This window comes from Clarias gariepinus, chromosome 1 (genome assembly GCF_024256425.1).
Source record: "Clarias gariepinus isolate MV-2021 ecotype Netherlands chromosome 1, CGAR_prim_01v2, whole genome shotgun sequence".
NCBI classification, from domain to species: domain Eukaryota; kingdom Metazoa; phylum Chordata; class Actinopteri; order Siluriformes; family Clariidae; genus Clarias; species Clarias gariepinus.
Window position 1 is genome coordinate 8807388 of NC_071100.1, and position 72089 is coordinate 8879476.

Here is a 72089-nt window from a genome sequence, read left to right on the forward strand (position 1 = left end):
GTTTCGGAACATGTCCCAGTCTGCGTCATCGAGTGCACGACCTCCCTGTGAACCGGAACTTCCTGTTTCAGCCTTTGTTTGTATTTTGGCATAAGGAAGATGGCGGCGTGGTCGGATTTGCCAAACGGAGGGCGAGATTGTGCCTTGTAGCCGTCCTTGACCGTAGTGTAGCAATGATCCAGTGTCCTTTCGCCCCTGGTGGGGCAGGTGATGTGCTGATAAAAGTTCGGCACTGCGCGTTTGAGGTTGGCACTGTAGACCTGACTCTCATTTTTAGTCATGATGATGATGGGCTCTTCCACTGTAAAGACTGTTGCTTCATCTCAAGGCCGTAACTGTGCACCCGAGCTTTGTCACCGGTGGTACTTGACATAAAGGTTGGGTCACCAACGGCATACTAAGAGAGTTTTTAGCAGGCTTAAATGCAATGTTCCTTCTGTCCCTCGGTCAGCAGCCTGGGGACGAACCTAGTAAAAGTTCAACTTGAGAATTTTACCCATGAGCATTGCCTGGACTGTTCCTTATGACATGTCGACAATGGAGCAATGTTGTATAGTAGATTGTTCTTCAATGATCATCATACACACTAACAATGGCAGCAACAAGATCTCTTCACAGGTTCACCAAGAAAGCCAAACCTAAGGACTCTCCCTAGATGTTATTTCCTAAAAACTATCCACAATCTCTCTCTCATTCTGTTTTTTGACAACTCTTTCTGTCTGCTACCCTCTAAGAATTTTTCCTTCTACTTTCACCTTGTACATTGTTTACCTCACAAGTCTTTTCAGGTAGGCAATGATCCTTGACCCTGGAGGATTTGACCCTAACCCTATGTGGAATCCTACCTATTTCCCTCAGACTGAAGAAGCCACTTGAATGAGTAGTGAAATGTCAGATTTAAATAACATGTCTCAACTTCTAGATAACCTTACCCGGATGATTACTGATTAAGAATCTTCACAGTCAACACACAAAACAATATATTTTTGAAGACATGACATTTATGTTTTTATGCTAGTTTCTCAGTTTAAAAAGTCATAAGGATATATAAAAGCATCTAGGTCAACTTCATCATCATCATCATCATCCAGTATTATCAGTCTTGCTGACATGGCATAAACTAACATGAGAATTAATTTTCAATTGAATAATTCATGATTTTTTTATCAGTCATAAATAGTAAAATAACACTAAACTTCCTTTTTTAAGTTGCGAGACTGTTTAGTTTAAAGCCTGTTATCAGTCTCACACATCACCTTCACAGTTCCTCCTCTTAAGCACACACTGCTGAATTGACAAAGATAAAAAAAAATAATCTGTCTATATTTTTGTTTCTGTATAACTTGCTGTTGTTTTTGATTATTGGTAATTTGTCAATAAATAATTCATTTATTTATTTGTTTTGTTTAACTGTTTATTAGTTTGTTTGTTAAATCATTGCAGTAAAATTAGCTTTTGTTTATTTAAATGCCACTTATGCTTTCCTGCACAAACAGTAACAAAACATAGATTAAAAGAATTCTTTAAAAAAATCATAAATAATATATATTTTTTTCAATAAGTAAAAAATAACATTTACTTACAGAGCATCACAGAGAGCGGACTGAGCTCCATCATGTTCCTGTAATGACTGAGTGACTGACTGAGAAGTGATGTATTTGACTGTCTCTACACATCCTGTTGCCTTTCACAGTGTGTGTGTGTGTGTGTGTGTGTGTGTGTGTGAGAGAGAGAGAGAGAGAGAGAGAGAGAGATGAGAAGTCACATTTCTAATTTAGTGGGCACATATCTGTTAACTTCTGTTGAACTTTGGTTACAGTATCTGGAGACTCTGAGGCACGTAAAATTAGCTAAGCCTTTGGGGTCACCAGCAGCAGTGGTTACGTGTATCCTAGGAGCCAGAGCACTGAACGTAACAAGTAATCTCAGGGCTGTAGGCTAAGATAGATTCTCAAAGATAGTGATATATGCTTGAGCTAATGATATACACCTTCATAAGTCAGATTTTTATAGGCATATCTTCACAAAGAAGTTTAAACTAGTGAAGAAGTTTACCTTTAAGGGGAAACCTGGCTTGTGGAATAGTGTAGCGAATAACATGGCTCCCATAGAGAGAACAGTCAATGGATCACATTCCTGAACCCCCTCTCCCAGCATGCATGGCACCATCCTGATAACCTTATCTGGTTTGCTATCTTAAGGGGGGCATCTGTAAAACTAAGAAACTCCACAAGGCCAGATGCTTTGAAGTAGACCCCGAAACCGAGGGTGTAAATCGGCGATCCGGTAAACAAAGAAGACAGTTTTACAGCTTCACCCCGAGCTGGGGGGGAAGAGGAGTCATCACACCTGGACACTCTCTTGACCTCCGGAAGACATGCCTTTCCATGAACAAAGGCATACGGCATGGACACTATTTTAAACATCTTTAAAGTGTGCCAGTAGGGCAAAACGTATTTACATATATTTACTCAGTTCCTTTTATTTCTTTGTATATGTTTGATTATTCTGAATAACTTTAAAGGTGTAATCAGCATTTACAAACCTTTTTATTAGATAAAGGAAGGAATAAGTGGGTAAGATATGTAATGTTTGGTGTCAATCTCAAGCTGGCTTTATTTCAAGAATGTTGGTGAACATGGGTAATTGGTAGCATGAACAGAGCTCATGCAAAATTGCTTTTTATAAAGTATTAAAAAACTCCAACCGGATGGGTCACACGTGACAGCCGAAACACCTGGCTAATTTATGCGCGGAAGAAGGAACCACGTGAGGCGTGGCTAAGCCCTGCAATCACATCTGGATGAATCACCTGTGGGACGGACTGACCCCCAAGGGACAAAAACCCTCAGGAAGTCCACAGTAGGGAGAAGAAGAGAAGTTATCATCACAACTGCAACCTACAACATCTTCCAAGCAGCTCGGGCTCCCACCCTTGCGGGCGCTGCGCCGCCGCTGCTGGCGTCATCCGCTCTTCAAGAACTCTCAACGAGACTTCGTGCCAGAACTCCAAAGTCCCGCTACGAAGGAAACCTCAGGAGAAGTTCCAGAGCGCAGTCATCGGTAACCAGGCAACCAACGCTTCACCAAAGGGCTTTCCTAACTGACGTCATCTCTACAACAGCGCACCAACCAATCAGCAACGCCGTGATTCCCTTCACTGGAGGCGAACCCACGGATGAGAACGAAACATAACGCAAGTAAACAAACAAAGCTGCATACCTTGCTGAAGTTGGTGCTTGTTTCATAACTAAACTGTAAGATTAAACCCAAGACTCTGCTCTTGTGACTTTCGTTGATCTAATAACCAGTACTAGAATAACTTCATTCATTTTCACTTGCCAAACTGTTTGTGTGTGTGTGTGTGTGTGCGTGCGTGCGTTCAAGTAGTGTAGTTTCATGTATCGTAGATTAGTCAAATAAATTTGCTAAACCCTGCTATTTCTGCAAAGACAATAAAAAAAGTGTTAGTGAGTGTCCCCACAGAAGAAAGATTGATGATTGAACCTGACTTTAATTTGCATGTTGGAGAGGGGAAGAGACTTGATTAGGAGTTAAAGAATTTAATTGAATCTTGAAACTTGACTGATGGATGGAGATGATGGAACTTAAAGAGTGTGTGAACTTTAGAGAAGAGGTTAATTAAGTACTGGCATGTGGTGAAGAAATGCTGAAATATAAAAAAATATATATGAAATATTACTTAAATATTCATTATTTAATTACTTAAAAAAACATAAATAGAGAGAGATTCATTAATATGTAATAATTAGAGATAGTAGGGGGAACATTAAGGAGTGGCTTTCCTAGTACATCTGTGAAGAGGAGTTCCTAGGGAAGGATAAAAGTACAGCTTGAAAAATAGACACAGGTTGTGCCTAAGATCTTCATTTTTGTTAAAAGAAGCATTTTCCACTCGCACAGAGATAACCTGTTTCATACCTCTCTTAAAGCATCAATCGTCTCCATCCGAGATTTTTTAATTATTGTCCTTAAATGTGTGTCCTCTCTCATTTAGGTGAAGGTACACTGCTGATTCTGGTCCTGAGACGTTGATGCTTCTATGTGCTGATACAGTGGGGCAAATAAGTATTTAGTCAGCCACCAATTGTGCAAGTTCTCCCACTTAAAAAGATGAGAGAGGCCTGTAATTTTCATCATAGGTACATCTCAACTATGAGAGACAAAATAAGAACAAAAAAATCCAGACAATCACATTGTAGGATTTTTAAAGAATTTATTTGCAAATTATGGTGAAAAAAAAGTATTTGGTTAATAACAAAATTTAATCTCAATACTTTATTATATGCCCTTTGTTGGCAATAACAGAGGTCAAACATTTTCCGTAAGTCTTCACAAGGTTTTCACACACTGTTGCTGGTATTTTGGCCCATTCCTCCATGCAGATCTCCTCTAGTGCAGTGATGTTTTGGGGCTGTCGCTGGGCAACACAGACTTTCAACTTCCTCCAAAGATTTTCTATGGGGTTGAGATCTGGTACATCTGTACACCCTGCTTAACCAGGGGAATGTGGCGCCTGTAGCCCATTTCCAAAATATATGAAAGTCTAATGTTTATCAGTACATTACAGAAAATAATGAACTTTATCACAATATGCTAATTTTGAGAAGGACCTGTACAACCATTGTGCTATAGTTATGTAGCTTTGTATTAATGTAAGGCTCCTGTACATGTAGCTAATAAACAAACAACAAATAAAGAATCCTTATCATCATCCACTATTATCAGTTCTGCTCTCAATATGCCATGACATTGCATAAACAAAGAACTATTTTGCAATGGAATAAATTGTGTAATTTTATAATTTAGCAACAGTGAATTTAACATTGAACTTCTTTAGAGTTAACGTCAGCCAAGTTACGACTTAAGTTTACAAGCTGTAAGTCTTATATTTACATGCATTGTTCAGAAGACATGTGACATGAAGGAAATTCGTGTTGAAAATTACTAATCATATGTGAAGTTATACTTTTCCATATGTAGTTAAAACACTGTTTAGTTAACAGCCTGTTATCAGTCACACACATCACTTTTACACTTCCTTCTGATAAACCCACATTGCTAAATAAACAAAAACATCCCTATTTTCAGGGCCTCTTCTGCATAATTTTTGCTGTTGTTTTGACTCTAATAGGTAAATAACGTTTTATATATTTGATTATTTATTTGTTTATATAAACTTTTGTATGTAACAAATTAGGTCTTACGAGGAGCAGAACCATGTGAAAATACTCTACACTGTTCAGAACAATCAGGGGTGTGTTTCCCAAAAGCATTATTAGCCAACTATGGTCGCAAGTTCCGTCGTTACCAACATAGTTCAACAATTCGGTGTCTCTCGAAACCATAGTTCAAATGAACATTCGCAAACAGCGTCGCAAACTTACGTGGTTGGAACTACAGCTTTCGACCTGTGGTTAGAAGCATAGTTCCCTGCCGCGGCTGGGTGTGTTCTATTCACAGTTACCGACCCTACGCTCTATTAGTTTCTAAAAATTTTCCCAAACACTTTGAGCGATTTGGAAAAATTAATGTTTTGGTGCTCAGATATTAGGTTATTAATTTTTTGGTTATTTTGATTACAAATTCACTTTAAAATGATATAACACCGATACCATCGCAATTATTCTCCCTTCGAAGTGCCCTAAGAAAGCATTATTTATGCTGGTTGGTTTCGTTTGCCCGAACAAAAAGGTGAGTTTTCAAGTGAGTATCTTTGTTAAAAAAAAAAAAAAAATATATATATATATATATATATATATATATATATATATATATATATATGTATGTATGTAAATATATATATATATATATATATATATATATATATATATATATATATATATATACATATTGCAGCGTTTTTCACCACTAAGCAGGCACTTGAAGAGACGGGTGAGCTTCCTTGCTGCCCAATGCAAAATGGCTGGAAGTAGTTTATTTTTGGTAATAGCACGAAATCACAACAGTAGCACATTCAACCTCCTTAAAACACACCTCTAACACACACACACCCCTGGCCGAAGCCACTAACTCAAACACCTTTTCCCAACAGGTTGAACACAAAACAATCCCTCCTGCAAAGCATGATGGTAGCCAATCAAAACCCCACACACGCCACACTGCCCCCACCCGAGCTGTGACCGTCCCCGGTCATCATGGCGAACTTACACAGGCGTGCCGGTGGTCGGCCGAACATTAACACCGCTGGCGTCAGCTGTGAGGACTCCTGCACTGCTGTGCGATAGGCCCACAGCACGAGGGGCAAATGTTCGTCCCAATCCTTCTGCCGGGCGCTGGTAAGCACGGCGAGCTGGGTGGTGAGTGTCCGGTTGAAACGCTCCGCGAGGCCGTTACTCTGCGGGTGAAGGGGCGTGGTGTGGGTCTTTTTTACCCCGAGGCGCTTGCACACCACTGCAAACACCTCCGCCTCGAAGTTACGCCCCTGATCGCTGTGCAACTGCTCCGGGGCACCAAAACGGCTGAACACCTCATCCACCAGCACTCGAGCCGTGGTGGAAGCGCTCTGGTCAGGAACAGCAAATGCCTCCGGCCACTTGGTGAAGTAGTCCATGGCCACCAGCACATACCGGTTCCCGCGATCGAAGATGGGAAATGGCCCGAGAATGTCCACGCCCATACGCTCCATAGGTGCCCCCACCCGAAAGTCTTGCAGGGGTGCTCGCGAGCGCTGGGTAGGGCCCATCTTTGCCGTGCAGACGTTGCATCTGTGCACAAAGAGTTCGTTAACAGTGTGACAGCCCGGCCAGTAGAAACGAGCGCGAAGCCACCACAAAGTTACGCCAAAGTGTCCCGCGCCCGTGTGCCCATGGACCATCCCTAACACACGTGCCCGCAAAGTCCGCAGCACCAGCAGCTAAAAATACTTGCCAGCGCCGCACGGCCGTTCCCAGTGGCGATAGAGTAGCCCCCCTCCCCCCCCCCCCCCCCCCCCCCGCAACGATAGTCTGTCAAACTGTGAATGGAGAGCTTTTACCCTTTATGCCCAGGTGGGCGACCGCGGTATACTCCGGTCTCCGGCCCGCCTTAACCCAACCTAGTACCTGCTGCAGCGCCGGATCCTTCTCCTGCTCGGCGATTAGCTGTTCACAGTCCAGCTGTGGCACAGGTGCAACGACTATAGGCGATGGTTTAGGCAACGCAGTAACTCGGCTGCACGCCGGCTCGGACGGTTGGTTACCGACGGGGGCTCCGAAGGACTGCGCAGAAAGACTGTTCTGACTCACGGGGTTCGGAGAGTGCTCGACGTCGCAATCACCCGCGCGCTCTTCCACCCTCTCGCAGTACCGACAACGCTCGTTGCTGCACGGCCGGCGGGATAAAGCATCGGCGTTAGCATGCAGTTTCCCCGCTCGGTGCTGAACAATAAAAAAGTAATCTTGCAACCGCTTGAGCCAGCGTGCTAACTGCCCTTCAGGCTCTTTAAAGCTAGGCAGCCACACTAACGAAGCGTGATTGGTCCGCAACAAGAAAGACTGCCCATATAAATACGTCCTAAAATGTTTAAGAGCATGTGACGCAGTAGTTCCTCTCCGGTCCAGACAACGCGCGGCTGAAGTAGGCGATAGCACGCTCTTTGCCCTCGGAAACCTGAGACAGGATGGCCCCCAGCCCTACATCGCTTGCGCCCGTGTCGAGGATAAACATACGAGACGCGGCAGGATATTCGAGAACGGGTGACGTGACCAGAGCTTCCCGTAACTGGGTGAACGCTCGCGCGTGCACCCAGTCTCAGCAAAACGGCTGGTTCTTTCTCGTGAGCCCGTGCAGTGGGCTAGAGATCGTGGTAAAATCGCCAGCGCCGCATGGCCGTTCCCAGTGGCGATAGAGTAGCCCCCCCCGCAACAATAGTCTGTCAAACTGTGAATGGAGAGCTTTTACCCTTTATGCCCAGGTGGGCGACCGCGGTATACTCTGGTCTCCGGCCCGCTTTAACCCAACCTAGTACCTGCTGCAGCGCCGGATCCTTTTCCTGCTCGGCGATTAGCTGTTCACAGTCCAGCTGTGGCACAGGTGCAACGACTATAGGCGAAGGTTTAGGCAACGCAGTAACTCGGCTGCACGCCGGCTCGGACGGTTGGTTACCGACGGGGGCTCCGGAGGACTGCGCAGGAAGACTGTTCTGACTCACGGGGTTCGGAGAGTGCTCGACGTCGCAATCACCCACGCGCGCTTCCACCCTCTAGCAGTACCGACAACGCTCATTGCTGCACGGCCGGCGGGATAAAGCATCGGCGTTAGCATGCAGTTTCCCCGCTCGGTGCTGAACAATAAAATTGTAATCTTGCAACCGCTTGAGCCAGAGCGCTAACTGCCCTTCAGGCTCTTTAAAGCTAGGCAGCCACACTAACGAAGCGTGATCGGTCCGCAACAAGAAAGACTGCCCATATAAATACGGCCTAAAATGTTTAAGAGTATGTGACGCAGTAGTTCCTCTCCGGTCCAGACAACGCGCGGCTGAAGTAGGCGATAGCACGCTCTTTGCCCTCGGAAACCTGAGACAGGACGGCCCCCAGCCCTACATCGCTTGCGTCCGTGTCTAGGATAAACATACGAGACGCGTCAGGATATTCGAGAACGGGCGATGTGACCAGAGCTTCCCGTAACTGGCTGAACGCTCGCGCGTGCACCCAGTCTCAACGAAACGGCTGGTTCTTTCTTGTGAGCCCGTGCAGTGGGCTGGAGATCGTGGCAAAATCCTTTACGAACCGGCGATAGTACGAGGCTAACCGGAGAAAGGTGCGTAGCTGCGACACATTTAACGGTTCAGGCCAATTCTGTGGCAATCCCTTGGGCGCTAATCACATGTGCCAAAAACACATATATATATATACATAGATATAGCCTACTTGTTTGCAAAAGTATTTAAAGAGAGTCTGAAAAATAAAGAATGCATTCTGTCTTGATGTTTGTTCGAAGGATCATCATCATCATCCTCATCAGAAGTGTCATCTTCCTCATTCACAGCAGCACCAGAAAGACCCCCTCTTCCTCATTAAAAAGTGGGACATTTTCCTTGACTGCAATGTTGTGGAGAATTGCAGTAACTACAATTACATGGCAGCTTTTGGAGGGGTTCAGTTTCAGGCCACCACTGGACTTGTTTGTTTGGTCACACTTGCAAAGTCCCTTCACTTGTTTCTGACTTCCTCTGGGCTCCTCTCATACCCATTTCCAGAAGCATAAAATTTTTGTACGATTTCATTTCATGATTTTTTTTTTTTGTCAGAATTTGTAACTGTGTTTTTTTAATTTGGAGAAAAGCAAGATTTAAATTTGTATTTGAATTTGAATTTAATTGTTTTCCACCTCCTCCAAAAGAACTTCAAGCTCTTTTTTAGTAAATTGTGGTTTTCGTGTCATTTTTTCACATCAACTCTCATTAAAACATGGCTGTATGTAAAAGGACTTATATAGGAAATTATCTTGAGCAAAATAGGTAACAGGTGTTCACAACACAATCCCAGCATTTTTAAAACCTATAATTTCTTTTTAGTTTAATTGTACTTATGTATCAATACCAAATAAAAAATTAGTTAAAATGAAATATAACTAACAGTTATAGACTTTGTTATCCGAAAAGAGCACATTTAAACTGTGTATGACTATATATGTTTTAGTGTACAAATAATGAATGTTGCATTCAAGACATTATTACACCACTTCTACGTACCGTCACTGCCAAAACGCATTGAATGCGAGCCGAAGAGAGATAAAAAAAACACTTTACAGTAGGGGGCCATATGTGCCTATGGCACTACTCCGCCATTGTATCGAAAAAGAAGAAGAACGACAGATTAAACCAACATGGTTCTAACGACGGAAGTGCGACACAGGTACTATGGTGTTGGAAAACACTCGTGACTAGTTAGTTATTTTCTTCAACGTTGCATCATACAACGGTGGTTAAGTAAAGAGCTACATTGTTGTACGGGAAACGCACCCCAGATCCGCACGTTGCTACCCGGCAGGGTTCCGGCATCTCTATTTGGAAGTCCTGATACCTGCGCACTTTTTGTGATCATTAGGTAGCACCAGTAAAGGTACAGTATCAGGGGCTAAACAAAGACACAGTGCGCAGCAAGCCAGGACAAAGGCTAAAGACCCAGTCTCAGTCTTCATATTAAGCCGGCATGATTGAGAGTAAGCAAGAATTTTGTTGTACTAAATAATATTCATGCGGTATGGTCTCTTAAATCGCTATTCATTTTAGGATGTTGTTGTTTTAGTGTTAGTATGTGCTTTACGATGTGAGACAACATTCAAATGCAAATAATGTACTATTCCCTCTTCCCCAGGTGTGAACATGTCTCAGCTATTCACACCTACGGTATATATTCAGAATGTTACAGGTCTTACAGAACAAAGAGTAATTTATTTAAGGAAAATTGGGAAGGAAAGGGTTAAAGGAGGGAGGTTTAGACAGGAGTCCTCTTTGACGTCCGGCGGCCCCGCTTCTTTGCACACCTGACCATACCTAACTGTTGTTTCTCCTCTTCTGCTCTCCCCTCTAATTTTCTCTCTCCTCCTTTCTCTCTTCCCTCTCTCTGTCGAGCTGCACATGTCATTCCTAAGCTGCCAGTGATCCAGACTCCCTCTGAACCTGTCTGACCCAACCTGGTGCCCCACTTCTGGTTGGAGATCTCGTCGCATGGATGCCCCGTGTGTCTGTTTGGGATGGGTGTGGTGGCTGGGGACGGTTTCACTCTACCATAAAGACAGTTTTGGCCTCGAATGATGTTGACAGCTGTTTCTCTGAGGACTTGACTTGGCTGCAGTCCCTCAATAGTTCAGGACTGGAATTTCTTACAAGTCTACCTGAGCCTTCAATAACTACCTGGACATCAAATAACATCAACTTTTATAGCTGAACTGCCTGCCTCCTAACACACAGTATGAATGCAGATCAATTCCTGCTTTCTGTTTCACCCAAATGAGGATGGGTTTCCTGTTGAGCCTGGTTCCTCTCAAGGTTTCTTCCAATTTTCCTAATAATAATAATAATAATAATAATAATAATTATTATTATTATTATTGTTATAATTATTATTATTATTATTATTATTATTATTATACTAAGGTTCAATAAATCTAGCACATGGTTAAAAATACTAATTAAAATTATTATCGATAATATAAAAAAATATTTAAAGATTTTTATGGACTACTTTTAATGCAGACACATTTACACATTTATATTCACATAAATTTACATTTATCCAGGTCATCAATCAGAAGCACGGGTGAACCTTACACTTTAAAACATTAGAAAGTTTTTTTTTTTTTTCTTCAATATTAGGATAATTATTTTTACCCTTTGCACTAACAAGTGCAGATGATTATTGAGGTGGAGTTTTAGCATTCTCAAACACCAACCTGAAATATAAACAGCAACATTGAAACTACTGTATTGATTCTACAGACTACAGCTATGATTAAAAATAAAACAAAGGCTAATGCTAATTATCAAGCTAGTTCTAACAAGAACAGTAGATACATATATACAAACTACAGCAATAACAGCATCAATGTCAAAGAAACAGTGTATTAAACAGATTACAGGAACAGTAAACCAAAAAAAAGTGAAGAGAGATGATCTGTAGAGACAACAGCTACAGGACAGAAACAAACCTCAAAAGCAGGCTACAAATAGACTATCTAATTAGTCAAGACAAGGTGAGGGTGAATACAAAGAATGGCATGTGTTTGTACAATGACGAATGAGAAACTAAGACAGTGTCTCCAGCATGACATCAAAGCAAGAAATCAAAGTTATCATAAAATCCCTCTAATCATTTAAGAAAATGCTCTACAAAATGCACTGCATCCTCTTTTTATACAGCGACTCTGCTCACTCCTCTATGACTGCATTCTCGATTCTCTCCCCATCAGTTTGAGCTTTTAAAGAAAATAACAGTGATATTTTAATTCAGGTTCATAAAAAAATGTTTATACCAGAAAAACAGCCAAAATGCATTTTCTCTCATCCTAAACACAGTTTAAACGGTGGGGGGATAGTGTTAGGAAAACAGAATTTATTTTGTCATCTTTAAGCAGCTTATAAATAGTCTGCTTATAATAAAGAAAACCTGCAGCTGCTTCCACATTATCTCTCTTGCCTGAATTGTTTTTATTTCATATTATGTGCACTTTAAAACTTTTTTTTCCCATTTTTGATTTTTGTAATATGAAGGAAAATTATGTCCTCTCACAGATTAATGAATAGTTATAATTAATTATGTCATATGTACAAAGACTCTCACCTCGAGCTCTGTAACATTTGAGCAGCAAAATGATGGTGACCAGCAGATATGGAGAGGCCGTCACTACACTACTTATTAGCATGAGCACTCAGAATTGGGCTTCTACACCTGATGGAAAAGGCATTCAATGAAATATTTATAATAATATATTTTTGAAGATTAACTGTTCATATGCTTTAGCTTAAACTGCAGAACAAACAAATGTAAAAACATAGAGTTTCATAAACTAAAGCTTTATACACTGTGAACACAAGTAATATTTCTGAAGATAAATTTTAACATTAAACAATATAGTGTTTGGTCAATTGAAAATGTTAATAAAGCTCAAACCTGAATATTTAACAAAGAAAATATTAAGTGACCAATATAGCAACAATTTTTTTTTTCAATAAATGCATTCATTGAGTCTGTCAGTTTCTGGATCTGTTGAATCAATTTAATTAAATATTTATTTGTATAAATTTTTATTTATTTAACAAAATAAATGTTAAAGCAACTTTAGCTGCAGCAAAATTAAGTATGGTGATCAAAAAGGGTGTATTGAAGTATTGCACTAAATAAAACTATTCTTCCTGTAACAGTATTTGAAAATGATTTCTTTTAGAAGCTGACAATAGGTTTGGAAGTCCATCCTAAACCCGAAAAGGTCTAACTAGCTCATCCCTAATGATAGCAGCTCATAGGAGTGCCCCTCTTCTACCATGCTGGCATCTGACTTGTGCCCATTACTGATCCAGCCGTGGGCTTGTTCATCTGGTACATCAAGAGTCACTCTTTGAAAAATTTGTCTTCAGATGTTTCTTGGCTCAATCATCATGTTATAACTTGAGAGTATTCTTCAGTGGTGGTCATTTTTTCACCCTTTCTTACCTTGGCCATGTCTCTGAGCTGCTTTTGGACACTCCAGGTAGGTGGCAATTCTGAAATATAGTGGCACTGGAGGATAATGGGTTCCTGTTAGCTTGATATGTAATTCTCCCTAATTCTCTCAATTTGCCACATGTTCTTGCAATGAAAAACAAGACTGCTTTCATGACTTATATATCTTTTTTTTATTTTGTGTGAATGTGTGTGTGTGTGTGTGTGTGTGTGTGAGAGAGAGAGTCCTTGTCTGTCTGCCCCACCACTCTATTCTGTCAGTGAGTGTATAGAGTGGTCTAGAGTGGAGTGGAACATCTGAAACTTGCACTAAAGGCTTTTGCTCACTCTCACTCACTCACTCATCTTCTATACAGCTTTATTCTGTATTCTGGGTCGCGGGTCCCTGTAGCCTATCTCAGGAGACTTAGGGCATGAGGCAGGGTAGACCCTGGACAGGGCGCCAATCTATCGCATGGCAATTTTCCTTGGAAACGCCAATTAGCTTACTGTAACTTGCATATCTTCGGACTGTGGGAGGAAATCAGAGCACCCGGAGGGAACCCATCAAGCACAGGGAGAACATGCAAACTCCATGCACACAGAGATGGTAATCGAGAGGTGGTGCAAGATGGGAGGTGCAAGGCGACAGTGCTAACCTACATCACTGTGCCGACGGTTAAAGGCTTTTGTAACTTATTTAATTAAATGTTTAATTAAACTGTCAAACTGTGTGAATAAGCATAATCCTCTACCAGTTCTTAGAGCTATTTAACTGCTTTAAACATCAGCACAACTATTGTATAATTCTCCGCATTTTTATTTTGTGCTGTGTATTTTTTTTTTTTTTTTTATATATATTTTTTTGTTTATGCATCTTTATTCAGCAGAAAAGTGTTGTTAGAGTTTCCTCACCAGTGATCCATAGTGGCTGTGGATTGCTGTAGTGTGTGTAAAATGCTGGTTCTCCTCTCTCTCCTCTGCACATATAAACTCCTGTGTGTTCAATAACAGCAGAACTGAGTGTGAAGGAGCCTCCAGATCCTATACTGCTGTCTAAAAAGGGTACAGCTTTATAGCTGATATTTCCATTATTGTCTCTGTGGGGAACAGTTGTGTACCAGCTGAATGTCCAGTTTGTAGATGACTCTTTAACCTCACAGCTGAGAGTCACTGAGTCTCCTTCAGTCACCCAGCTCTGTGGAGATACACTCAGTACTGGGTGTAGTGTCTCTGTTACACAGGAAATAGAAAATTATATTTCAAGCTGTACATTTACTTTATACACAATATAGAAGTAAATGCTAATTATGGAAGTAAAACTAATCACAATAAGTCAAGGAATGTGATCATTCTGATCTATTTATCACTGATTTATTTATGATACAAACAAACTAACTAACTAATTTGTATTGGTTGTATTCTGATAATTTGTAAAATTGTTGAATTGAACTTTATGCAATGGTCTCCTGGCACTTTTTTAGTCTGCTTTTATGATCAAAATTATTTTGAAGATTTTAAAACAATCAGCACACGCATCTTCTGTCTTACTCTTTGCTATGTACTATTACTTATACTGACACATCAGATACTATATTGTAAATTTATAACTATTAAATGCAGTTGTTGTCACAGACTCACCTGATACAGTCAGTGTAACAGCATCACTGATCTCTGAGCGTTGAGAGTAACGTCTCTGTCCTCTGCAGGTGTAGACACCACTGTCAGAGTCTCTAACAGACCTGATACTGATCTCCTGCATTGTGCTGTCTGTGTAGACTCTGTCTTCTCCTGCTGAGTAAAGTCTGTTTTTATTCTTATACCAGGTGTATGTCCACTCAGTGTCTCCTCCTCCTTTTATGGCACATCTGAGAGTAAGTCTCTCTCCTCTGGACACATGTTTATCAGGTGTTATGTATATTCTAGCTTTATGTCTCCCTAAAAACAAATAAATGAATAGATACATAAAGAAAGAATCAAAATATATATGGGCCCAGTTTCTCGAAAGCTTCTTATCGCTAAGTAGTTCTTAAGTTGTACCTTAACCTCTCTCTTAACGTCATGGCGCATTTCCCGAAACGTTCTTACGCTAAGTATCTCTTAGCTAAGTCACACGTTCGTAAGTGATGAATTATTGATGATAATTATGTATGAAATTATGATGAAATGATGAAAATGATGAAATTTGATTTAGTTAAATGAGAAAATAAACATGGGAGTTTTAAACCCTGCATCTTTTCATTTTTCTGAGTGATTATAATGCTTTATACTCCTATCTTACCTATGCGGTCTCGCGCTGTGGCTGTAAGTAGGGTTCATCATGATTCAGAGCGAGTTTTTGCGCTGTGTGTACGTTTCCAACTTTCCGTGTAAAAAATTAAACATGTTTAAATTTTTGGCGGTCCTCGCGGAAGCTTCCAGACCTTGCAGAACTTCGTGGAACGTTAAAGTAACGTCGCGGGCAATCGCGGCAGCTCACGGTGCCTAACATCGCATCTCACTGTGAGTCAAGCCGCATACAGTAGGTGAGATAGGGGTATTAGGCACCGTGAGCGCCTCTAGTGGGGCCGCCCGACGTTCCGCGAAGATCTGCAAGGTCCGCGAGCTTTCACATGTTAAACAAGTTTATTTTTTTGCGTGATAAAATGGAACGGTATCATGGCACCAAAACTCGCGCTGAATCATGATGAACCGTACTTACAGCCACCGCGCGAACCCGTGTAAATCGCTATACAAATAAAATTGAATTGAATTGAGTGTAGATGAGATACTGTAGGGGTATTAAACCTCCACTCTGTCATCTCATCATATTCATTCCATAGTGCGCTATAAAACCCCAACCACTGACATACTTCACATTGTTTCTGAAGCTGGTGAAAAGTGTTGTCAGCTCCTTGTCAATCAACTATGATTGTACTGTATATTCGGTTTGTTTCACCGCCACAGGTTACATGAAAATATAGGCGACAGTTTGGTGATTTAATTTATATATTTGCCTATTATCGCATGCTATTGATAAGTTAACCCATGTTGAAATAAACGCTATTAAAAGAATTTAGTGCAATGTTTAATTTGCATAGAAAGTGCCGTCTTTCATAACGCTGTCATGCAAAAGATGTCAAAAATCGATTCCTGAGCAAACGATGTGATTCAGCTAATTCAGCTAATTCAGGACCTTTACTGTAGCATCATCGGATGTAAGAGGCAGCGACTTAAGAAGACTCCTAAGGGACAGTTTGAGAAATTAAGGCTACATGAGGGAGCTTAAATATCTGCCCCAAGGCTATGAAGCAGCCTTTTCATTAGTGTTTAGGATTAGACACCTATATTAAAAACCTATTTGCTTGGCTAAGTTTAATTTTTTCTCCTTATGTAATGAAATAGATCTGAAGCGTTTCATGAGCCTAGAGTGTTTTAGTCAGCTGTAATCTAATGCTCACGCCAGGTTTGTTGTTGGTGCACTTGTTGGACACTTTGTCTCAGAACGCCTTCATGTACATTGGTATAAAAAGTATTTGCCCTATTCCTCTTTTTTTATGTTTTTCCATATGTGTCAAACCTAACTGATATTTTGAAAATATCAATCATTTAAGTGTGACAAATATGCAGGATGGAGGCAAATACTATATGGGACTGCATAGTCTTTTTATTGCATTATATTTCTAACACAATTTTGAGCAAAAAAAAAAAAATATATCATGCTTAAACCCCCTCTTGCTTTTGTCAAAGACACAAATAAATTATATTGCACAGCAAAAAAAGGATTCTGTGTTAGTATATTATAGACATTCATTTTACACCTCATAATAATATAAAAACTATAAACATTACAATATATAACCACTAAAATGGTTTTAAACCATTTATTTAGGAAGCCTACGGAGTGAGCGAGGAGCCATAACAGCTTGAGGTGCATATCACAGCCACGTGCCGTGACAATATAATTTTTTTTTTTTTCATGCTAAACTGTATATGTTGTACCTTAATTTGCAGATTAAATAGATTTTATTTTAATTAGTACGCAATGACTGGACAGCATGTGAACAATTGTATAAATTATTGTATACAGTTTTACATTTACACACACTTTATGTTATGTAAAAGCAATCTGTTAATTCTTTAAGTTATAGTTTCATTTCCTTTATTATTTAAATGATTTCTCACCTCTGACTGAGACCCAGCTTTTCAGTGACTCTCCTCTCCCTGGGTATTTACAGTGGTAGAAACCCTCATCTGTCTTTAAGACATCGTGGACGATCATCTCTCCTGTAGTCTGTGTCTGGAGAACTGATCCATCTTTATAGAAAACAGCTCGGAGATTTGTGTTGCGATCTAAACAGCGTAGAGTCAGAGGATGTCCCTCAGTTACGGGATGGACAGGACTCTCCAGGATCACATCACCAGCTACAACACAAAATATAACGTTCAGCAAAAAGCATTACAACATGAATATTTCTCTTATTAATTACACAACATAATGCATAAGTACTGTAGTAACTAATTATTACTAGTGGTAACCAAGTACTTTTATTTATTAAAACTGCAACCAAAAAAGAATAGACCAACAATTTTTTATTTTTTTTTGCTTGTCAAAGTTAAATTTAAATAACTTAAGGTATCTGTCAGTATATATATATATATATATATATATATAGAGAGAGAGAGTAGCGGGGAAGGATGTTGGAGAGACGAGTGAGCTTACTTGCTGCCCAATGCAATGGCTGGGAGTACTTTATTTCACACACGCAGCCATACAAAAGCAAGTCACACACACCACACACAACCAGGGCCGAAGCCACTAACCCAAACACCTTTCCCCAACACACCGACATCCCCGCAAAGCATGCTGGTCGTCAGCCGCCGCCCCGCCTACGCCACAATATATATATATATATATATATATATATATATATATATATATATATATTGGAGGTTATATGCTTATTTCCATTTACATAAAAATAATAACAACAAAGACGTGCTGTTATTCTTCCTTTGCTGTCCACAGATCAGACTGACAATAATTCAATGAATCAGGCAGAGATAAAGACTTTATTTTTTTTCCTAAAAAATAACCTCTACACCCCACCAGATGGCACTGTTTAATTACTCATGTGACATACCAATACTTTACTTAAGACAAAGCAGGATACCTGATGAAGCTTTTAAGGCTTCATCTGGCTGGAATCAAATTACTAAAATTAAATGAAAAAAAGTGAAACTTATATATCCGAGATTTCTTACAAATAAATTATTACACAGGGCCACAATTATTATTATTATTATTATTTTTATTTATTTAAACAAGTCCAAGATGGAGTTTATTATTATTTGGATCAGGCGATGCAGCACATCTCTTGACTAAATAAAAAAATGTTGTCACATTACTCGGATTTAAGTTTCGTTTCATTGGTTGTCGGTGGAATAGAGAGAGATATTTAAAATGCTTTCATTTGTTTTTAAGGCGATTAAGGGTATAGGGTCTCAATATATGAGTGATTTGATTCATTTGATTCACCTATACCGTATAGTCCTTATATAGCACTTAGATCATCTGATCAACTTTTGCTCACGATTCCGAAAAGTTGTTTAAGAAGGAGAGGTAACCGTGCTTTTTCTGTGTCTGGTCCCACCCTTTGGAACAAGCTCCCTTTCCATGTTGGATCTGCTTCCAGTATTCGATCGATCATATCGATCTTGCAATCGAATTTAAAAATTGTTAAATATAAAAATGTCATAGTGGTGTGTATTGGTAATTTGATTGTCCCCTTTCAAAAGCTACACTTGATGCTGCACGAAAACGCTATGAGTATGCTCCTTACGTGACCGGTTGTTGAAGCATGTGTTCAAACACGCCAAAAAGTTTGCCATATACAACCTCGGTCAGGTGACATCATTTATTTAGGTGCACCTGGAGGTTATAAATAGGCATAAACCGAAAACATCCTCAGCTCTTTTTTCTTCAAGGACTGCATTCTTGTGTGCATGTGTGCAAGCACTTTTTTAAACAAAAGCGAAAATAGAAAGTGTCATACTGTCACAAATCGGGTGTTACGGGCTGTTGTTAACGCCGTGGGCTAAAGAAGGGCAGGCATAAACACAGAGAGTTTTCAAAACATAAAGAGTTTTTTATTCAAAACAAACAAACCATACTGAAACTAAACAAACAAAACACTGGCTCCTTCAGCGTAACGCACATGGGGGGGGCTCTTTAAACATAACACACACAGGGGCTCTATACACATAAGACACACAGGGGCATAACACAAACTACATAAGCTCTATGTTGTGACACAGGCTTAATGACAACATACAGGCTTCTAATACATTTACCACTTAACAAAAGCTCTATGTTGTGACACAGGCTTTAGGACGACACATAGGCTCTAATACCTTTAAAACTTAGCAAAGGCTCTATGTTGTGACACAGGCTTAATGACATGCAGGCTCTAATACCTTTAACACTTAACAAAAGACCTATGTTGTGACACTAACTTTAGGACGACACACAGGCTCTACTCCATTCGTTCAACATAATACTCTTTTAGATGTAATACAAGCTCTCATGCTCCTACGAGCGACACACACACACGCGCGCGCTCCTACGAGTGACACACACACACAGGCTTAGAGCTTAGATTAAAGGCAGGAAGAGACTCTAGAGAAAGCGGAGAGACTCCAGAGACAGCAGAGAGACATTAGAGACAGAAGAAAGACATTAGAGATGGAAGAAAATAGCGACATGGAAAGAACCTAGAGACATGAGAAAGAAACAAACAGGAGCAACTGGAAACAAGAGGACTATAATCACACTACACAATACAAAGGTAAAACTAAAGATACACTTAACTACATTTAACATAGAAAACACTCCTTCAGAGCCAGCTTACCACAAATCTGAGTTTAAACAAAACAAATGCCCACTAGACAGTGTTAATGCTCGACCCAGTTTCCCAGAACTAACAGCTCTAATGAGCTCTCTCTAGCGGCGGTCCCTTACACGTATTACTCACCAGAAAGATGGCAGAGTTAGACAAGAGTTCGTCCCTCTGTGTAGAGGAATATCTCGCTAAGGGCGATCTCCACGCTTTCTGTTTTCAGTGTTTGGGGGAAGAGCACCCTATCTCGGGCTTTAGGGAGCAGATGAGTATTGCTATTTTCTCCCTATTAAAGTCCCTCGTGCTCGCTCGCCGTCTTGATGCGCCAGATTAAAGGAACACTTGTGGGCTATCCCACTCCTGGGAGCTCATCATCCAGGGAAAAATCCACACTCCCCACCAAGCCATGTAGACTAACATCTTCGTTGGTGGGAAAATCTTTTTCAGGCAGCAGGTCAGGCTGGTGCTGTCCTGCACACAGTAGCTTTGCAGGCACACTAGGCTGACCTATTAAGAGATCTGAGCACTGGCAGGAGGTCGTGGGTAAATCTCCGCCACCACTGGTGTTCAGGGAGCAGCGGCTTACAGCAAAATGTTAGATGTTTTGTTCCTTCCTGCCACGTTTCATTTAACCCCCATCTAATTTTACATTTTGTGGGCTGAATATCAAAATGTTGACAGCCAAAATGATTGTTTCTCAAATCCAACCAAAGCTTTGGGTTGTGACAATCGACGTGAAAGACGCAAATATATAAAATGTATGGAAGCAGCCCTGGCTTTATGATTCCAGGGCATCCGTATCCTGTATTACATAGACGACTGGCTGACTCTGGCATAGTCTTAGCAGCTAGCGCTTGGACATTGAGATGTTATCCTAGCTCACTCTGATTCTTAGGATTGAGACTCAATGCCAAGAAAAGCGTTATCTTTCCCACTCAAGTACGAAATATTATGGGTGTCACATGGGATTTGACCGCAATGCGGGCACAGCTGTCTCCTGCGTGTGTCAAATCCATTCTCAATACCCTAAAGGAGATCAAGCTAGGCCAGAAAGTAACTTTTACTACTTTCAGAGAGTGTTAGGTCTCATGGCAGATTATGGTTTCCATGGGACCTTTTGCAAATGAGATCACTCCAGTTGTGGCTAAAAGCCAGGGGATTTCATCCAAGGGCCAATCCCCTGAGGCAAGTCTTAGCAGCTAGCGCTTCAACATCGAGATGTATTAAATGTACATTCACATCAACTACCACAGTACCAAAGTTTTATCAGTAATCTCCCAGAACTACCAACTTTGATTAGATCACAATCTGACCCCACAGAACTTGATCAGGCGACTGAATTTTTAAAGTCGACATTTTATTACACCTTAGATAATGTAGCTCCAGAGATAAGAAACTCGCTCCCTTGTATAACAATCATACACGCACTTTAAAACAGACCGCTCGGAAATCAGCATTGGGTATGTTCCAAATTTTTTAAATTAGCAGTTATTAAACCAAATATTAAGAAACCTGACCTTAACCCCTGTCAGCTGTCCAATTACAGGCCAATATCAAACCTCCCCTTTATCTCTTAGATTCTGGAAGAAATAGGAGCGGAGCAGCTATGCTCATATCTACATAGAAATATCTTACATGAACTGTATTAGTCAGGATTTAGGCCTCATCATAGCACAGAGACAGCACTCGTTAAAGTAGTAAATTACCTCCTAGTGGCCTCTGATCAGGGTTGTGTCACTATACTTGTGTTACTCGACCTCAGTGCAGCTTTTGATACTATTGATCATAGTATTCTCCTTCACATATTAGAAAATGTAGTAGGAATTAGGGGAACGGCCCTCTTATGGCTCAGATCCTATTTGACTGATCGTTATCAGTTTGTAGATTTAGATGGTGACCATTCCTCATGTTCTCCAGTTGAGTTTGGTGTTCCACAGGGATCTGTTTTAGGCCCACTGCTTTTTTCCCTTTACATGCTTCCTCTGGGCAACAAAATTCCTAAACATGGTATTAGTTTTCATTGTTATGCTGATGACACACAAGTATACATTTCAGCAAAACCAGATGGGAAAAACCAGTTTACTAAAGTTGAGCAATGTGTGCAGGACATAAGAAACTGGATGCTAATTAACTCCCTTCTGCTTAAACCAGATAACACAGAAGTTCTAGTCATAGGACTGCATACAGCTAGAAGTAAGATTCTAGATCACTCTGTAACTTTAGATAGCCTTTCTGTTTCATCAAGTGCAACAGTAAAAGGTCTTGGTGTGATTATAGATTCCAGCCTTTCATTTGAAGCTCATGTAGATAATACTACCAGGATAGCATTTTTTAACCTCAGAAATATTGCCAAGATAAGAAATATATTCTCGCTGAACGATGCAGAAAAACGATGCGGATCGTAATGCAGGCTGCTTATCAGTACCGCGTATTATGAAAACTACAGCTGGGGGCAGAGCTTTTTCTTACAAAGCCCTAAAGTTATGGAATAGTCTTCCAAATAGTGTTCGGAACTCAGACACAGTCTCAGTGTTTAAGTCCAGGGTAAAAACCTATTTATTTAATCAAGCATTTTTATAAATAGATTTGCCTTAGGTAAAGGAGCAGATCTGGGGGACTCCGGGATGTAGAGTATTATAGTGAGCTGGTATGTTTAGATGCTGTCTTCCCCACTCTCATCTACCATACCTAACTGTTCTCTCTCTCCCACTCTTTCTCTTTTGCTTTCCCTCTCTTTCTCTTTCCCTCTCTCTGTCGAGCTACACATGAGCTGCCAGTGATCCAGACTCCCTCTGCCCTCCGGACATGTCTGAGCCATCCTGGTGCCCCGTTTCTGGTTGGAGATCTCGTCGCATGGATGCCCCGTGTGTCTCTTTGGGATGCGTCTCGTGTCTGGGGATGGTTCTTGCTACCTAGAAGACGGTTCTGGCCTCGACTGGTGTTGGCAGCTGTTTCTCTGAGAACTTGACAGTTCGATAGTTCATACAAGTCAGACAAGAGTTTTTAATAACTACCTGGACTCCATATTAGCATCAATTAACATCAACTGTTATGCTGAATTGTCTGCCAAGTAACACACAGTATGAATACAAATCAATTCCTGCCTTTTGTTTCACCCAGATGAGGATGGGTTCCATGTTGAATCTGGTTCCTCTCAAGGTTTCTTCCTACTACCATCTCAGGGAGTTTTTAGTTGCCACTGTCGCCCTCGGCTTGCTCACCAGGGTCTATCTGACCATTTTGATTCATACACACTCATTGATTTCCACACAAACTTAAATAATTCTTTTGATTGTGTAAAGCTGCTTTGGGAGAATGCCAATTGTCAAAAGCGCTATACAAATAAAATTGAATTGAATTGAATGTAAATCGTCCTGAAGGACAGGATCTGGTCTTGTGCCCCAAAGCAGAATCTGGTGCGCAAGCTTTTTCAAGCGGCGCCAGCACAGTCTGCCCAGGCGATTATTTACGAGACTACCAAGTGTCGTCCACCCACACTAGAACATGGTAGTCTCTGCTGCTGGAGGGAGTATTTCAGGGCCAGAAATAATGGGTCAGACAGGTCCGGAGGGCAGAGGGCAGATCCCTTGTGCCATCTGCTGAGAGAAATGAAAATTGCAGGTTGAAAAAGGCAGGAAACATCATGCCACCGCACACGAATTTCACGTAAATAAGAGCAAAATAGCTTTACACTGGCTTTTACTGATGCGATTTTATAAAAATGTAAGCATGCAGGGTAATTAAGCTCACAGATCTAGGAAAAGTCATGAAAGGAGGGTCCTGGATTTTGATCAAGTGTGAAGTTTTTTTTTTTTCCCCATTGCGGTCAAAATGACCGGTGCTCGGCACTTCTGTTGTTAAAGTGCGTGTATGATCGTTATACCAGGGAGCGAATTTCTTATCTCTAATAATTTTTCTTTTAACTGGAGCTACATTATCTAAGGTGTATTGAAATGTTGACTTTAAATATTCAGTCGCTTGATCGAGTTCTGTGGGGTCAGACAGTGATCTAATCAAAGTTAGTAGTTCTGGGAGATTACTAATAAAACATAGTAGTTGATGTAAATGTACGTTTAATACGGTAACGCCGCGCTGTGCGTACGTTATTACTATGACACACTTAAATTGAGGCAAGATAGTGATCTGATATAACTTCAGACAATGGAGTTGTAAATAAATGTCTTATACTTATTCCGAAAAATATTATTAAATCTAAAGTGTGACCTGCTTTATGAGTGGGTCCTACTACACACTGATTTACTCCTACTGAGTCCAATATGGACATGAATGCTCTACTCACAGGGTCTTCTGGATTTTTAAAATGAATAATAAAATCTCCAGCAATTAACACCTTGTCTACAGAAATGACTAGGTTTGAGAGGAGATCTGCAAATTCACTAAAAAATTCAAAGTACAGCCCCGGAGGTCTGTAAATGAGAATTAGTGGAATCGACTGAGCTGACTTAATATTTGTAGCTACAGTTATGTAACTATGAAGAACTTCAAATGAATTCAATTTGTGTCTGTGTTTTTGTATATTGGTCAAATTATCACTGTGAATAACTGTGACGCCTCGTTCTCTACGAGTTAACCGAGGCTGGTATATGTAGCTGTATCCAGGAGGACTAGCTTCATTTTGAGCTACATACTTGTCCTGTTTAATCCAGGTTTCGGTTAAACAGAGTATATCAAACTCCTGGATTCGGTGATAGTTTCATTAACAATAACTGCTTTAGATGCGAGAGATCTAATGTGTAACAGTCCTAGCTTTAGATCAGAGGTCCCGGCTGCGCATTCAGTATGATCTGAGTTTGTGGTCTTTATGTTAATTAAATTACTAAAACAGACTTTGAGTCTTTCTAAAGTTTTGCTTAGCTCGAGGAACAAACACAGTCTCAATATGATGAACCCTGAGTGACGACTCTAAGCAGCTAGCAGACGGTTGGTTTAGCCTGTCTGTCTGCTCCCTGGCCTAGGCTCTGGATTGTCACCGATTAACTAGGCCTCTTCTGAGACTATGAGCTATACTACAAGAAATGAGAGCAGCACCTTCCCGAGTGGGATGGACACCATCACGCCCAAACAGGCCAGCTTTGCCCTCAAAGGTCTTCCCATTATCCATGAAGCCCATGTTGTTTTCGGAGCACCACCTGGACATCCAGCGGTTCAGCGACCATAACCTGCTGTAAGCTATGTCACCACATCTCATTGGGATGGGACCAGAGCATACTACTTCATCAAACATCGCCTTCGCTAATTTAAACACCTCTGTAAAGTTATTCTGGGTAACCTCTGATTGACGAAGGCATATATCATTACCTCCAGCATGTACAACTATCTTTGAGAACCGATGCTGTCCTAGATCCCTAAGATTACCTGCTATGTCCGGTGCTCTGGCTTCCGGGATACACCTAACCACTGCCACTGGCGCCCCCAAAGGTCTAGCTAATTTCACGTGCCTCAGTATAGAGTCTCTTATAACCAGAGCTCTTTCATGTTTCTCAGTGAGTGCATTACTGAGGAGAGCAAACCTGTTGGACACGTGAAGCACAGAAGAGGTGTGCTCCGGTGGGCTAGCCTTATCGTTGGCTTTGGCTGAACGAGTATGCCGCTGAGTCGTCACCCACTCGCCCCGCTGTGAGGGCTCTAATGCTGGAGTTGGGGGCTGGTTATCTCCGCCTGCGGCACCCAGACTTTCCGCTACGAAAATAACGCTGCTCTCACACTCTCTAACCCTTTCTAAAGTCTGGATGCGCTCCTCTAACGCTAATATCTTCTCCATCAGAGTGCTCACTAACACACACCTATTACAAATAAAATTACCACTAATGACAGAGGAAGAATGTCTAAACATCCTGCACTCTACACACTGAACGAGCTGAACATTATCCATTACATCATACCTGAGTCGGAGTTTATTCCATTTGTTGTCCTTAGAAGAAGAAACTCGCGCGTTCTCCCTGAAGAGTGAAAAATGGGAAAAAAAAGGCCGGTTGGATGTACTGCCATATTCTCTGAAAAGCCTTTGGAGACGGCTTATGGTGGAGAAATGAACAGATCTGGTTGACATTCCTGCTGTCAGCATGCCAATTGCACGCTCCCTCAATGCTTGTGGCATCTGTGGCATTTTGCTGTGAGACAAAACTGCACATTCCAGGGTGGCCTTTTATTGTGGGCAGTATAAGGTACACCTGTGCACTATTCATGATGTCAGATCAGCATATTGATGTGGCACACCTGTGAGGTGGGATGGTTTATCTCAGCAAAGCAGAAGTGCTCATTATTACACATTTAGACTGATTTGTGAACAATGTTTGAGAGAAATGGTAATATTGTGTATCTGGAATGAATTTTAGATCTTTAAGTCCATTTCATGAAAAATCGGAGCAGAAACAAAGGTGTTGCGTTTATATTTTTGTTGAGTGTATGTATATATATATATATATATATATATATATATATATATATATATATATATATATATATTTGTAATCCATTTCGACAATATGGTAGTTTTACATTTTAAAGTAAAGTAGGAGAGAAAAGAAAAAAAAAACTTTCCATTGTATTCCCATTTTCAAATGAATGTCTGACTGGACCGATACCGATTTGGCGGGTCCAAAAGTGCCAAGGCTGTTTTTTTTTTTATCCTAATGCAGCTCTGCCTAAGAGCTTATCATACTCATTTTTTATTGTTTCTTTGATAAAATGTGTATGCATAATAAAATAAACATTTAATTTTGCCAACGTTTTGTTGTTTTGCTTCGATAAGTTTTTCACAAGTGACTGCCAAGGGCAAAATGTCACCCATTACAATTTCCCATACATGGTCGCTGGAATTGAATTCAGTTTCTGCCAGTTCCCCAGACTTAACGTCTGTACCTAAGAAGGAGTCAGATAAAGATATGCTATTATCTTTTTTTGCATGTACATGTGTATTACCTTCCCTCCAGCTAGGTCATCACCCAAGATGAAAGATAAACCTTCTACTGATAATGCAGGACATACTCCTACCTGTACAAAATTAGTAACCATGACTGAAGATGAATATGATGTATGGATACATTCATAACTTCCATACTGAAGCTCTGTAATAGCCTACTGGATCTAACTGATGATTGGCTTGAGAAGGGGAGGACGTCAGTAGATATAAAGGATTGTGCGGCTCCTGTATCACACAATATCTGGACTTATAAGTAGGGTCTGGCAAATCCTTTTCCTGTTCAGGCAACAAACATGCGTTAGCAGAGTTAACCAATGCAACTTCCTTTCTTTGAGACATTCTCAAGTCTCTTTAGATGGCTCACCATTTTAGTTGGGCAGCTGAACATTCACTACAGCCCGGGGACTGAAATCATTTCAACTCCTACTGTCTGAAAAACATGTTTATGTTTAAGCATGAACCTCGTCTGCCAAGACTGTGGCTTGCGATAACTTTGTCACTTTCTGCTCATTTAAATATCGTACGTACGATGCTTTCCGTAAGGCATTGCTTAAAATCCTCAAGTAGCAATAACTCCTTAAATGAAATGAAGTCATCAACCTTACTAGCAGTACACCATTTCTCACTTCTATGAAAGTTTGAGTGGCACTTTTCTTACGATTATAAAACCGTTGCCTGTAGGCCTCTGAAACAAACTCATATGCCCCAAGTATGGCCGATTTAACCACATCATATTTTAAGCCATTTTCCAACCTGCGTTGACCACAGCCTATGATAAGGGTGGTTTAAAAAGGGTCTGTGGTCCACGCCCAAATCTTGGGTGGAACATTCTGAACAATTCTGTTCTATGTTCTAGCACAATTGCTGGTTCACCCATGCAGATTGGCTGCCACAGGCTGTCCCCAGCCACTCTCCTGCAAATGCATTGGATGGCCATATGCTTTGATGAATATGTCATGAGATTAAGACCATGTTTGTCATCTGAAAAACACATTATGACTGGTTTTTATTTCTTGTAGTCCATTTGCCTCATTGCCCAATAATGCTTCTGATCACGTGGCTAGCTTGACACACTCATCACCTTAATTAGGCTAAAGAGAGTTTGTGTTTGGCCAGCAACTTGTCAAATCTCTTTTTTGTGCACTGCTACCTTGGTTACCAGCAAGACTTCCATAAGCCCAGACTCTGATTCTGATTTAAACTCTGTATTGTCCTGTTAAAGCAATTTAAGCCAGGTGTTTAGTCCAAGGCAGCCATGCTTCCACCCCACAGACTGTATAACTGCACATGTGAAGCATGTGTGTATCAAACACGCCAAATCTAGGCATATATAACCTCGGTCAGGTGCGTCATCTGATGAAGCGCACCTGCAGGTTATAAATAGGGGTAAACCGGAAACATTCCTCTGATCAATTTTGTCTGAAAGGACGTCCAGTCACGCAAGCAGTGCAACATTGGAGCACAGCATATCGTTCCCGCTTCTTTAGGGAACAGGGTTACAGCAAAGTAACCCAAGATGTTGCTGTGTGAAAACGCTATGGGAACGAGAATACCAACGCCACCGCACTGCAATTGTCCCCCAAGGTTCTGTAGCGTGTGCACACAAAGGCCAAGGAGGTCTCAGAGCTAGCTCTGGGAGGCTGACTCGAGGACCTGTGAGCCCTGATTTCAGTGTGACCACGTGCCTCGTAGGCTAGGGAAATAGCATCTCTCACCTGATATGACAGCGTTTGACATAAAAAAAAGGCTGCTCTGATTTACGTGGTGGACGTAAATCTGAAGAGTGCATACTGAAGACAGTAAGTGAAACCTTTCCTGCTCCGGGTCTGTAAAAGGCAGAGGACAGAAGGCTTCGAGGAAAACTGGGTGCATGGTCAAGAATGAAAATAGCTCTGACTAGCCCAGGGGCAAAATCTAGGCAGGATGGGAAGCCTGCAGATCTCCAATTCTCTTGAAAGAAGTAATAAGAAAAAACCATCTTGAGGGTCAGAAGCCAGACAGGCACTGACACTAGTGATTTGGAAGGAGCGTCAGCCAGACCCTATCAGTCAGAACATGACGAGCTGAAATAGCAGCTATGTTCATTCTAAGGGTACTAGGGCATAAGCCCGAGAACAACTCTTCTTGCAGAACTCCAGCACTAAAACAATTCGGCAGTGGACTGGGTCTACATGTGTCGCCATGCACCACTTTAAAATACCCTCACCTTGAGGGCATAAGTTCTTCTAGTGCGTGAATCTTCCAGGGCTCCCAACTCCATGTGCCCTGAAGTGTAAATTGCCTTGAGGGGCAGAAACTGTCCTGTGCCCAAAGCAGAACCTGGTGCGCTAGCTTATTCAAGCGGCACGAGCTCAGTTCGCCCCGGCTAATATGTATGAGACTACTGTAGTGTCGTCCACTCGCACTAGGATATGGTAGCCTCTTAACTGCTGGCGGAGGTGTTTTAGGGCCAAAATAAAGCCATCAGTTTGGGGCAATTGACGTGCCACGCGAGAAGATTGCCTCTTCAGCTCCCTTGGCCTGGATGGCCATTTAAGACCACACCCCAGCCTGTGAGGGAAGCATCTGTCGTTAGCATCTCACGGTGACAAAAACGCACAGTGGGACCCAAAGTCAGAAACCGAGGTCTGAACTACATAGAAAGGGTACGAAGCCACCTAGCGCGTAACCCGTATTTGCCTCCGGGGACTGGCCCTTGAGTAAATCACCTTGCTTTTAGCTAGAATACACATCGCCCGGCAGAACAGGAACTTGTCCTGTGCCCCAAGCAGAACCTGGTGCGCTAGCTTATCCAAGTGGTGCGAGCACAGTCCGCCCTGACTGTCGTTAGCGTCTCGCGACGTGACTTAGAGTGGGACCCAAATTTAAAAACCAGGGCTGAACCACATAGAAAGGGCATAAAGCCTTTGGCGCATAACCCTTATTTGCCTACGGAGATTGGCCCTGAGTAAAATCCTTTTGCTTTTAGCCACAACTGAAACTGATTACATGAGCAGGGCCCAAAGGTGTCACCGTGGACGCAGCTGCCATGAGACCTAAAAATCTCTGAAAGTGATGAACAGTGACTTTTTGGCCTAGCTTGGTTTCCTTCAAGTGTTGGAAATGGATTCGACACACCCAGGAGACACCTATGCACACATTGCAACCGAATTCTACATGCCACCCAAATATGTTGTGTTCTGAGCAAAAAAGAGAGCGCTTTTATGGTGTTGAATCTCAATCCTTAGGAACAGAGATGAGCTAGGACGACATCCCAATGTCGAAGCGGTAGCTCCTGAGACTGAGCCAGAATCAGCCAGTAGTCTGATGTGCAGGTGAAACCAAATGGAACGACCCGATACTGGTAAGTTTCGCCCTCAAAAGCGAACCTCAGGAACTTCCTGTGTTGCGGCAATATTTCTGTGTGAAAATATGCGTCCTTCAGATCGATAGTCACAAACCAATCCTCTGGTTGGATTTGAGAACAATCACTTTAACAACATTTGAACCCCCCCTACCCCCCCCGTTACTTCTGGGAACCAAGTGATAACGACTGTAGTAGCCTGACTCTCTGTCTGGTAGAGGAACATGTTCTATGGCCCCTTTTTCCAGCAACGTCTGTAACTCCAGAATCAGATGTGCCCTTTCCGGTTTGACGGAAGTGGAGACCACGCCTTTGAAACGCGGAGAGCGATGTGAAAACTGGATCATGTAGCTCTCTCTACAGTGCTTAGTACCCCAAGGAGATGGGGGGGGGGGGGGGTGTTAGATGTTCGGCATCCTGAAACATGGCAGGAAAAGCCAGAAAAAATAACATTTCTTGGAGACTGGTGTTGTCTGGAACACCAGTGGAGGCGGAGCAAAAACACAGACCTTCAGGGGGTGCCAGGGAGAACACTTCATCCCTGGAAGGAATTTTACGTGCCCCTCCCCAGGGGGAGGCACCCGCACGGTCCTGGGCGAATGAGCCTCAGGACTTCTTCTTTGTGAAGAAGACAGTCCGTAGGTCTGACTTTTTTGAGGCGGATTGAGAAGGGTGGCGCGCCGCACCCCAGGCTTACAAGGGGGTGCCCAGCTTATAACGCTCTCTTTCTGTGCTTCACACCTCGCGAGAGTCAGACCCAGTTGGGATGGGATGGTCGACAGTCCCGACTCTTGAGCACGGTGGGGAAGGAATTTCCCGAAGGCTTGTTCATATTATTTAAAAAAACAGCCAATAGCACAGGCCACTGCTTTGTTGCATAAAGAGACAGGTCTGTGGCTCAGCGTGATTCCAGGAACGACGTTGTAGAGCCCTGCCAATGCTCAAGTCTTTCAGGTCAGCCTGGTAAGCCTGCAAAACCAGCATGGTGTGCAGTAGAGCACCTGCCTGATCAGCCGCCTAAAAGCTTTTCCCCACCAGGGAAGATGTCAGTCTACACGGCTTGGTGTGGAGTATGTGCTTTTTCAGAGAGGATGATGTCGCAGGAGAGAGATAGCCCCAAGCATCTCTTCTATCTGGGACATCATCATATAACCGCGCCTTCGCATCAACAATATTTAAATAAATCGAAGATGATGGCATGAAAACACAGTATGAATAAGGCTATTCCATGAAAGTGTTAACTCATCATGAAGGTTGCCAAGAAAGAAGGGAGAGAGAAAAAGACCCGCTGAGGCTCCTCCCCCCCGGCCACCTGACAGAAACCTGTCTTTTTTTTTTTTTTGGAGCGCTGGCGTAACCCCGCTTCCGCGGCCAAATATGCGGTCGCTTGATCGCATGCATTACTTACCCGCGAAAGCTAGAGTATGTCTTTCCTGTCCATTCACAAGAAGTGCCGAGGCGCTCTTGAGAAGTGGACGGAAAACTTCCTGATCCGGCAAGGACGCGAGAGAAAGGGGGATTCCCGCCTCGTGCATGCCTGCCGGATTGCACTGTTTAACCCAGGAATGCGCTGTGGCTCGCGGTTCTCGAAAGCGAGGCACATGCGAAGCACTTAAAACAACGGTGTGGAAATCGCGCTCTGAAAGAGCGGAGGTATGGACCTCCTAACAAACTCCACCAAATCGTTGAGTTAAAACTTTTAAATTTGCTTGCACACATCATGCACAATCACAATACAGTCATGAAGACAAAAAGATCTGAGGAATGTTCCAGTTCACTCCTATTTATAACCTGCAGGTGTGCTTCATTAGATGACAGCACCTGACCGAGGTTATATATGCCAAGATTTGGCGTGTTTGATACATACATGCTTCACAACCGGCAACACAGAAAGATGTTCCCATAACATTTTCATGCAGCATTGAGTGTAGCTTTTGAAAGGAACCTGAACTGTGCCGTTCTTTTGCTGTCTTCAGGTAATATTGCAGACCTTTTAAAAACATTATTAAGATGGGCTATTGTCTTTTCTTAAATTTTTCTTCCAATTAGAAAAACTGTTACTTTGTAATATTTTGTAATTCATTGTTTTTTTTTTCCCTTTAACAATAAAGATACTAAAAGAAGACTCACCGTTCACTGTGATGTTGACAGGATTACTGTTTTCTCCAGATTCAGACTCGCACCAGTAAACTCCAGTGTGGGATTTGGAGAGGAGGCTAATTTTACATGTAGATCGTGTAAATGATTCCCATCGTGAACAGTCTAGCACTCCAGCCCTTAGTATGTATCGTCTCACTATCCATCCAGTAGAGTTACTCTCGTCCTCACAGCTCAGTGTGAGAGAGTCATCAGTAAAGTGTTGAGCTCTGTTGGGATTGATGATCAAAGAGACTGATGGAGATTCACCTTAAACACAGAACATTGTCATTACCATTTTATAGTGATTGTTCTTTATGTTATAACTATAAGCACATTTACATCTCATTTAATTAAATAGTTCTAATAGAATGAAAATAATCCTCTACCAAAGCTTAGGGATATTGAACTTCCTTAACACTAGAAGTGCAGATTACCAGTCATTTGCCCGCAATGGGAAAAAAAACAACAAAAAAAAACTTCACACTCAATCAAATTTCAGGACCCTCCTTTCATGACTTTTTCTAGATCTGTGAGCTTAATCACCCAGCATGCTTACATTTTCAAAATCGCACTAGTAAAAGCCAGTATAAAGCTATTTTACTTTTATTTATGTAAAATTGCTGACAGCTGCATGAGGTACTCACATCCATCGGTTTAGTTTTGTTTTCTGTTTGTAAATAAAGAACTCATGTGCTTAAACCTGCATTTGCGTCCGCTCTTCGTGAGAGAACATGACAGATGGAGGGACCCATCAGGATGCAGCAGGTACTCCCCTGCTTAAAAAAGAAGACTCCCCGATGCATCGATATCTCTGGGGCTAACAGCGCGAGTGAGCCTGGCGCGGGCTGTTAATGACGTGAAGCAGCTCGCAATACCAGGGTCTCCTCCAGCCTGGACTGGGCGGCCACCATCTGGAGCACAGGCAGGGATCTCACATCCAGCTACGGGAAGTTCATCAAGCCCCTTAGCGTGGCATTCGACCATCCAGATCAAGGCCAGTCTGGAGAACAACAGGTGCTGAGGTTGGGCCAAGGTAACAATCTGGTCGCAAAATATGCCATAAAGTTTCGAGTGTTGGCTGTGGAGAGTGGCTAGTGCGAGAAAAGTTTATGAGCCAGGATTTGAGACGGACTTTAGCCAGAGGTACAACTTGAACTTGTGTGCCGGGATGCTGGCATGACCCTCGACGAAAGTATTAACCTGGGCCCGGTTTCCCAATAACGCACACTCTTCGCGCACTAAGAAGACTCTTAAGATATATCTTACGTAAAGTGATTACTTTTCTATGTGTATTTCTCGAGCTGTCCCTTAGGAGTCTTCTTAAGTCGCTGCCTCCCACGTCCGACGTTACAAGGCGCTGTTTACAGTGAAGGTACTGAATTAGCTGACATTGATTGCTTGGGAATTGATTTTTAACTCCTTTTGCATGACAGCATTAAGAAAGACGTTAATTCTATGCAAATTAAACATTCCACTGAATTCTTTCAAAAGCGTTTATTTCGACATGGGTTAACTTATCAATAGCATGCCATAATAGACAAATATATAAATTAAATCACCAAATGGGCGCTAATATTTTTATGCAACCTGAAGTGGCGGTGAAACGAACCAGGTATACAATCATTATTTTGTCATATATCATCAAATGTTGTATATAATTATAGTACAATCATAGTTGATTGACAAACAGATGACAACACTCTTTGCCAGCTTTAGAAACAATGTAAAGCATGTCAGTTGTTGGGGTTGTATAGCGCACTTATGGAATAAATGAGATGCCAGAGTAAATAATACCCTTATCTCACCTATGCGGTTTTGTGCAGTGGCCGTAAGTACCGTTTATCATGAATCAGTCCGGGTTTTGGCGCCGCAAAAACTCGCGGTGAATCATGATGAACCCTACTTACGGCCACTGTGCGAAACCGCATAGGTGATATAGGGGTATCTCACAGCGAGTCAGACCGCATAGGTGAGATAGGTGTATAAAGCATTACAATTATTCAGAAAAAATTAATACAGGTGGGGTTTAAAACTTCCAAGTTTATTTTCTATTTAATCAAATCAAATTTCATAAAATAAAACATGCCAAAAGGAAAAAAGCCCATTCAGTCATAAAAGATGGCAAATGATCAATGAAACATATTTTAAACAAAAAGCATCGGTATGTAGAGCGTAAGTACGAAGCATTGGCCTGGCTCAGTGGCGGCGACTAGCGTCTTGAGCTGAAACTATGCTAAGAATGAGGTAAGGTTGGTCCAGACCAATCTTACAACTGTGTGACTTACCTAAGAGATACTTAGCATACAAACGTTTCGGGAAATGCGCCATAACATTAAGAGAGAGGTTAAGGTGCAACTTAAGAACTACTTAGCGATAAGAAGCTTTCGAGAAACCGGGCCCTGGCTATTAAGTTAGACCAGCACCTTCGCGGCCAGCGATATCAATTACAAACAAGGATAACGACGAAATGGCATGACTACAGCCTCAGTAAGGGGTCCTTCCGGAACTTATAGATGTGAGCACTTCCCGCAGGGAAGGCAGGTTATTTTTTTATAGAAAAAAAGGCGGGATTTACGACCCTGTATTGATTACCGTGGTCTCAATGCAGTAACAATAAAATACAAGCACCCACTGCCACTGGTACCGGCCGCTATCAACCAACTCCGAGGCACCTCTATTTTCACTAAGTTCGACCTCCGCAGTGCATGTAATCTCATTTGTGTGCAAAAAGGTGATGAATAGAAGACTGCTGTTAACACTACAATGGCTTGCAAAAGTATTCGGCCTCCTTGAACTTTTCCACATTTTGTCAAATTACAGTCACAAACATGAATCAATTTTATTGGAATCCCACGTTAAAGACCAATACAAAGAGGTGTACAAGTGGAACAAAAATTATACATGATTTCAAACATTTTTTACAAATAAATAACTGAAAAGTGGGGTGTGTGTAATTATTCAGCCCCCTGAGTCAATACTTTGTAGAACCACCTTTTGCTGCAGTTACAGCTGCCAGTCTTTTAGGGTATGTCTCTACCAGCTTTGCACATCTAGAGACTAAAATCCCATTCTTATTTGCAAAACAGCTCCAGCTCTGTCAGATTAGATGGACAGCGTTTGTGAACAGCAGTTTTTTAGATCTTTCTAGGTCACAGATTCTTAAAATGTTCACTCTAAAAATGTTCATGTAAAAAATGTTTGGAATCATGTTTGTTCCCTTTCAAAGGCTACACTCGATGCTGCTATGGGAACATCTTGTCATGTTGCCGGTTATGAAGCATGTGTGTACCAAACACGCCAAATTTTTGGCTTTTATAACCTCGGTCAGGTGACGTCATCTGATAGGACGCACCTGCAGGTTATAAATAGAAGTGAACCGGAAACATTCCTCAGATTCTTGTCTTCACTTAGTTGTGAGCGTGTGTGTCTAACCAGCAAAAATAAGTGTTTAACTCACCGATAATGGCAGAGTTTAAACGAGATGTCCCTCCGTGTGTATAATCCATATCGGAGGGCGATCTCTACACTTTACTGCTTTGATTAAGTGCTTTGCCGCATTCCGAGCCGCCGCGCATTCCTGGGGCTTAAACTCGTGCATCCGGCAGAGCAGTGAGAGACGGACTTAAAAACTCCTTTCTTTCGCGTTCTCATTGGATCGGGAAATCCCTCTGTCCGCTTGCAAGCGCGCGCCGCGCTTCTTGTGAATGGGCAAGGATAAACATCCTCTCTTGCTTTCGCGGAGATGGTAATAGCTTCTAAGCACTTAAAAATAAATAAATAAAAACTCAGACGGCAGGTTCTGTCGGGTGGCCGGGGGCGGAGTCTCAACGACGCTCTCTCCCTTTTTCTTAGCAATCTCCATATGAGTTAACCCTTTCATGGAGTAAGCTGTATTCATCCCGTGTTTTCCTGCCATCAACTTATTTATTTATTTAAATATAATTGAGGTAGAAACGTGGAGTTATATGATGACACCCAGATAGAAGAGACGCTTCCAGGCTATCTCTCTTCTGGGACATCATTCTTCCTGAAAAGCTATTACTTCCTTTCAAGCTGTGTAGACTTTTTATCTTACCTGGAGGGAAAAGCTTTTCAGGCAGCAGGTCAGGTTGGCGCATTGCACACCATGGTGGTTTTGCACGCCTACCAGGCTGACCTGCTGAGAGACTTGAGTACTGGCGAGGCTCTGCAAGGTAAGGCGTATTGGATTTACGCCAGGCCACAGACTTGTCTTTTCGTGCAACAAAGCAGACGGCTCGTGCTATCGGCCGTTTTATGGCTGCTATGGTCTCCGCAGAGAGGCACTTGTGGTTGAATCTCAGGGGCATTAAGGAAAAGGATCGTGTATTCCTCCTCGATGCCCCATCTCGCCTTCCGGCCTACTTGGCAATGTCGTTAACTCGGTCGCCACTAGGTTCATGAGGCGAAGTTATATAACAAGCCTTTGGGAAATTCCTTCCCCGCCTTGCTCAAGAGTCGGGACTGTCGGCCACCCAGTCTCGACTGGGTCTGACTGTTGCGAGGCATGAAACACACAAGGAGAGTGTTTTTGAGCTGGGCACCCCCTCGCAAGATTGGGGTGCGTCACGCAATCCGCCTCAAAAGAGGTCAGACTGGCATATTGTCTTCACAAAGAAGCCCTGAGGTTCATGTGCCCAGGACCGTGGGGGGTGGCCCCCCAATGGGGAGAGGCATGCAGAATTCCTTTTAAAGAATGAAGTGTTCTCCCTGGCACCCCCAGGAGGTTGGTGTTCTTGCTTCGCCACCACTGGTGTTTCAGGCAACTCCAGTCTCCAATAAAATGTTAGTTCTTCGGGTTTTTCCTGCCGTGTTTCAGGATGCCGAACATCTAACATCCCCCCCGTTTAACCAAGCCGCTGAGCTTTGCCCCTTTCTGAGAAACTGGCAGCGTGGAAGCTACTGCCAAGTATATCTCCTTGGGCACTAAGCACTGTACAGAGAAACTACAGGATTCAGTTCTCACATCACCCTCCACGTTTCAATGGCGTGGTCTCCACTTCCAAGAAACCGGAATGTGCAAGAGGAACGGGGGGCTGCGTCCAATTTTTTTTTTTAGATTTTGCGGGCTTTACCGCTATCTAAAAATAAATCACTGGAAATATTGCCACAACACAGGAGGTTCCTGAGGTTCGCTTTCGGGGGCGAAGCTTACCAGTATCGGGTCCTTCCATTTCGTCTAGCTTTTTCACCCGCACATACACAAAATACATGGATGTAGTTCTGGCTCTTACAACTCCAGAGCATCCGTATTGAATTACATGACTGGCTGGCCCAGTCTCAGTAGTTAGCGCTTCGACATCAGCATGTCGTTCTAGCTAATCTTTGTTTCCTAGGATTGAGATCCAATGCCATGAAAGCATGCTCTTTCCTGTTTAGAGGACAACATTTTTGGGTGTCACATGGAATTTGAGCGTAAGCGGGCACAGCTGTCTCCCGCTCGTGTCGAATCCATTCTCAACACCGTCAAGGAAATCAAGCTAGACCAGAAAGTGACCATCACTTTCAGAGATCTTAGCTCTCATGGCAGCTGTATCCACGGTGACACCTTTGAACCTTCTGCACATGAGAGCATTTCAGTTGTGGCTAAGAACCAGGGGATTTTACTCTAGGGCCAATCCCCAATAAGGGCTACGCGCCAGGTGCTTCGTACCCTTCCTATGTGGTTCAGACCCCGGTTTCTGACTCTGGGTCCCACTCTAAGTTCGTCTTGTCGTCGCAGATGCTAACGACTGACGCTTCCCTCATGGGCTGGGGTGTGGTCTTAAATGACCGTCCAGCCCAAGGGAGCTGGAGAGGCCATCTTTTTGCGCGGCACATCAATTGCCTCAAAATCATGGCTGTATTTCAGGCCCTAAAGCACTTCCTCCAGCAGTTGAGACTACCATGTCCTAGTGCGGGTGGACAACACTATGGCAGTCTCATATATTAATCGCCAGGGCGGACTGTGCTCGCGCCGCTAAATAGCTAGCGCACCAGATTCCTGTCCCTCAGGGCGATTTACATTCTGGGAAAATTTCATGGTCATTCTGGTGGACCTCTTTGCCTCGCAAGATCAGCAAATGTCCCCTTTACTACTCTCTGACTCTAAGTCAAGCTGGTCTTCCAGCCAGCGTAATTAAGACTATTCTAAGTACTAGGACTGCCTCCCCTCAAATAGAATGTATTTGAAAAGTTGGTGCATGACGAAGCAGGTAGACCCAGTCCACTGCCGAATTGTTTCAGTGCTGGAGTTTCTGCAAAAAAAAAATTGTCCTCTGGCTTGTGCCCCTTGTTGAACCACTAGAGTCAGCGCCTCAGGTTTCTGACCCTTAAGATGGTTTTTCTAAATGGTGTTACCTCTCTAAGAGGATCGGACAGCTATTGCCCTCTCCTATGAGGCGCGTGGGCTCACTTCGCCTCTAGGAATCAGGGCTCATTCAACCAGGGGAATCGCCTCATCAATTGCATTAGCAAGAGGTATTCCCTTGCAGCAAGTATGTGACATGGAGGGTTGGTCCTCTCCGCACACATTTGCCAACATGCATCCTATTGTTTTAAAGCCTTCTGTCCTCCGCCTTTACAGCTTCGGAGCAGGAGAGACTTCACTTACTGTGTCCAGTACGTGCTCTTCAGATTTACGTCCACCGCATTAGCCAGTGGCGTAAGTCAGAGCAGTTTTTACATGTTTTGAAGCCGCAAGCTACGTGAGAGATGCTATTGCCCTCTCCTATGAGGCGCGTGGGTTCACTTCGCCTCTAGGAATCAGGGTTCATTCAACCAGGGGAATCGCCTCATTAATTGCACTAGCAAGAGGTATTCCTTTAAAGCAAGTCTGTTATGCGGAGGGTTGGTCCTCTCCGCACACATTTGCCAATAGGCATCCTATTGTTTTGAAGCCTTCTGTCCTCCGCCTTTACAGCTTCGGAGCAGGAGAGACTTCACTTACTGTGTCCAGTACGTGCTCTTCAGATTTATGTCCACCGCATTAGCCAGTGGCGTAAGTCAGAGCAGCTTTTACATGTTTTGAAGCCGCAAGCGGTGTGAGAGATGCTATTGCCCTCTCCTATGAGGCGCGTGGGCTCACTTCGCCTCTAGGAATCAGGGTTCATTCAACCAGGGAATCGCCTCATCAATTGCACTAGCAAGAGGTATTCCCTTGCAGCAAGTCTGGGACGCGGAGGGTTGGTCCTCTCCGCACACATTTTCCAATATGCATCCTATTGTTTATGAAGCCTTCTGTCCTCCGCCTTTACAGCTTCGGAGCAGGAAAGACTTCACCTACTTTGTCCAGTACGTGTTCTTTAGATTTACGTCCACCGCATCAGCTAGTGGCGTAAGTCAAAGCAGCTTTTACATGGTCTGGGGCCGCAACGAGGGGTGGCCCCCACTACACTGGGCTATTACCCTCTCCTATGAGGCGCGTGGGCTCACTTCGCCTCTAGGAATCAGGGCTCATTCAACCAGGGGGATCGCCTCATCTATTGCACTAGCAAGAGGTATTCCCCTGAAGCAAGTGTGTGACACGGAGTGTTGTCCTCTCCGCACACATTTATTACATTTATAGTTTGGATGTTCATGCTACTCCAGGATCACGGGTCCTCGAGTCAGCTACCCAGACATAGTTCTGAGACCTTCTCGGCCTTGTGCGCACACGCTACACAACCTTGGAGTCCAGACACTCGCAGTGCGGCGGCGTTGGCACTCTCGTTCCCATAGCGTTTTCACGCAGCATCGAGTGTAGCCTTTGAAAGAGAACGTCTCGGGTTACTTTGCTGTAACCCTGTTCCCTGACGTCACCTGACCGAGGTTATAAAAGCCACAAATTTGGCGTGTTTGGTACACACATGCTTCACAACTGGCAACATGACAAGATGTTCCCATAGCGTTTTCACGCAGCATCTCTTTCCCGCCTTTTCAGGGAACAGGGTTACAGCAAAGTAACCCGAGACGATTTTCGTTTCACTTCTCAAGTGTACACCACCTTGTATTGGTCTTTCACGTGGAATTCCAATGAAATTGATTCATGTTTGTGGCTGTAATGTGACAAAATGTGGAAGAGTTCAAGGGGGCCAAATACTTTTGCAAGCCACTGTACATCAGGGCACTACCAATATAATGTGATGGCTTATGGATTGGTAAACGCACCTGCGGTGTTTCAGGGGTTCATGAATGACGTGTTTAGTGATATGTTTAACCTATTTGTCATAATATACATAGATGATATCCTAGTGTATTCACAGTCATATTCCGAATATGTTCGCCAACAATGGCCGGAACCCAAGTCAGTCAAGGCACTACAGAGTTTTCTGGGGCTCGCCAATTTCTACCGGCGGTTCATTCGGGGCATCAGTACTATGACAGCGCCGCTCACATCACTGTTAAAATGACTTAAATGTCTTAGCGAGTTCCCACCGGAAGAGCAAAATGCATTTCAATGTCTCAAAACAGCTAGACAAATGAAACTATGATATCAGCAATAGAGAACTGCTAGCAGTAAAAGCGGCATTAAAGGAGTGGCGACACTGGCTGGAAGAAGCTAAACACCCATTTACGATACTTACCAATCACCGTAATCTGGAGAACCTCTAACAAGCTAAAAGACTTAACCCACGTCAAGCTCGGTGAGTGCTGTTTTTTACCTGTTTCCGATTTGACATCACGTACCGCCCCGGCTCTACGAATGTAAACGCGGACGCCTTGTCCCGCTGTTATCCGGTTTCGGATCCTATTGCTAATACGGAGTCTATTGTACCAGCGTCGCTCGTAGTGGCTCCGATCGTATGGGACATCGAATCAGAGATAGCTCAGTGGGCACGGTCCAATCCCGCATTTAGGAACTGTCCTCCAGATTTACCATACGTACCATAGATACTTCACAAACGAGTAACGATAGAGGCTCATTCTAGCCTATCATTCCGACACCCCGGCATATCTCGCACATACAAACTACTAGAACAGACGTTCTGGTGGCCAAAAATGCAGGAAAAACTGTGACTACTAAAAGTCCACGCTGCCTACTGGTTGGTAAATTATTGCCCCTACCAACACCTTACAGACCGTAGTAACACCTTGCAGTGGACTTCGTTATGGATCTGCCGGTGTCAAAAAGGTACACTACAATCCAATCCTCTAAGGGATGTCGATTCATCCCGTTTAGTTCTTTTCTGTCAACGCTCCAGGTGGCAGAAACCCTATTCGAAACAGTGTTTCGTTGCTATGGCATCCCGGAAGATATTATTTTTAATCGTGGTCCCCAATTCATTTCAGAAGTTGGGGACCACTGTTAGCCTATCGTCGGGCTATCACCCCGAGTCAAATGGACAGGCAGAGTGGACTGTCCAAGAACTCGGTAGATATCTCAGAGCATACTGTAGCAGTCGACAACATGAATGGGCAGACTGTTTAATCTAGGTGGAATATGCAAAGAACTCGCTATACCCCTCCGCTACCGGCCTAACGCTGTTTCAGTGTGTGCTTGGGCATCAGACCCCGCTATGTTTCTGGGATGCCACTCCCACCGATGTACCCATGGTGGATCAAAAGTCAGAAAAAGTATGGGAGGACACACACACAAAAATCTCCCAAGCAGTTAGGGGATTCAAAAAAAATCCCGATAGACGACAAAGGAAAAGTCCTCCGCTCCAGGTAGGCGATCGGGTGTGGCTCTCGACATGGGACCTTCACCTTAATCTCCCCTGCAGAAAACTTTCCCCCAGATACATTGGCCCCTTCCCTATAATCTTTCAAATAAACCCTGTATTCTATAAATTAAAGCTCCCCACGCACTTACGTATTAACCCTGTTTTCCATGTTTCTCTTCTCAGGCCGATGATCCGGGGTCCATTGGATGAACAAACAGCAGGAACCTTCACTCCCTGGGTCTGTGCAAATAGAGGGCGTCCCTGCATTCAGAGTTAAAGAACTACTGGACTCCCAGAAGAGAGAGGGTTCCCTCCAATATCTGGTGGATTGGGAAGGGTACGGTCCAGAGGAGCGGAGCTGGGTCCTGGCCCGAGACATCTTGAGTCAAGAACTCATTGACTACCGGGCCGCCCCGCCCGCTGGCAATCCCATCAGTCTGGCAGATCCCCACTCCATCCGGCAATGCAGAGAGGGCGTCCACGCCTCCCTCGGGAAGCCAGTTCTGAAGGGTAGTGTACTGTAACACCTGTGCCACCTCGGCCTCAGAAAAATAAAATCTGATTCTCCGGATTACTGAGCCACCACCTTGTCTCCCCCTAGTGTGTCTACGTGCGTATGAGTCTCACTTTGGCATTAAATTAGATTCACCTGTGTCTCCCTTGTGTGCTACCCTACTTATACAAGCCGACCCTGTAGCTCCATGTCCGTCCACCGTTATGGTAACTTGTATCTTTTGTATCTGCATAAGCATAACGAGTTTATTTGCCTATTTCTCAGGATTGAGTGACTCAGAAGCTGCGGGTCTTGTTATCTTACCAAAAGTGCTGCTGGAGGACTTAACAAGTTGTTTTACTTTGTTCAGTTTTATTTTCTGTTTGTAAATAAAGAACCCGTGTGCTTAAACCTGCATTTGCATCCGCTCTTCGTAAGAGAACATGACATCGCCATTCATTGCTGCGTTGGTAATCAGCAATATTTTATAAGGAGATTTAGGGATTTAGCTCTATTTAATTTTATAACGTTTTAAGAAAATTTATGAGTTCATTCTGTTTGAAGCTTCTGAACTTCTTGGATGTTTTTTTTAATGTGACAGTGCTTTAGATGAAGCATTTCTCACTAAGGAAGGTGAATATATATATAAAAAAAAAAAAAAAAAAAACATTCAATCAAGCTTAAGTACAGCCATGAATGCACATCTGTTAAATTAATGCAGTGTAAATAATTAATATAGGTGCAAAATAAAATATAAACACTGAACACATCAATGTTGTCATTTTTCCTCACTAGTAATCCATAGTGGCTGTGGTAGGCTGTGATCTGTCTTAAGTTGTTGTCCGTCTCTCTCTGCACTGCATGTGTAAACTCCTGTATGTTTAAGAGCAGCAGAGCTAAGAGTGTAGGAGCCTCGAGATCCTTTGTTGCTGTTTGAGAGTAGTATTTCTTTATATGTAATCTGGCCAGCACTGTTTCTGTAGGGAACAGTTGTGTACCAGCTGAATGTCCAGTCTGTAAAGGAGTCTGTAACCTCACAGCTTAGAGTCACTGACTCTCCTTCAGGCAGCCAGCTTTGTGGAGATACAGTCAGTACTGCGCGTGGTGTCTCTGTTACACAGGAAATACACAAATATACTTAAATCTCAAATTTTACTTTATATGCAACCATAATATTATACTTCAATGTTATCTAGGGTCAATGGTCCAGAACAACGGAGGGTGTTCAAAGGTGATTTGGAGGTGTTCAAAAATCCCTACAGATTTTCTAAATTTGCCCACTTACAAAGAAATGAATGGTCTATAATTTTAATTATAGGTTTATGGTAAAGGATTAAGACAAAATATCAACCAAAAATCCAAAAAAGCACATGATACAAATGTTATGAATTAAGTTGCATTTCAATTAGGGAAATACGTATTTGTAAAACATGACTCAGTACTTGGTGGAGAAACCCTTGCTGGAGAGCACAGTGGGAAGACATTTCTTGTAGTTGTTTACCAGGTTTGCACACATCTTGAGATGCATTTTGATCCACTACACTTTAAAGATTCTCTCTAAATGTTTAAGGTTTTTTGGCTGTTGCTTGGCAACTCGAAGTTACAGCTCTCTCCGTGAATTTTTTTTATCGGATTAAGGTCTGAACACTGGCTAGACCACTCCATGACCTTAATGTGCTTATTCTTGAGCCACTCCTTAGTTGCCTTGACAGTATGTTTGGAGTCATTTTTTATGCTGGAAGACCCATCCACAACCCATCTTCAGGAGGTTCTTATCCAAAATTTTACAACACAAGGCCTCATCCATTGACCCCTCAGTGCAGCAAAGTCAATCTGTACCTTTAGCAGAGATACAACCCCAAAGCATAATGTTTCCACCTCCGTGCTTGACTGTAGGGACAATGGTGTTCTTAGTGTCATAGTCAGCATTTTTCTTCCTCCGAAAACAGCAGGTCGAGTTCATGACAAAGAGCTTAATTTTGGTCCTATCTGACCACAGCAGTTAATCCCAATCTTTCTCTGTTTATTGGCAAACCTCAGATGGGTCTGTACATGTGTCTTCTTGAGGAGGGGAAGCCTTGCTGCACTGAAGGATTTCAATCCATGCAGGCGTATTGTGTTACCAATGGTTTGTCTGGTGACTGTGCTCCCAACTGCCTTAAGATCATTCACAAGCTTCTCCTGTGTAGTCCTGGGCTGGTCCCTTATTTTTCTCATGATTATTCTTACTCCATGAGTTGAAATCCTGCTTATAGGGCCATTAATGGTTACTTTGTATTTCTTCCATTTGTAAATAATCACTCCAGTAGTTGTCTAGATGATGGTCTTGTAGCCCATTCCAGCCTTGTGCAGGTCCAAAATCTTGTTTCTGACTTGCTTTGACAACTCTTTGGTCTTGCCGATGGTGGTGAGGTTTGAATGAAAGATATAGATTTTGTGGTCAGGTGTCTTTTATTCACATACCACATTGTTTTTAGGAGCACCTTCTTAATTTAATATGTGTACCACAAGAGCACATAACCAGTCTGTGAGAGTCAGAATTATTGTTGGTTGGTAGGGGATCAAATACTTATTTCCCTCATTGAAATGCAACTTAATTCATAACATTTGTATCATTTGTATCATGATAAAAATTATAGACCCTTCATTTCTTTGGGCAAACTTAGAAAATCTAAAGGGGATCAAATACTTATTTTCCTCACTATATATATATAAGGAGTGGAATAATATACTATCCTCACTATATATATATATATAAGGAGTGGAAGTAAAACAGCAGCCACACATGTGAGAATGTAATCAAAGGTCAAAAGGGAACATGAGGAAAAAATAGTTTCAGAAGAAATTCTAAAAATAACTAAGGTAAATTCACTTCCTATTTTAACACTAAACAAATATTGTCTGGTAATGTACAAACACTGCCTCAACTCCTGTTTAATCAACTTGCAAATGTAGAATAAAACTAAATATAATCACCTTGAGCACATGGCACTGATAGAAGTAAAATCAGCACTAAAAGAGAACAGAAACAAAGAATATGATGTTACCATACAAGACATTCTGTTTGTAATTGAAGCATAATGTTTGAGTGTGTGATTAAAACATTTTAAATGTGCAGAACTCGTCTTTAAGAAGTACAATCTACTGAACTGTAACTCGTGTACAGTAAGTGTATGAAACTATGAAAAAAGTCCCATGGTACAGGAGAGGGACAGAAAGAAAGAAAGAAAGAAAGAGAGAGAGAGAGAGAGAGAGAGAGAGAAAGAGAGAGTTTTTAAGTTTTACACACATGTGAGATGATTTAAAATATACATACATACATACATTCACATACAACACATATATACAAAAATCATTATATATATATATATAATGCTCCCCTGTGTTCACTGGCTGGCTGTCCCCGTGCTGCTGCTGCTGCTGTTTCCCAGGCAAGTAGCCCCATGAGCTCCCCAGCTGCACAGCTCAGCCTTATGTGTCCCTCTTTCCCACACTGACAGTACCTCAACCATTGTGTGGTCACAAAAACTGTGTAACTACTGTTCCTCTTTTTACACTTAAAGTTTACATTCAATGTCTGTTGGTTCAATGTCTTGGTTATTTGTTTAAGTATTATATTTCTACAAGGTTAACCTTGGCAAGAAACACCACCACAGTTTTTGTTCATCCGGGAGGCTAAGAATATTTTCTCAAACCGACCTGCTCTCCCACTGCTAGCAGCACCTCCCCCACCTGTAACCATCCTTGCCACTTACTGTCTTTCTCACTATAAAGTTGTAATATTCGCTAAAAATAAAAATAAGCAAATAAAGTAGTGGAAAGAAAAGTGTTTTTTCAAAAAACTTGGCAGAATGCCAAACAGCCTTCCACATCCTCTTCTCACACCCAGCGCATGTGCAGAGAGAGAGAGAAAGGGAGAGAGAAATGGAAAGAAAGATAAAGACAAAAAGACTGATAGTTATTGACAACAGTTAGTGTACATAACAGGGGCGAATATATATAGTTTTAAATTTTTAAAGGTACTCTGTAGCCAAAAGGTGAGGAGAATAAATTTTGTAGGTGGTGGACAGTCTTGAAATTACATATATAACATAATTCAAATTAATAAATAAATAAAAAATCTTGCTGAAAATGCTTCTGTGATTGGTTTTGAGTGCGGGTTTTGGCAGGCGGCTGCTTTCTCCTGTTTCTAGTACTATGTGCAGTTCTGACTTACCTTCACCCATGCTGTTCACCAACAGAGTGCAATTAACAATTGTTAAAACACATGTGACTTGGAGTAATAAATACAGTTAAATGTCCCAGTCCTGTTATGCTCTAAAACACCATATGTATAATGTTCCACATCCCATCGAATAACTCAGTTGGAGCTGTATAATAATATCTCTATGAAAAGTTTTTAATAGTATGTTAAACTGACATCATTTAACCCTACGTGAAGCAGTGACTTCTCAGTAACTTCTGATGTTTTAAGCAATCATCACAGAACAAAAAAAATTATCAAATTAATAGCATCCTTCAAGCATAAACAAATAGCTGAAATAACTAGAAATCAGCTAAAAACTGCCCAACACCTTAATAACACCTGCAAGGGGAGTCATCAGGAACATAGATTGATTAAGTTTTATGGTAAAAATGCCAGTAGAATTCATAGCTGCATTTGCACACACTTAGTAGTGACAATAACTCAGCTGTGCGGCAAAAGTCTTCAGACAGGCTGGGACAGTTTTTCTTTTAAGAAATGAAATTACTGTTTTATGATTTAAATAATTGAAGTGTGACAAATATGCAAAAAAAAAAAAAATATATATATATATATATATATATATATATATATATATATATCAGGACAAATTCCTTTAAAGTACATCATGAAAAGACCCATAAGCTTCCTGAACTTTTTTATTTTTTTTTAATCTAGAATAGTTTCATGACGGTTATGACACATTTACACATCCTTATTTGATAACACAGTTCTGTTTAAGCCTTTCTGCATAAGAAAAACCATCAGAGTTAGCAGCAGCTAATGTAACTTTAGTCAGTGACAACGATGAATTCCATTGGTGAAAATATAAACACCATGCAATAGTTTTCTTTTAGCAGATCAGCAGGACACAGAAGATCAGGTACAGATTCTAACAATACAGACTAATTTACACTTATTAGGTTATTTAAACCCTGTGTTTTAAACTCGCTCTACTTGTACTCTTACCTGTTGAACTATCATAGTTACTGAGAGTAGTTACACATCAAACTAAACCCTTCTCATAACAGATATGGATCCACTGATCCACCTGAGCAGTCATGCTGAAGTACACACAATGTCCTAATCACACAATAAGCTCATCACTCAGGACATTCAGACTGCAGATGAACAACTTTATACCCAACACTCACTCTAATGAAGACACAAAGAGAACATTTACTCACAGAACATCACAGGGAGAGGACTGAGCTCCATCCTGTCACTACATACATACTCTTTATATTTAACTTCTTCTTTTGTTAATGCAGTCTTTATTGTACCTGTACCTTCCCCTTTTTGTTAAACTTGCTTTTTGACTTCAATGTCTATAGTGAAGCTTGAGCACGTTTTGAATGGGTTTTTCTGCCTTACTACTGTATAAGACAGTAACAGACAGTAACTAAAAGTTTAAAGGTAAAAATAATCACAACATTAAAATATTTATTTTATTGCAAACGTACATGTTTCTCACTTATCTTACAGGTGTCTGACTCAGTTAGTCTTACTTAAACTGTTTTAGGCTCATACTCATGTTGTTCATTTTTATTCCATGATAAATCCACATTAAATCTGTTTATCAACTTGGGCTCTTGTAAACTTTACAAGTTTTAAACTAGTATTTGCTCACTCAGGATATGGCATGTAATGTAGGTCCTTGGGGTCACCCTAATGACATTTTTACATCTTCTCATAAGAGGGCGGTGAAATTCAGGGGGGTAAAAATATATATTTTGCATGAAAGGAGACCACAACTTCAGTTAAGTATTTAACAATGTCAGAGTCTACCTCCTCTGGGTTATACTCCATGTCATCCTCAATCTTTGACACTTCCTCCTTTAAAACCTCCTCAAATATTATTCCACAGCTTCTGGTGCAGTATACAGTGGAACCTTTGATTGCGAGCATAATTCGTTCCGGAAGCATGCTTGTACATCAAAACACTTGTATATCGAAGCAAATCTCCCATAAGAAATAATAAAAACTCAAACGATTCATCCCACAACCCAAGAATATTAATATAAAATTAATTAATAAAAAATATAAAGTAAAAATAACACAAATTAACCTGCAATTTTCCTTTAAAAAGGTGTAGTAACGCTGAGCCGACAGTTCTATAACTTATGCCTTAACAACAACTGAAAGGCAAAAACTAATGTCACACATTTTCTCTGCTTACTGCATTCAGCTGATTGTTATCCGCATCTGGTGGATAGGTGAACAATAAACCCATTTTACTACAAAAAAAATCCTCGTTGCAGTGATTGAGATCAGACAGAAGAGAGGTGGAAGGGGGAAAGGGTGCTGCTATGTGTATATACCTGTGTATATATATGTTGTCACGATGTGTGCCTGTGATGGGTGTGCGCCCAAATCTATTATCGATACTTGCTCACTCCATTGGCTCCCTAGAAAGGCAGCACCGCCTTCTGCAGGTATACAAAGCCACGGGGCTTGCTCCACATTATAAAAGCCAGGTGCGAAGTTTAGTCCGTTTAGTACGTGATGCGGTGAATTATTTTTTTAATAAAGAATTGAAAAAGTAAAGATTTTATATAAATAAATAAATCTGTGTATTACTCCTATTAGTCATGTTTGCATTTATTTGATGTAGGTATTTTCTTTCCAAAAACAAACACACTATCGAACATTAACTTCCAACTGTTATTCATGAATTATGTCTTTAATTTCATATTTATCTGTTAAGCTGCTCTGTTTCCTTTTTGACATGTATAATGCTACCCGTAGACCCTCAAGCCATGATAATCTTCCCAGTCATGTTTAGAAAATAAATAAATAAAATTTACAAATGACAAAACAGAAAGTGAAACTGTCATCAGAAGAGAGTGCATGGGTTTAATCATCAGTGTCTTAAATGGGAAAATCACCGTTTAGGGCTCTTTTATTACCTTATAAACATTGATAAATGAATGTTCCACAATCATCCACATTCTACAGTAAATTACTGTTGGTTTTATTTACCTCATCAGTAGATTGCTGTACTGAGTGTAGGAGCTTCCAGTTGCCTGAGAGGAGCTTCACACTCAGCCGGCTCTGTGGAGATACACTCTGCTTAACAAACTTAACAAATTTAACTTGAAAATTTATTTAATAAAAAAATATTTGGAGTTTAGAATAATTGTTTAGTGCCAACAAAGTAAACTCACACAGTCACAAATTACGATATAACAGCATCACACAGCTGCTCCTCTACAGGTGTAGTTGCCTGTGTGTTTCACTTTAACACCACTGATTCTGTACAGCTGTTCACTACTGACAGCACTGTGTGCAGCATCTTTATACCAGCTGTACTGCCAGCTACACACACTTTCATCCTTTATTTTAAATTTCCAAGTGACGGCATCTCCACTGAACATCTGATTATTAGAATTCTTAGGATGCTTCAGGTTTTCTGGACTTCTTATATAATTAATAACAACAATTTATATTTATCTAAACTATCATGAGGCACTTGTCATATAAAGGTGATTTAAAAATAGTGGAAAATGCTGCAGTTCTTTTTTGTGTAATCTAATTAAAAAAATTATAAATGTGCAAAATCTGTTAATGTAAACATTTGAATATGTATTTTATTATATTCATTAACAGCTATTTTCTGTTTATAAACTAGAATGAAAAATGTAGGCTGCAGCCTGTAGTAAGCACATGTAGTATATTTTGACTCATATCAGATAGCAGAAAGTTAAAACAAATGTTAATGCAAACATTTTATTCAGATTTTATCTTTTTTGTACATTGCTTATGCATTGATTTACTAGTATAGCTCCAGCGGTCAGTGTGTCTCGCTGGATCGTTAAAAAAAAAAAAAAAAAAAAAAATATATATATATATATATATATATTTTATATATTTGTTTCTATTATTATTGAGGAAAACATCATATTAATAGAGCACAATAATTAAACATTTTATTTCAACAAAAAATCCTTATTATTATATAGTATTAGAACTAATGTTAGTAATATTAGCAATATTAGTAATCTGTAAAATTTACATCTTTAAATGTACTGTACATGTCATTGTAAATTAATCAAATATGTTCTTGACACATTTTACTCATTTTAATTGTACAGTACATGTTTTCTCAGTATTTTACACATTATAATTTTTTTTCCAATAAATATTTAATATTTATTGTCCGTAGTGTGAAATTTTCTCAATAGCAGTGTGAGGGTATCCGTGGTGCTTATGTTGCCATGGTAACGCATGGAGGCGGTGACGTTGCAGGGTCTTCCGAAAATTGGAGTTTTGTTCAGGGAAGTCCTTTCACCGACATTTCTTGCAACCGCAGCAGGAAGTAGAAAGCATCCTGTGAAGCACACTTTGGAATAAAACGCAGCACAGTTAGTGTGTGTGTGCTGATTTTACCATCTGACTCTTGTCACTCTTTCTCTCTATTTAAGGAAATTATGTACCACAAACTGCTGCAAGTCTGGTAACATGTTAATAATAGTTATTTCCAAAATACCAAGTAATAAGTTATTTATTTAGTTAATTATTTATTTACGTATTATGATTTTATTACTAATTTTACTTTTAAGAGTTTTTGGATAACTGTGTGTAAGCAATCTCCGGGGGTTCTGCTGTGGGATTCAACATGGAGACCTACTGATGGCTGCTTGCAATTACAGTGTTTAACTTGTTCAATTCTACATTTTATGCTATAAAACCTGAGTGCTTATTATAACATGTCAATTTAAATTAGTCTGTTACAAAGCTAAAAATATACAATCATATTTAATGTTATAATTTGATAAAAAATGCTTGTCTTACAACTAACTTTAAGTGCTTAATAATAATAATAATAATAATAATAATAATAATAATAATAATAATAATGATGCATTTGTGTTTTTACATTCTCTACACTCTCTGCACACAGACCTATCAGGTTCTCTTTCTTCATTTTAAATATGAAATTAATTTTAATATGCAGTGAGGTTGAGGATAGGAGGTGAAAAAAGAACTCATTTATATGCATGGTCTCACAGCAGTAGTTAATCTTACTCTGTGGTCAAATTGGTTGCAATAACTCATTCTCACATGGTGCACATTAACTTGATGCAGTGTCTGTCTGGAAAGGAAATGTTTACAGCCACTAGAAGCAGGAAAAAAAAAAATATCACAGATTCTTTAAGAAATAAATTTAGCCATATTTAATCTTTAAACAATTAATAGCTTGTTAATACTGATATATATATATATATATATATATATATATATATATATATATATATATATATATTTTTTTTACAAAATGAAGAACTACTAATGTGATGTCACTGCTCATGGGCGCTTTGCTCTCTAGGGGGCACCTAAACTCAGCAATTATATTCATGTAAGGTGATCTGGCAGCTGGATACAACATGTGTTTTATGTTAATGTTTTATGTTAATCTTCATTTGCAAACAGTTATTAATTAGGATGTATTTTCCCCTTACTTAATATGTCCATATGATACAATCAGGCATTCAAATATGTAATAATAATAATAATAATAATAATAATAATAATATTTTATTAGACTTAATACTGATCATTAAAACTAACATCTCTTTTTTCCCAATATAAATGTAAATCATTACTTAAAAAGTTTATTCTGTACACTCATTTATAGTAGTGATGTGTAGTACTGTATAGTTTAAATGTGTGTATGTGATCATCTCTAGATTTCTAGTTAGATTTCCAAGTGATGCGTGAGCAAGCAGTCCGAAAAGATGCAGTTGGCTGGCATCACATGGTTTGGAAGAAACACTTGATAGACTTTGACCCTCCCTGACTGGTAGTAGCCTTTATATGGGAGCCCTCTAGTTATAGGTGGGAATTTGATACGACTAAATTAGAAAGAAAATCCAAGAAAATTCAAACACAAAAATAATTTTATTTTGCTTTGTTGCTCATCGTACTTTATTTAAGCAATTATTTCATAGAAAGTAATGTTGTTACAGTATGTTTGTGTACACCTCGCAGACACATTCACATCCTGCTTCTGGTGCTTTTCTTGATAAGTATCTTAAACGTGCACCTCTTAAGACTCTGCTTGGCAAAAAGTGGCATTTTAAGTGTAGTTCACCAGAGGGTTATGTATTGTTTGACTTCTTTAACTAGAGCAAAATCTTCTGTACTTTTCCAATCAATAGCAAAATAAATAAATAAATAAAAATCAGGGCACCCTTTTTAAGTCTGATGGGGAAAAGCAGAATGTAAGTACCTATATTTGCCTAAAGTTTTATTGGATTGATGTGAGCATAACATAAGAAATTGTATATTAAGAAACAAGCCATTTATTTGTTGGTTTTGGAAACAGGATTTTTTGGTGGTTATGTTGAAAAACTAATGAATGCATGTTTACTTTCTGTTTGGTTCTGTCATTCTGTTTATTCTATTATAATGTATCATGTAAACCTCTGTTTAAATTTTCCAGTTTGCTTATGTTCTAATAAATTCAAGACCTACACTTTGCCTTAATAAAGTTGGCTTAATTCTGGCTGGTATTAAATCTGGCTTAATACATTTACTAATTAATTATAAGTTAAAAAAAAAAAAGCAATTTGTCTTAAAACACACAACATTTTGTTACCATTGCAATATGTGCTATACCACAAAGCCTCACAATGCTAAGAATAACAGTCCTTGGGCCCTCAAGTAGTGCAGTGGTGAAGTGCTCAACCAATCATCAAGAGATTCCCGGGAGATGCTGTAGCCTCTTGCAGCCAAGGGCACATAGTACTCTAATGGCTCTGCAATGGTAATCATGGCTCTACAGGCAATCACTGGCATCTGTAAGCTTCCTGCAAGCAGAAGGAGCAGATAGAGCTGTCCTCCGAGTGTGTTACACCGCCCCCAATGGTGCATGAACGAGCAGTTTGAAAAGATGTGGTCAGCTGGTGTCACGTGGTTTGAAGGAAACGTGATATTCTTTTGCCCTCCCTGACTGACTAGTAGGAGACTTAATGTGGAGCCCCCTAGTGACGGGAAGGAATTGGATACAGTAGTTGATCAATTGGAATGGTTATTACCGTCGCGCTCACCGCCGCGTGAAAACGTCAGCGGCCAAAATAAATCAGTTGCATTTCAAAGTCATTCGTAAAATGGCCGCCAGGTGGCGCAAAGTGACATTTTCGCTCGTTGCCGTAAATACAACAGTGACCGTTATACAGCGTATCTCTGTATCTGTTTATTGTTATTTAAGTTCTGAATTATTTCAGGTACTTTAAACACATTGTTGGGTTGCTCATGTTGGCTCATATGAGATGTAGTTTACAAATTAACACCTGGTTGGGTTATTTTGACCCAACAACTGGTTTATTCATTATTCTTTCCTTTCTCCAAATATCAGCCTGCAGAATGTTTAAAATATTACTGTTATTGTGTCACAGGTGTAGTTTTAAGAGTTGTTTAGGCAGGAATGCGTGTGTATACAGCTCAAAACCTCCATCAGTTGTTAAAGATAGCGGCTATTTAGAAAAAATGCCCAGTGATTTCTGAGCTTCAGGAAATCTCCCGGCGCTCTGCGCATAACACCGGGCCAACTCATGTCGGAAATAATTTATAAACGGTTTCTAAACGTGGGCTATTGTTTTTTTTTTTTACTTATAGTATTTGTTGATTTAATTTAAATGAAGTTTGGGCTCAGGACTTCAGAATCGTGATTCTCCTCTTTAATTTACTCCATAGTTTTAATCAGCGCTCAGCCGCATGCATTAAGTTTTCCAGAGCGCACCGGCAGAAGTAGACTAATGATTATGAACGCGTCGGGAAAACAGCAAGCAGACTTTAAAAAAAACGTTTGCGTTCATTTTCTGACGCGCTCAAGTTCACCAAAAACAATACAGAGCAGCACAGCTTACAACACTTACAAAATCACAACACTTACAAAATCACAACGTTTTTTCGTTATTGTGAGTGCGCTTAAATAAAAGTTAAGTCTTATAAAGGCATGTAGTCTTATATAGTTTTATTATATAGTTTTTGCACATTAATCTGACAGCAATTTTTTCAGCCTGTCACGGCGTGCGCCCAAATCGATATCGCTCCTCGCTCACTAGTTAGGCGGCCTCCCCTTCAGACATGCGAAGCAGCGGGACCGCAGAATTACACATGACTGGTGAGCTATCGTTACTATGGTTGCCCGGGCTTGCACTCCGCGCTATAAAATACTCGGGGTTTGTTGGGCTACAGTGGATTTTACTACGCGCTGTGTATGCAGCGCGCGTGCAACAACGCGGAAGTGCGGCATGCAAGCAGGGCAAATGGAACGCGCCCCATGGACTTCAATGGAGCGAGAGGTGGGAGGGGCCGGTCCGGCCATCCGCAAAGAGCAGAGTCAGCGCGAGCAGACGGATGGCCATTGCACTCACACCGCGTAGTAAAATCCACTGTAACCCAACAAACCCCAATCATCACCAGCCGTGCCTTATTCCGTCATGTCATGTGGGCATTATAAGCTTTGTATTGAAAACTTCTAACTAAAAAGTGGCAGCTGGCACGCCTAAAAATAGACGCAGGTTATTTTTTTTATAGTCTAAATAAAAACCCTCCGATTTAATTTCCTATAGTCTAACCAGCGCTCAACCGCACGCATAGTTTTCCCGAGCGCGAGGAATTTTTTTGTGCTAAATAATGTTTATGCAGTATAAGAATTCCTATTAATCCTGGGTTGTTCTTTTAGTGTCACTATAGTGCTTTACAATGCCAGACAACATTCAAATACAAATGATTCACCCTCCCCAGGTGTGAATCGGCTGTTCTCACCTATACATTCAGAGAAACTGTAATGGACCTCTCCACACTTTAAAAACCACTTGAATCTGAGGCTCTTCTGGAGACTTTCAGTGATTTCAATTTGTGTAATTTTAATCTCCTGGATTCTAGATTCTAAAGTTGACATTGTTACCTTTTTTAATCATTGGAATGGAAGAACTTGTTATTTTCCTTATGATAGCATAAATTGCATTGTTTTTAATCAGTCTATACACAATAATATTATTTGGTATTTATTTATTTATTTTTTTTTAAACGGGTATGGGGGCTATCTTGGTTCATTAATCTCCGTGCCTGGTTTAGTATTCAGTGCGCATCTGTTATATTACAACTATCATAACACTCAAATACCTTTTATTGGGGGTTAAGTGACTGATGTGCCTAACACTTTTCAGCTGAGCCTTTGTTTCACTGAATAATCAACCACCGCGACACCCCCCTCTCTCTCACACACACACACACACACACACACACACACACAGAGCCGACCAAATCATTAGCACGTCCCTCCCCCAAACAGCACAGACATTTACTTACACCTGAACTGAGTTGTTTGAGTAACATGGGTCGAACCCGTTACAAATCATAACAGTCTACTGCATTTCATTCTTATAATAACGCAAAAACACAAGCGGGGCTGAATGACCGACATCAGCTGACGCAGTAGAACGTCCTAACACTGTTTTAATTTTATGGTAATTTATTTTAGTTAATAAATCTACTATAAATTTAAAGAACACAAGAAATAAGATGACACAAATCCATACACGCTTTTTTTCTAATTACAAGTGATAGAATCAAAAGGCTCACTGTGTTAACATTTATTGTGCTTAAATTTGATCCTAATAAGATTTGATTTAATTTAAATTCTAGAACAGTGGCAGCTGGAACACCTAAAACAGATGCAGGATTATTTTTTTATAATCTAAATAAAATGCTGTTTTAAACGTGGGCTATTGTTATTTACATGCAATATTTGTTAATTTAATTTAAATGGGGTTTGGTCTCCGGAATGTTGAGCATCAGGATCCTCTTCTTTACTTTCCTACGTAGAATCAGCGCTTAATCGCACGCATTAAGTTTTGTAAATTCGTTTAATGTTTAATAGTAAATAATGACCCCCGTTGCGCTGTACCACCGCTCGGAAAACCTTATGAAATACAAGTTTAGGACAATTATGATGATCTGCCACGGCGTGCGCGTGTGATGGGTGTACGCCCAAATCTACTATAACTACTCCCTCACTCCGTAGGCTCCCTGAATAGGCAGCAAAGGGACGGGAGCCGCCTATTTGTGCCGGCTGGCGATAATTAACGTTAATATGATCTCGGGCTTGCTCCGCATTATAAAAGCAAGGCGCGGAGGTTTGTCTGAGGTCTGGGAAGTACGTGATGTAATGGAGAATATGAAAGAAGCATGTCAGTGGGGAGATGTGACGCGGCCCAGGCGCTTTAAACAAGGGCACTAGAATTCCGCCCTTTGATCTCCGCGCTGAGGACAGCGCGAGAAAGAGCTGCGCGAGCTCCCGTGGCATCTTCACTCCCGCACCGTGCCCGCCCTCGCAGCCCCGCTGCCGAAGAGGAAAAGTGTGGTTAGGTTTTTGCGTCAGCGAGAACTCGCGCCGGCCATCGACAGCGGGAGAAGCGCCGTTACGAGGGAGCGTGCAGGAGCGCTGCCTCCGCGTGCTCAGTTCTGCCACTCGCACCAACACTTATCGTCAGCTGTGTGCCCGCATGCCAGTGTGGCACAGCCCCCAGGACTGCACATGCACAACCTTTATCCCATTCTTTCCATTCTCCCTCCTTCAACACTTTCCTTCCCCATTTTGCCTAAATAAATTACCCTTTTCCGTAAGACCTCTCCTCGTGTCCGTGCTTTATGGTGCCGCCCGTGCAACAGGGGTCGAATCCGTTACAGATCATAACAGTCTACTGCATTTCATTCTTATAATAACGCACAAACACAAGCGGGGCTGAATGACCAACATCAGCTGACGCAGTAGAACGTCCTGACAATGTTATAATTTTTATGGTCATTTATTTTAGTTAATAAATCTACTATAAATTTAAAGAACATAAGATATAAGACGACACAAAACCCTACACGCGTCTTTTCTAATTACACGTGATAAAATTTAAAGGCTCACTGTGTTAACATTTATTTTGTTTAAATTTGATCCTAATAAGATTTAATTTAATTTAAATTCTACATTTGTATCGTCATTTTAGTTCTGTGATTATAAATTTGTTTAACTACAATGTTTTACTTGATTTTATCCGCTACTACGAGCAGAGAATGAACTAAGGCATGAGGCGTCAGTCTGTAGTTATATAGCGCCACTCAACGGTAAAAGCCAGCAAACGCACAAAGCCAAACGGTACCGCCGAGCGCGGCGACGGTAGGACCTACAGTCCGATTGATTAACCACTGTATTACTAAATTAGGGAGAAAATTAGGGAAAATAAATAGATAAAATTAACGGCACATTGGAATACAACATGTAATGAAGTATAAGCTATATTATGATGAAACAATGAATTTTAGTATTATTTGGCTAATTTATGAGCTGTAAATTTCATAAGAATTACTTCAATATGCAAATTAATAATGCAGTTTGTTTAAACTGAAAAAGATTCAAAAATATTCTTAGATATATAATTCCAAGAATGCAGGATGGGTGCTTTGTCTTTGCTGATTTTGAGGTACAAGCTGATATTTTCATAAAAATAGAAAAGGACAGGCGCCCTTTCAACTGATAACAAAAGTCTATAGTAAGTCTTCAACAGATAACAAAAGTCTTCTGCTTATTAAACATTTATAAATGTGTCTCATTATTTTAGCTCTTTTAGTATATGTAGAAACATGCCTCACTATAAGGAGAAAAAGAGATCACATTATAGGATGACTGTCGGTCGTTCCTCCTGATGTTTAATGTTTATTTCTCTCTACATTGTAAAGCAATGCTGAAGGCATCCGGAATATGTAATAATCTCCTTTAAACAGTTAATGTGGATGTATCTGCTACTCATGTTCTGTAAAGCCTTCATAAAAACTTTAATCTAAGTAATGTTTGTTAATTGGAGATTTCTGAGGCTGGTGACTCCAAAGCTATGTTTACACTGTCAGTTAAATGTGACCCAATTCAGATTTTTTGCTCATATGCTTTTCTTTCACTCTCCACTCCAACGTATCCCAAATAATCTCAATTGAATTTTGACTGGGTGTATGTGGATTTCAGGTCCTTTGATGCAACTCTCCATCAATCTCCTTCTTGGACAAATTCCACGTAGATAACCTAGAGATGTGTTTGGGGTCATTGCCCTGTTGGAAAACAAATGATGGTCCCACTAGCGCAATTTGTATGTGATGGCATGCCGCAGCAAAATGCTCTGGAAGCCATGCTTGCTTAGTGTACACCTAGATTGTGAAGTGACCAAGAGTGTCAGTAGCAAAACAGCAAACACCATCGCACCTCCACCATTGCACTGTTTCACAGTGGGAAACATACTTTCAGGAACCATATGTTGATTAGAACCAAAAATTTCAATATTTTTTATTAATCATAAAAAAAGCATAGTTTTCCAGTGTCCAGGCTGGTAATCCTAATAAACTTATTCTCCGCAGCATATGTACCTTTTGGTCATTCTTTCTTGGGACCATCCTCATGATGCAGCCAGTTTCAAAATTGCATTTGCAGGTTTTTACGACTGCGCAATAAATTTTTAGCAAAAACACTTAATTAAAAGATAGTCCATGAAGGTCAGTTAATTAAAAAACAAAAATTTTAAAAACTTTCCCAAAATTGCCAAAACCATCAAATGCTCTGATTAAACCGTCTCTTATGAGAATGGTCCTAAGTAAGGAAGACCAAAAACTACTTATGTATGCCTTCAGCAACCATGTACAATGTAAAAATAAATAAACATCAGGAAGGACCATTGAATTAGCAGGTGTGTCCAAATTTCTGACTTGAAATGTATAGACACACTGTACCTATCCAAACACATTATTAAATTATTTTTGATACCTGTATTTCATCATAGATATTTTTCTTTCGTTTTATTTCAGCATAAGTCACATCACCACCACTTGTTTCAGCATCAGCATCTGCAAATAGAAGAACATGTGTTATCTTTCTAGGGCAAATATTGTAAGTCTAACAGATATATTGGATAATATCCTATTAATGTAGAATGTTGTAGATTTGAAAATAATCTACAGTACCATTTTTCTTTTCCTTTGTTTTTATTATGACCTGTGTGTAAATGACGTCACTGATCTCACCTGCAGCCTCATCTACACACAGAGAATGTATTGATCAGCAGGATTGTCAGTATAAGACATTTCTGTACTTTTCTGTAAAAGTGAATTTATACTCAGGTTTTTTAATTACAAAAAAAAATGTTTGATAAAAAGTTACCTGTTCCACTGATATCTGTCCAATCAACAGTGTCATAAACATTAACCATCACTACAAAACAGAGAAGACATATTCACAAAAACACAAAAAACAGTATGTTTGTAAATGTACAGTATATAGAAATAAAGATTCCTAGACACACTGTCTGACCAGCCTGAAGTGGTGTGTATCCTGACGGAGAGTCCTCAGATGCTGACCAGCTCTGATTTTGCTTTAATGTCTGATTGGTTTGCTGCTGCTTTTCTATAAAGAAAGACCAATTCTACATCTGAACAGGATGTTAAAAAGATTACATAAAAAATAAAAAAGTAGATTAAATAAAAGCATATATACCACCACCACTACTACTACTACTACTACTACTACTACTAATAATAATAATAATAATAAAAGATAGTAAGAATTGTCACAAATATCAGTGTGCTTAAATAAGAAGTATCAGCTATGTTTTTATTCATAGTGCAATGTATCTTTTTGTTCAAATGAACTTTTCCTTATACATCAACATTTGTTCATCTATAGTCTAATAGTTTATATAATTTAGTTACACCAGCTACCAAACCTTTCTTTATTTTGCAGCACCAGAGGGGGATCATGAGGAATATTAAAATAACAAACAAAAAGGCCACACACAGTCCCACAGCCACTCCTACTGTTTCTTTCCTGTACCCAGAACCTGAGCCTGGGGAAAGAACAAGAACAGAATAAAAGTTGCATTTAGCCTACAAGGAGCCTACAAATTGAGCAAGGAGCAATAACAGATTGATGTGCATGCCCATCACAGGTGCACGCCATGACACTGTGTATCTAACCTGTGTCATAAGCAAAATACATTATTTAATAAAATATTTCTCACTTCTGACTGGGACCCAGCTTTTAGGTGACTCTCCTCTCTCTGAGTGTTTACAGTGATAGAAACCTTCATCTGACTTTAAGACCTTATGGATGATCATTTCTCCTGTAGTCTGTGTCTGGAGAACTGATCCATTTTTGTAGAAATCAGCTCGGAGGTTTGAGGAATTTGTGCTGCGATATAAACAGCGTAAAGTCAGAGGATGTCCCTCAGTCACAGGATGGACAGGACTCTCCAGGATCACATCACCATCTGAAAAGAAAGAAAGGAAGAAAGGAAAAAAAAAGAAGTTACAACAATAAATTATCACAACATAAATAATTTTCTATACATGCAGTGACAATTTTATTCATATATTTATATTTTTATTTAATATTGGATAAAAATGATTCAAACACAGTATTTGATTTCACTGTACAACTCTCTAGGTTATTTACATTCTGTACTATTGCTCATGAAAGAAACTCCTACAGTATGTGCTGTTCTATTACTGTCTTCAGGTAATATTACAATTAGATAACATTCAGGTTCAAATATTCTGTAATAAAATCCTTTTTAACTACTATTCAGTGCCCTCTGTAACCAGAAGAGCAAATTCAGCCAAAACTAGTTGTCTATTCAGCACCACTTTTCTACTCTTTTATTATTATTTCAAAACGGCGGAAAACAACTGTAGCCAAGATAAAGGAATTCCCTCTTGGATTTATATATATATATATATATATATATATATATATATATATATATCTTCTTCTTCTTTGTCTTTCGGCTGTTCCCTTTCAGGGGTCGCCACAGCGAATCATCTGCCTCCATCTTACCCTATCCTCTGCATCCTCTTCTCTCACACCAACTAACTTCATGTCCTCTCTCACTGCATCCATAAATCTCCTCTTTGGTCTTCCTCTAGACCTCCTGCCTGGCAGTTCCAACCTCAGCATCCTTCTACCGATATTTTCAAAATCTCTCCTCTGAACATGACCAAACCACCTCAATCTGGCCTCTCTGACTTTATCTCCAAAACATCTAACGTGGGTTGTCCCTCTGATAAACTCATTCTTAATCCTATCCATCCTTGTCGCTCCCAAGGAGAACCTCAACATCTTCAGCTCTGCTACCTCCAACTCTGCCTCCTGTCTTTTCTTCAGCGCCACTGTCTCTAAGCCGTAGAGCATCGCTGGTCTCACCACTGTCCTGTACACCTTTCCTTTCATTCTCGCTGATACTCTTTTATCGCACAACACACCTGACACTTTTCTCCACCCATTCCAACCTGCCTGTACCCGCCTCTTCACCTCCTTTCCACACTCTCCGTTGCTCTGGACCGTTGACCCCAAGTACTTAAAATCCTGCACCTTCTTTACCTCTGCTCCCTGTAGCCTCACCGATCCTCCTGGGTCCCTCTCATTTACACACATGTATTCCGTCTTGCTGCGGCTAACCTTCATTCCTCTGCTTTCCAGAGCATACCTCCACCTCTCCAAATTTTCCTCCACCTGTTCCCTGCTTTCGCTACAGAGCACAATGTCATCTGCAAACATCATAGTCCATGGGGACTCCTGTCTTACCTCATCTGTCATCCTGTCCATCACCAGAGCAAACAAAAAGGGGCTTAGAGCCGATCCTTGATGCAGACCCACCTCCACCTTAAACTCTTCTGTCACACCTACAGCACATCTTACCACTGTCTTACAGCTCTCATACATGTCCTGCACCACTCTAACATACTTCTCTGCCACTCCAGACCTTCTCATACAATACCACAGCTCCTCTCTTGGCACCCTGTCATATGCTTTCTCTAAATCTAAAAAGACACAATGCAACTCCCTGTTACCTTCTCTGTACTTCTCCGCCAGCATCCTCAAAGCAAATACTGCATCTGATACTCTTTCTAGGCATAAAACCATATTGCTGCTCACAAATGCTCACCTCTGCCCTTAACCTAGCTTCCACTACTCTTTCCCACAGCTTCATTGTCTGGCTCATTAGCTTTATACCTCTATAATTGCCACAGCTTTGCACATCTCCCTTGTTCTTAAAAATTGGCACCAATACACTTCTCCTCCATTCCTCTGGAATCCTCTCACTCTCCAAGATCTTGTTAAACAAACTTGTCAAAAACTCTACTGCCACCTCTCCTAAGCACTTCCATACCTCCACAGGTATGTCATCAGGACCAACAGCCTTTCCACTCTTCATCCTCTTCAACGCCCTTCTCACCTCACTTCTACCAATATTTGCTACTTCCTGTTCGACAACAGTCACCTCTTCTACTCTTTGTTCTCTTTCATTTTCCTCATTCATCAACTCCTTAAAATACTCCTTCCATCTTCCCATCACCCTCCTGGCATCTGTCAGTACATTTCCATCTCTATCTTTAATCACTCTAACCTGCTGCACATCCTTCCCATCTCTATCTCTCTGCCTTGCCAACCTGTACAGATCCACCTCTCCCTCCTTACTGTCTAGCCTAGCATACAAGTCCTCATATGCTCTTTGTTTGGCCTTTGCCACCTCTATATATATATATATATATATATATATATATATATATATATATATATATTTTTTTTTTTTTTACCTTGAAATCATATAATTCTTCTTTTAACATTAAACACACTATATAAAGACTCACCATGCACTGTTATGTTGACAGGATTACTGTTTTCTTCAGATTCACACTCACACCAGTAAACTCCAGTGTAAGATACAGAGAGAGAGCTGATATTACATGTAGATCCATTAACTGATCCCCACATTTCACAATCTAATGCTCTTTTGTTGTGTATGTATCGTCTCACTGTCCATCCAGTAGAGTTACTCTGGTCCTCACAGCTCAGTGAGAGAGAGTCACCAGTAAAGTGTTGAGTTCTGCTGGGATTGATGATCAGAGAGACTGGAGGGGATTCACCTTAAACACACAACATCATAATTTATTATAATGTGTTTTTCTGTCTATTTTTATGAGAAAAGTTATGTATACAAGGCATTGTATCTATATTCAACTTTCAAACACACCAATGTTGTTGTTTTTTTTTTCTCACCAGTGATCCATAATGGTTCTGGAAAGCTGTAATGGCTGTAAAAGGAGGATCCTTCTCTCTCTGCACTGCAAATATAAACTCCTGTGTGTTTAAGAGCAGCAGGACTGAAAGTGTAGTTGCCTCCAGATCCTCTGCTGCTGTCTGAGAGGAGTTCCACTCTATACCTGATATGGCCATCATTATCTTTTGAGAGAAAATCTCTATGCCAGCTGAATGTCCAGTTTGTGGAGGAGTCTGTAACCTCACAGCTTAGAGTCACTGAGTCTCCTTCAGTCAGCCAGCTCTGTGGAGATACACTCAGTACTGCATGTGGTCTCTCTGTTACACAGGAAATACACAAATTATACTTTTGTGCAAGTGTACAATTGTAAAATTATAAAATGTACAATTGTACCTTTAATTTATACAAAAAAATGTCATGTATAAAAAAAAAAAAAATCCAAGGATCGTTAACATACTTGACTGTTTTATACTGACAATAATCAATACTTTAAATTAATTTGATATTTTAAGATTCATTTTAGATTAAGAAGAAAAAGTCAATAGTTAAGTAATATATTTATTAACTATCCTTTTGATTTAAAAGCTTAGGTAAAAACCATGTAGGCTGTTATCCTGATTCAGAGCTGAGTAGTAGTCTCCATCTTCCCATCATTGGTAAGTACTATTGTTTAGGTCAAAACTAACTATTAAAATTCCGAAAATAAAAATATGTTATAGTAAGTTCTTATCTTATAAAGCAGTAGATAATGAAAATGACATGACAACATGGAATGTATTGGACTCTTCATATGTTGTGTACTGTTAATTACGTAGACCCATCACAAAGTATAAATGTACAAACATACAATCCAGTTATTGCCACAGACTCACCTGATACATTGAGTGTAACGGCATCACTAATCTCTGAGCTCTCAGAGTGATTTCTCTGTCCTCTGTAGGTGTAGACACCACTGTCAGAGTCAGTAACAGGCCTGATACTGATCTCCTGTATTGTGCTGTCTGTATAGACTCTGCCTTCTCTCTCTGTGCAGATTGGGTAATTATTTTTATACCAGCTGTACTGTCCACTCATTGTCTCCTCCTAGCTTTATGTCACTTTTAAAAGTAATTTTTTGTGCACTGTTTATCAGGTGTCATAGACAACATGGCTTTTAGATTTTTTTTAAAATGCCTTGTTTATAATAAACATATCACAATATAACAAGTTTTTTTTGTTACAACAATTGCAGAGCTTTCTGCTTCACAATTATGAAGCAGCCTTCAGGCCTCAGACATGAACTCAATCTATATATATATATGTATATATATTATGTGTGTGTATGGGGACAGGGGTAGCTCAGTGGTTAAGGCATTGGACTACAGTTCGGAAGATCCCAGGTTCAAACCCCACAACCACCAAGTTGCCACTGTTGGGCCCTTGAGCAAGGCCTTTAACCCTCAACTGCTCAGATGTATAATGAGATAAAAATGTAAGTCGCTCTGGATAAGAGCGTCTGCCACATGCCTAAATGTAAATGTATGTATCTATGTATACGGCGTCTCATATATATATATATATTTATATGTGTGTATGTATGTATATATACTGAACAAAAATATAAACGCAACACTTTTGTTTTTGCTCCCATTTTTCATGAGAGTAACTCAAAGATCTGAAATATTTACTACATAAACAAAATAACCATATCTCTCAAACATTGTTCACAAATCTGTCAAAATCCGTTACGATGAAGAACTGGAGTCAAGTCGAGACCCCAATGAGGACGACGAGCATGCAGATGAGCTTCCCTGAGACTGTTTCTGACAGTTTGTGCAGAAATTCTTTGGTTATGCAATCCGATTGTTTCAGCAGCTGTCCGAGTGGCTGGTCTCAGACGATCATGGAGGTGAACATGCTGAATGTGGAGGACCTGGGCTGGTGTGGTTACACGTCGTCTGCGGTTGTGAGGCTGGTTGGATGTACTGCCATATTCTCTGAAACACCTTTGGAGACGGCTTATGGTAGAGAAATGAACATTCAATTCATGAGCAACAGCTCTGGTTGACACTCCTGCTGTCAGCATGCCAATTGCACGCTCCCTCAAAACTTGCGACATCTGTGGCATTGTGCTGTGTGATTCAACTGAACCTTTCAAAGTGGCCTTTTACAGGTGGCCAGTCTAAGGCACACCTGTGCAATAATCATGCTGTCTAATCAGCATCTTAATATGGCACACCTGTGAGGTGGGATGGATTATCTCTGCAAAGGAGAAGTGCTCACTATCACAGATTTTGACAGATTTGTGAACAATATTTGAAAGATATGGTTATTTTGTGTATGTAGAAAATGTTATACATACATATGTAATATATTGCTGAGATATCCCACTCTCATATGTTCACTAATGTAGTGGCTAGCTGTTTCATGTCTTACGGCATCCTTATATCTGTTTCACCCTGTGTTTTTCACTTTGTTACACCTGAGCCACCTCAGCCCTGGGGAATAAGATCTGGTTCACCGGATTACTTAGTCGCCGCTTTGTCGCCCCCTAGTGTGTCTGTGTGTAATTGTTTCCCATTAATTTCTTCTAGCACCAAATCAAGTTCATCTGTGTCTACCCAGTGTGTCTCCCTATTTATTCCAGTCTGTTGTGCATCTCCATGTTTGCGTCAGTAACTTTTCGGTGTTTGTGTACATTCTCCCCCAGGATTAAGCAGAGTCTGCAGGGGTGGTTACGTTGTGTTTAAGTGGAAGACCACCACCAAGGTCGAGTTCGAGGCTGAGAGTGTCTCAGTTTGCCGAGCTGGTGAAAGTTTATTTTCTTTGAGTTCCTTTTTGTTTCATTTAGCTAGCCACCTGCAGACCCCGCCTGGGGAGTCAACTGACATCCGTGTTTTCTTTTTATTTTTTGGACACTTATCATATTTTCACGTGTTTACCCCTACATCTGCATTTGCCTCCTCTTATGATAGACATGACACACTTTGTGGTTCTCTCTTTTAGTTATGCTGTAACAACTAGCCTTATCTGACTCCCTTAAGTTAACACAATTAGCACTATATAATTTGATGTTACAGAAGAGTAACAATTAATTTATTGTCATAAAGATAATTTTGGGTTTTAATTAAAATTTTAGAATTATGTCTAGATTTCTGTAAAGTTGCTTTATGACAATAACCAAGGATAAACTGGTTTATGTATGCAATAGAATTCCAATAAACTAAATTGTTTTTAAATGAAAAGTGTTAAAAAGTAGTTAAAACAAATTCAAAATAAAAATTGAATTAAATGTTTACATAAAATTTGGATTATACTGTATTTTTTTAAATTACAGGAAATGTGACATAAAATAAATTGTATGACATAGATTTTATAGTCATTTTACATTCTCAGTGATATAAGAAACAACTAAAAACTAAAAGTACCAGCCACACAATGTCTGAGAATTTACCTAGATTTTAAAGTGAAGTTAAGATACACTGAAAAACAAAAGACTTAAAATAACTTTATAATTATATATATAAATGTAACTTTATAACTATATAAATATAAAAATGCAACAGCCACACAAGATTTGAAAATAACTGAATTAACAAAACTTTTTAAATTTCTTCTTCTTTACCTCAACACTTAAAAGTGATGTGCATTAATATTTATATCAATTATTATTTATGTAAAATAATACTAATTATACATATTCTGATTACTGTTATTTATATAATATAATATTAATTGTGACTTTATATATATATATATATATATATATACACACAGTGGTGTGAAAAACTATTTGCCCCCTTCCTGATTTCTTATTCTTTTGCATGTTTGTCACACAAAATGTTTCTGATCATCAAACACATTTAACTATTAGTCAAAGATAACACAAATAAACACAAAATGCAGTTTTTAAAGGATGGTTTTTATTATTTAGGGAGAAAAAAAACTCCAAACCTACATGGCCCTGTGTGAAAAAGTAATTGCCCCCTGAACCTAATAACTGGTTGGACCACCCTTAGCAGCAATAACTGCAATCAAGCGTTTGCGATAACTTGCAACGAGTCTTTTACAGAGCTCTGGAGGAATTTTGGCCCACTCATCTTTGCAGAATTGTTGTAATTCAGCTTTATTTGAGGGTTTTCTAGCATGAACCGCCTTTTTAAGGTCATGCCACAACATCTCAATAGGATTCAGGTCAGGACTTTGACTAGGCCACTCCAAAGTCTTCCTTTTGTTTTTCTTCAGCCATTCAGAGGTGGATTTGCTGGTGTGTTTTGGGTCATTGTCCTGCTGCAGCACCCAAGATCACTTCAGCTTGAGTTGACGAACAGATGGGCGGACATTCTCCTTCAGGATTTTTTGGTAGACAGTAGAATTCATGGTTCCATCTATCACAGCAAGCCTTCCAGGTCCTGAAGCAGCAAAACAACCCCAGACCATCACACTACCACCACCATATTTTACTGTTGGTATGATGTTCTTTTTCTGAAATGCTGTGTTACTTTTACGCCAGATGTAACAGGACACGCACCTTCCAAAAAGTTCAACTTTTGTCTCGTCGGTCCACAAGGTATTTTCCCAAAAGTCTTGGCAATCATTGAGATGTTTTTTTAGCAAAATTGAGACGAGCCTTAATGTTCTTTTTGCTTAAAAGTGGTTTGCGCCTTGGAAATCTGCCATGCAGGCCGTTTTTGCCCAGTCTCTTTCTTATGGTGGAGTCGTGAACACTGACCTTAATTGAGGCAAGTGAGGCCTGCAGTTCTTTAGATGTTGTCCTGGGGTCTTTTGTGGCCTCTCGGATGAGTTGTCTCTGCGCTCTTGGGGTAATTTTGGTCGGCGGGCCACTCCTGGGAAGGTTCACCACTGTTCCATGTTTTTGCCATTTGTGGATAATGGCTCTCACTGTGGTTCGCTGGAGCCCCAAAGCTTTAGAAATTCCTTTATAACCTTTACCAGACTGATAGATCTCAATTACTTTTGTTCTCATTTGTTCCTGAGTTTCTTTGGATCTTGGCATGATGTCTAGCTTTTGAGGTGCTTTTGGTCTACTTCTCTGTGTCAGGTAGCTCCTATTTAAGTGATTTCTTGATTGAAACAGGTGTGGCAGTAATCAGGCCTGGGGGTGACTACAGAAATTGAACTCAGGTGTGATAAACCACAGTTAAGTTATTTTTAAACAAGGGGGGCAATCACTTTTTCACACAGGGCCATGTAGATTTGGATTTTTTTTCTCCCTAAATAATAAAAACCATCATTTAAAAACTGCATTTTGTGTTCAATTGTGTTATCTTTGACTAATAGTTAACGGTTTTTGATGAGCAGAAACATTTAAGTGTGACAAACATGCAAAAGAATAAGAAATCAGGAAGGGGGCAAATAGTTTTTCACATCACTGTATTATAACATGATTGAACGAATTGACAAAATTTGCATGGTAATGCCTCAGCTCAATTTAATATCAGAAATAATATACAGTGCACAGAAATAAATAAATAAATAAATAAATAAATAAATAAATGTAAAATAAAAGTAATTACCTTTAGCATGCGGCAGTGGTAGAAGTGAAATCAGCACTAAAACAGAACAGAAACAGAATAAGACGGGACGTAATCGTGGATGTTTTTTTTGTTAGGGACATACAAACATACAAAACAAAACACATCAAATAAGTTTAGTGATTAACACAGCTGGACAACAAAAGAATCAACACCAGCATAACATAGAGTGCAAAGATATATTAATGACCTAAACTGAAAACACCTGTGTCTAATTATAACTGTGAAATAGGAAACTGAAGCTACACTGTCATTAAACACGCACAAAATCAATTACAATATATATATATATATATATATATATATATATATATATATATATATATATATATATATATATATTAATTAAATAATTGATTGATTAATTGTTGATTACTCTACTAAACACACCCTGGCTTTTAGTTTAGTTATCACCAAGTACTGCATGAATAAAAGTGACATTTAGGTTATATTTATCCACTGTTGTTGCAGTCATTAGTTTTACATTAGTTGTAGTGTATTCTTATCTTCTCATCTTCATTATAGATTATCTCTGCTCTCGCCGCTCACTTATTTACAGAAAAACAAAACCACAACAGACATTTATTTTCCATTGTACTTTGTCCTACAGTATGTGCAGAGTCTAACATAAGCATAGAAAAATCATAGCAGATAAAATCACTTTAATAGGTCACAACCACTTCCTAGTGCTGAATTATCATGTTACAGAGCAACAGCTACAGTCATATGGGTCCAGGTAGAATCATCTGAACTCTGAAAGCCTTAAATCAGCACTGAGGATTTAATGTGCATGACTTTTCTTTCAAAAATGCCATCCAGTCATTTTCTTTTAGCAGATCAAGTGATCATGAGAGGTTGTCACTGAGCAGCAGATGACAGCAGGACACAGAAGACCAGGTACAGACTCATTAGATCATTTAAACCCTGTGTTTTAAACTCACACTCACACAATGTGCTAATCACACAATAAGCTCATCACTCAGGACATTCAGACTGCAGATGAACAACTTTATACCCAACACTCACTCTAATGAAGACACAAAGAGAACATTTACTCACAGAGCATCACAGGGAGAGGACTGAGCTCCATCCTGTCTCTATAATGACTGACTGACAGAGTAGAGCTGTGTGTTAAACCCTATCATTTCCTGGAGGGAGGTAGAGAGAGAGAGAGAGAGAGAGAGAGAGAGAGATGCATTTTTTGTGTTAAATTTATTGCTTGGACTATGTGGTTTTAATGACATTGTGTATTCTGGTGTAAATATAGATTTTATTTATGTATTCATTCATTTATTCATTCATTTATTTATTGCAATTAATTAGTTTGTGTGAGCTACAGCATCTAATGCAAAGTACACAGACATGTAGACATGTTAAAACATTGTTTTTTCTTTTCTTTTTTTTATTAAATTACAGTATAAACTGTGTGTATTTATTTCTTGTCAGTTATGGTTGTGTGTCTTTTAAGGTGCCTTACAGTTTGGTCATTAATAAGTACCCCATAAATAAAACAGTAAGTGGACTGGAGTTATATTTGTCCATGATTGCTGCAGTCATTAGTTTTCAGCTAAGACAAACCAAACTGACAACATAAATTAACAAGTAATCTAAATACTACGCAAAATACAACAAAAAACTTAATGTGCAAATAACACAACCACATCTTTTCCTGGAGATGATTAGTTTTAGTGAACTGGGGTGTTTAGTGAGTGGAGTTACTATCCAACTGATGGAGTGACTGGCTGTGTCTCATGACATCTTCATGTCCATATTTGTCACCTTCTGGCTTTTTGTTTTAGTTTAGCTATAACTGGACTCTCTAAGGTTTCTTTTAAAACACTTAGCAATATTTAATATGCAGTTACAGAAGAGTAATAATTAATAATTGCATTATGTAGTGTCATGCAGATCCATTCTGTTTTTTAATTGACATTTAATTTTGTATTGAGATCTCTGTAAAGCTGCTTTGTGACAATGTCCAGGATTTATAGGGTTTATAAATGAAATAAGATTGAAATTGGAATTAATATAAAATATTTTTAAGTGAACGGAGGTGAAGAGTAGTATGAGACAAAACTAAATTAAAATAGATGCATATATAAAATTTTAAATAATGATGTAAGTTGTATTTATACCTACAGGAACACTGCAGTTTACTTATTACTATAATGTATGTTTCTTGTTCATTTTACAATTTCAATTATTCAAGTGAAATGCTTTCAAACAGGAAACAGAAAAGATGTGTGAGAATTTACCAAGATTTCAAAATTAACATGAGGTAAAGAAAGACAGAAGACCGAACCTAACTGTATTATATAAATATAGAAAAGCAGCAGTCACATGATGTGTGAAAATAAGCGAGCTAAAGTGACTTAGTTTCACTTCTAGTTCAACTCTGTACACTTATAAAATGTTTTGATTAAACAAATGGCACAAACAAATAATTATTTTGATTGTGTAAAGCTGCTTTGCTACAATGAAAATTGTTAAAAGCACTATACAAATAAAATTAATTCAATTTTATTTGTATAGTGCTTTTAACAATTGTCATTGTAGCAAATAGTGTTTGTGTGTGTCATTTTAGTTTGTATAGTGTTTTAGGCACAGAATTGT

The 72089-nt window shown here is 40.2% G+C and overlaps 3 protein-coding genes across 3 annotated transcripts in view; all 3 read right to left on the bottom strand.

Annotated features, from left to right (window-relative positions):
- LOC128512962 (leukocyte immunoglobulin-like receptor subfamily B member 1) overlaps window positions 1–6220 on the bottom strand; it is a 19735-nt gene extending 13515 nt beyond the window's left edge. The window contains exon 1 of the mRNA XM_053486560.1: window positions 6154–6220. Coding sequence (XP_053342535.1) covers window positions 6154–6220 — 67 coding nt within the window. The remainder of the gene's footprint in view (window positions 1–6153) is intronic.
- A 4947-nt stretch (window positions 6221–11167) lies between these two features.
- On the bottom strand, window positions 11168–48061 carry LOC128524385 (obscurin-like). Its single transcript, XM_053496950.1, has 9 exons — window positions 48031–48061; window positions 45577–45612; window positions 43393–43710; window positions 32458–32733; window positions 17328–17567; window positions 14805–15101; window positions 14079–14396; window positions 12306–12413; window positions 11168–11940 (listed from the first exon to the last, which is right to left on the bottom strand). Exons 1-8 carry the CDS (start codon window positions 48059–48061, stop codon window positions 12394–12396), a joined length of 1536 nt encoding a protein of 511 aa, XP_053352925.1. The 3' UTR covers window positions 11168–11940; window positions 12306–12393.
- Window positions 48062–60088: 12027 nt separating this feature from the next.
- LOC128513039 (carcinoembryonic antigen-related cell adhesion molecule 1-like) lies at window positions 60089–65016 on the bottom strand. The gene is made up of 7 exons (XM_053486686.1): window positions 64815–65016; window positions 64148–64259; window positions 63942–64105; window positions 63533–63808; window positions 60904–61152; window positions 60717–60729; window positions 60089–60098 (listed from the first exon to the last, which is right to left on the bottom strand). Exons 1-7 carry the CDS (start codon window positions 65014–65016, stop codon window positions 60089–60091), a joined length of 1026 nt encoding a protein of 341 aa, XP_053342661.1.
- Window positions 65017–72089: the final 7073 nt, after the last annotated feature.

Excerpts from the sequence above, each read along its gene's own strand:
- LOC128524385 (XM_053496950.1), bottom strand. The coding sequence starts at position 48,061 with ATGGAGCTCAGTCCTCTCCCTGTGATGTTCT. Across the intron at positions 45,613-48,030 it reads TCCTCTCCCTGTGATGTTCT|TGCTGATTTTACTTCTATCA; the intron begins GTGAGTAAATGT and ends GTTCTCTTTTAG. Across the intron at positions 43,711-45,576 it reads ATCAGTGCCATGTGCTCAAG|AGACACCACGCGCAGTACTG; the intron begins GTGATTATATTT and ends CCTGTGTAACAG.
- LOC128513039 (XM_053486686.1), bottom strand. The coding sequence starts at position 65,016 with ATGAGTGGACAGTACAGCTGGTATAAAAATAATTACCCAATCTGCACA. Across the intron at positions 64,260-64,814 it reads CGTTACACTCAATGTATCAG|AGAGACCACATGCAGTACTG; the intron begins GTGAGTCTGTGG and ends CCTGTGTAACAG. Across the intron at positions 63,809-63,941 it reads AGAACCATTATGGATCACTG|GTGAATCCCCTCCAGTCTCT; the intron begins GTGAGAAAAAAA and ends TGTGTGTTTAAG.